The 70386-nt window shown below is 45.7% G+C and overlaps 4 protein-coding genes and 1 long non-coding RNA gene across 9 annotated transcripts in view; 4 read left to right on the top strand and 1 right to left on the bottom strand.

The window, feature by feature from the left end:
• The window catches only part of LOC102568152 (ficolin-2), an 11948-nt gene extending 904 nt beyond the window's left edge, over nucleotides 1-11044 (top strand). The window contains exons 4-10 of one of the 2 annotated variants that reach the window (XM_019475912.2): nucleotides 396-431; nucleotides 1092-1127; nucleotides 1869-1904; nucleotides 3002-3129; nucleotides 4095-4224; nucleotides 5027-5161; nucleotides 9228-11044. In XM_019475912.2, the coding sequence (XP_019331457.1) occupies nucleotides 396-431; nucleotides 1092-1127; nucleotides 1869-1904; nucleotides 3002-3129; nucleotides 4095-4224; nucleotides 5027-5161; nucleotides 9228-9280 (554 nt within the window). In that variant the 3' untranslated portion in view covers nucleotides 9281-11044. Of the gene's footprint in view, nucleotides 1-395; nucleotides 432-1091; nucleotides 1128-1868; nucleotides 1905-3001; nucleotides 3130-4094; nucleotides 4225-5026; nucleotides 5162-5689; nucleotides 6055-9227 lie in introns of those variants that run through there. The other variant, XM_006264837.4, reaches the window with a different exon arrangement.
• Nucleotides 11045-15989: 4945 nt separating this feature from the next.
• On the top strand, nucleotides 15990-27354 carry LOC109280188 (uncharacterized). The gene is made up of 5 exons (XR_002094619.2): nucleotides 15990-16065; nucleotides 18915-19042; nucleotides 24655-24701; nucleotides 25638-25696; nucleotides 27187-27354. It is a non-coding gene; the product is annotated as an uncharacterized LOC109280188 (long non-coding RNA).
• Nucleotides 27355-29427: 2073 nt separating this feature from the next.
• Nucleotides 29428-31749, bottom strand: LOC109286538 (ficolin-1). The gene is made up of 2 exons (XM_019500948.2): nucleotides 31581-31749; nucleotides 29428-29685 (listed from the first exon to the last, which is right to left on the bottom strand). The coding sequence occupies exons 1-2, from the start codon at nucleotides 31747-31749 to the stop codon at nucleotides 29435-29437; spliced, it is 420 nt and encodes a 139-aa protein (XP_019356493.2). The 3' UTR covers nucleotides 29428-29434.
• Nucleotides 31750-33274: 1525 nt separating this feature from the next.
• LOC102571641 (ficolin-1) lies at nucleotides 33275-52597 on the top strand. Of its 4 annotated transcripts, XM_059715533.1 has the most exons (12): nucleotides 33275-33486; nucleotides 34979-35028; nucleotides 35981-36085; nucleotides 36457-40375; nucleotides 42169-42282; nucleotides 42590-42643; nucleotides 42788-42823; nucleotides 47630-47665; nucleotides 48197-48324; nucleotides 48986-49115; nucleotides 50711-50845; nucleotides 51644-52597. In XM_059715533.1, exons 4-12 carry the CDS (start codon nucleotides 40270-40272, stop codon nucleotides 51889-51891), a joined length of 987 nt encoding a protein of 328 aa, XP_059571516.1. In that variant the 5' UTR covers nucleotides 33275-33486; nucleotides 34979-35028; nucleotides 35981-36085; nucleotides 36457-40269; the 3' UTR covers nucleotides 51892-52597. The 4 variants fall into 4 exon arrangements, with proteins under 4 accessions (XP_059571516.1, XP_059571514.1, XP_059571513.1 ...); XM_059715531.1 differs by lacking the exon at nucleotides 34979-35028; XM_059715530.1 differs by having other exon boundaries at nucleotides 34979-36085.
• LOC102567680 (zinc finger protein 436-like) lies at nucleotides 36478-37443 on the top strand. The gene has a single exon (XM_059716007.1). The coding sequence runs from the start codon at nucleotides 36478-36480 to the stop codon at nucleotides 37441-37443; it is 966 nt and encodes a 321-aa protein (XP_059571990.1).
• Nucleotides 52598-70386: the final 17789 nt, after the last annotated feature.

Genomic DNA, 70386 nt, shown 5'->3' with positions numbered 1-70386 from the left:
TTTTACAATGGGGGTCTCAGTTTTCTGGAATAATTTCCAGAATTTTGGCATGTCATATCTCTATCTCAATTTGAGCTATATAAGAGCCTCCATCTATTTTGGCTACTTGTTCTTTTTTTACTCAGTTTTTGATTAAGGAGCATTTGCTCTGACTGTATGTAGCCTGCAAGAGTAGGCAGTGGTGTCGTGGATACTGGCAGTAATCTATAGCATCACAAGCAGGAGACAGCCAATCTATATTCATATTTGTAACCAAATACAAGCCATTGTTCATAAATATATTCACAGCTCTATCTTGTCAGTCACTCATTCACCTACCACCCTAGCGGACCCCCAGTTCTAAGCTCCCATTAAGATTGCTGCATCTCTGCTCATTCTGTCCATTTTTATGTCAGGAGAGAAGGGGGACACTGGTGAGCATGGTCCAAAAGGTAAGAGACCTCCTTTAATTACTTTTATGGAAGAATGACATCTCTTTTTCTATAGTATTGTTCTTGGAAATAGCACGGTGTTCACTTGTAACAAAGAAAAAGCTTTTGGAAACAGCTCTGCACTGTCTGCACTGTAGTGCCCCTCGAAGATCTATTCGTTTAGTGACTACACGAGAGCTGAGCTGCCTAGGAAATCTGGCTTATAAGAGATGATACATTATACATCCCAGAAAATCCTTCGCTTTGGCTGACCCACATAGTTATGGAGCAAGATATGCCATTAGACAGAGAGTTTCATAAGGTCCTAAGCCAAAGAGGTCCAACATTCAGTGAGTTGGACACTTACCACCACTGGAATTATTTGAAGTTCCAAGCGTTCTGATCCAAAAGAAGAAAAAAACCATAGAGTAGCCCAACATTCCCTCCTCTTTGTGCCAATGCAATGCCATTACAGGCAGAAGGATTGCACTGGATTAAAGGAGAACACCGCTTCTCTCTTCAGTGTCAAGATGTTCAGACTGAAAGACCAAGGGCCTGTCCCATTGGATTATGTAGGAGAGTCAGTTTTACACCAGTCTTCATGTTTAGTGATGGGGGGAGCACTCAGGTGAGAGTGAGCTCTCCAGACTGCAGTGATTTGTTCATGTGTTCATTCTTTAGGAGCCACAGGACAGATTGGTGATCCTGGACTTTTAAGTAAGAATATCTTCATTCTCCTGTATGCCATAGGGAATCATAGGGCTTTATATTAAAAGCGCTTCTTCTTGAAGTCCATCAGAAACCTTCTGACTGCCATATCTTGGCATGGAGTTCTGATTTCATAACACCCCCAGAGCTGACAAGGTGGTGTAAGAACAGGGAGACAACTTGACTACAATAATTCAAGATAGGCACAACAATCATGCTTGAATCTGAATTTGGATCCAGACCTGATCTCTTCAGAGTCTGCAGAGGCTTATATCCATTGGTCTAAAAACATCCATCATTGCTAGGAATTTTGTCTGACGGGTCATTGACTTGAATCAGAGTCAGGGTGGGGAGAGAACAAGCCATCAATGTAAGAGTGTGGCCCAGCTATCTTGCCAAGTGGCTGGGAGGATTAATCAAAGGTACATTATTCAGAACACCTCTTTACGTGGAAGTGCAGGGTGCCATGTGTATTGCCTTGCAGAGAAATCCTCATTCCTAACTGGAACTCCCTTCTCAGTTCTCCTTAGAATTAATACATCTGTGAGAGTCGCTTTTTTTAGTGGGAGTCTGGTGCATGCACCAAAGTAGCTCACTTCTTTAAGTGAACTATGGTTTAATATGAATAAGTATTTTGATCAAGGCAATTAGACAGAACTATTAGACTGCAGGAATGGATAGAAGTGTAAGACACCACAGCACAGTGCATTGTTTCTAATTCATTTTCCTTGCATGTCTTTCTTTGCACAGCCAAGAATGGCCTGGACCAAATGTCATGTAGGAATGGTGAGTGTTTGCTGTAATAGTAGTCCTGTTGGTCTCATTCATGAAACAAAACCATCACACAGCAAGCTAGAGAGACACCAGAAAGTGTACGAATGACCCTCCCGTTCAAAGAACTGCATCGTATAGAACCCAGTTACAGAAAATGATTGCTAGTGATAATGGCACAAGATCCAACTTGCTTTACTCATTGCAATAGTCCACCCAAAGCCATCAGCCATCAACAGGGGCCAGAGTTTTCCTCTGACACTGCAGTTACCAACGGGCAGTGGGATCCCCTCTATAAATGGTCTCAGACACACCTTCAGTGTGGTACCAAAGAATTCACTTTTGCCAAAATCAGTCCTGCTGAGAAGTCTGTGGCTGAAGCTAGACTTTCTCACTGTCTTAACATGTATTTATGCCTTGTGTCACCATGCAAATATAGGCTTTCAATTAACTTAGAAGTGTAAAAATCATAAGGAGATGCTTCTGACTCAGTCTGTTCAGATTTGGCAGTCTAGAGCAGTGGCTCTCAACCCTCTTAGCATCAAAGCATCCCTGCATATAATTTCTCTGAATTTAATGGCATCCTGGGGTGACAGCTGAGATTTACTGAGCTTGAATCTAAATTCAGAAGAGCCATGGAGCCTTGAGGCGAAGAACATCAAGAGCCACTGATCTAGCTGGTGCCAGGGGATGGCAGCAGGAGCAGGACCTCACCCTGCTGCACCCTGCTCTTTATACCACCTCCCCCCACTCCCTGGCTTCAGTCCATTCCCAAGGAGGTAAGGTGGTCCCTGGAGCTGTGGCTACCCCCCTGTGGTGGTACATGCTGGTGACTAGACCCATCTACCTCTCCTCCCCTTCCCCCCCAGCACTGCCCCCCCATCAGCAGCAGTTCCTAGAGGAGCAGCTGGGGATGCTGCTGGTCTGTGGGATGCTGCAGGGAGCAAAGGCCGCCAGATGGAAGCACAGCTCTTGTGCCTGATCTTTGCACAATTAGAGCCTAGGAAAGTGCTTTACTCCACATACACTGGCTGAGTTTCATGGTCCCCAGGTGCTGTGTCACCCCAGTTGGGAAACATTGGTCTAGAGATTTTGTTTCCTCTTCTGCACAGGTGAGAAGAACTGCAAACAGCTACGAGCCAGAGGAAATGTTCTGAGTGGCTGGTACACCATCTATCCCATAGGCTGTACACACATGACTGTGCTATGTGACATGGAGAATGATGGCGGAGGATGGACTGTGAGTGACAGCAAAGTGAAATGAAGCTTACACATATATTCAGAGAGGTGCTTTTCTCACAGTGAATCCTGAATCCAAAATGACCCTGAATTCCAGACAACTCCTCAATAATTAGATTCTTTATAACAAATGTTTACATTATTCCATGTAATTTTCCATGTATGGAATCTAATTATTGGAAGATTTTCTTAAATTTCTCTCTACCGCTGCTGCGGCAGGGAAAGCAGTGGGAGAGGAGTAGGCAATGTATGATGCCTGGGGTTGTGCTCCATGCCCCAGCAGGCTGGAGTTGGGATAGAGTCTGCTGGTGCCAAAACAAGGATACACTGTGGGGGGGAGGGAAGAGGCATCAGGGGGCCCAAAGCTGCAGGGGTGGGGGAGAGAAAAGAGACTACGGCCAGAGCTGGAGCCACAGCAGCTGCCTGCCCTAGCCCCCTACCCCTCCCCACTCCCCCTGCTCCACTGCTTCCTCAAACTCGACTCCAAGATAAGCCTCACCCAACCCACCCCCATTAAGTTAAATGGGAGAAAAATTAGGAAAAGCTGTACAAAAACTATTAGCTACTAAGGGTCTTGTAATTGTGCATAGATTTTTGTTTCTTAAATTTAGTTTAGATGCCCCTCATCCCAAGGTATTTATAGCATTTTCTTTCAACTAAGCACTCTCTCGCTGAGGCAGAAGGTTACCTTGTTTAATTTTCACTCGTGACTACAGTCAAAATCCTATTGGGCTGAACACGGTTTTTGGTTTGATCATTACTTGACCAGAGTAAGACTCTCAAGATGTAGCCAACTGAAGAGGATTTCAGTTTAATTCTCTTTCCTATAAAAGAAATGATGGAAGGAAGGTTGAAATGATGGCATGCTAGCCCTAAATCAACCACTGAAGGACCTTATTCTGGAAGCAACAAGTTAGTCACAGAAGTGAAATGCACATGACCAGCTTCCCTCTTGTTGCACTGCAGGTTTTCCAGAGAAGGACAGATGGTTCCACGGATTTTTTTCAGGGCTGGGCTGCATACAAGAGAGGCTTTGGCAGCAAGCTGACAGAGTTTTGGCTGGGAAATGACAACATTCACCTGCTGACCTCACTTGGTAAAGAAATCACTGATGCTATTTTTTCTAAACACTTCTGCATCCCACCCACCCCCTCCTCTCTAACAGGATTTAGAAACTTTTAGTAGCTCTAACAGTTATTTTTGCCTGTGGCTCTCAAAGCACTTTATAAGAACAATAAGCTAAGGCACAAACACAGGTCTTGGATTGCTGCAGCTCATACAGCAAGTCAGGGGAAGAGCTGAGAGCAAAGCCCAGATCAAACTCCCAGTCCAGTGTCCAGTCCTCTGGACCTGCCAATCACCAGCACTAGTGGTGAAGCGAGTGCTGCAACCTTAGTTGCAGTTCACTGTAGCACAGCTCTGGGAAAGCTGGTGGTAACAACATGGTGTGGCTGGCTCCAGCTGAGGTTAGTTCAACTTAAAGACTGAACAGCAGATACCCAACATATGTGTTTCACCAAAACAGTCCCATTCCCACCATTGGCTAACCCCAATGTGTGCTATGACAGCTTTCATACATACATCCTCTCTGGGTAGTGGGATATTTAGTGGGCATCACAGTACCAGCCAGTCGCCATCACATGGCTGCATAAGACCATGAAATCAGCCATCTCAGTGGGTTCTGATACAGGAGATCAATGGAAACATTTTTCAGGTCCTTTCTGACCAGAAGAAATCAGCAGGTAGCAACACACACAGCTTCTCCACAGGACCCGCACACAGGTGGCAGACTTCCATCCTAGGTCCAGGAGCTTAAACATCACCATAAATAAACCCAGCCCCCCGCAAAGTGTCACCAGAACAGGGATAACATTTCCTGTTGTTCCTGTGTTCAATAGGAAGGAATGAGCTGCGTATTGACCTTGGAGACTTTGACAACAAGAAATATTTTGCCAAGTATGACTCGTTCCACATTTTGGGAGAATCTGACAAGTACAAGCTGATTCTAGGGGACATGGTTGCAGGCAATGCAGGTAGGTACTGCACACATTCAGTAACATTCAGAGCAGAAGAGCAGCATGTCCATCCAACTGAAATGCAGGGCATCCCACAGCAGAAATAACATAAATTTTACTCCACACAAGGCTGGCTCAGTGCAGCAGCAGCAACAAACCCATAAAAATTAAGGGAATGGAGTGGGGGGGGTGGGGGGGATCTTAAGGTAAATCACCCAAAATTAATCTGTGAACTCTCTCTCGAGGGCTTGGACTTCAATTTGTAAACCTATGAGTCTTAAAGTAAGGGGAGCAAGATGAAGCAGCTGGTTGTTTTCCCCATCATATTCCAAATCAAAAACAGCTCTGAGCTCAGCCATGAATACATGGATCTGTCCCCTCTCTCAAGAGAGCCCAGAGTATCATGTCAACCGGTCTCCTTTACTGCAAGGGTAGTGTGGGCCTAGCAATGTGGGAAATGATTAAATTCTTATAATTGACTGACCCAGCATTACAGGGAAAGAAGTGACCAACCTGACTATAAATCCTTTTATGTATTTATTACAGGTGATTCTTTAAGTTACCATAACAACAGTAAGTTTTCAACCCACAATCAGAACAATGATCCAGTTTCATACAAGAACTGTGCTGAGACTTTTCAGGGGGGCTGGTGGTTCAATAACTGCCATTTCTCCCACCTGAATGGGAGGTATTTGCAAGGTTACCAGATTGAAAGTGGCAATGGCGTGGTCTGGAACCAGGGCATCGGGAATGAATATTCCTACAAGTTCTCTGAAATGAAATTTAGGTCTATTTCCTAGCATGAGGCTGTGGCTGTATGCCTCAACCATCAATGTGACATTTTGCAGTGACCCCCCAGCTGCTCTGAAGACTTCTACTGAAATAAAGGTACCTACTGCTGGGAAAATCTTGTTGGAATGGGCTTCTTTGTCTGTAGCAGGCGAAAGAGCTCCATTATCTCTCATCACTACAAAATAGCAACTCAGACTTTGAAAACATTGCAGAACAGTGTTTATGAGTACTCAAGGCCATCAGCTGTTGGCGGTGTCAGTATCTGAGTAATAAGGGGCTGTATAGGAGGCACTGGGCTTTGAGGATGGATATAAGAAAGACAACCTGGTCTTACCCTGGTATTTACAGGCAGAGCAAGATCACCTCAGAGTTCAAGTAAAATACCCTCCTGCACCCTAAAAATCTGGAGCCACTGCTGGTCATCCCAGCTTTCCTCATCTATTCATTTCTAGTACTCTACACATCTTGAATCCTGTAAGCGCTGCTGCGATCCAAGCACCTCACAATACCCATCGGAGGTCAGACAGTGCAAAACAGGCAACCAGGGAGACTCCGTCAGAGGATGTGTGGTAGGCAGGGCCAGGCTGCACTGCACTGCATTGTAGCCTACCACAGAACTAATTACAATGCCTCAGTCATGGACTGTATCCACCATAACCTGGTGCTGTGGGAAATTAGCTTTCCAGCCAAAGCACACCAGCATTTCAGACCTTCCCAAGAATACAAAGCCCAATCCAAAGCCTAACAGAACTCCTAGCAAGGGTCTTCCACCCCACGTCATAGTTGGCCCATTTCTGTCACCTAATCCAAACACATCTGGGCTTCCTACCCTTTCTCTTTAGGTAGGCTCCTGAAGAGAAAGAGTGGCAATCTCTTCCTAGCAAATGCAATGCAAACACACCAAAATGAACTCAACTGATAGTCTTGCTGCCTAGTCTCAGAGAAGCTCTGGCAGGAAGCACTGCTCTGACTCATGTCCCAGGCTCCAGACAGTCTTCTTTCACTTGGAAGAAGATCTGGAAATCTTTTCTTCTTCCTAGACAGTCTACAAATGAGCTGGGCCTTCCTAAGCTCTGCCCACCAAACCTGACACCTGTTGCAGGTGTAGCACGGCAAGGTCAGGTGCACACAGATTCTCATTACCTGCTTCTGGACTCGTGTAGGGCTTGTGCCTCCCGTTCCAAAGTTGGAGAAGTGTCAGCCGTGTCTCAAAAATCTTACACCCTCTCCCGAGAACTGCCTTAGCCACTTCCCCACAGCGTCTTCAGTGCAACAGGGTCTGGTTTTCTACTATAGTAGCAGGAAAAAACACAACCTCCCACATTTTCATTAAAATGAAATTTGTTGATGTGATCATTTTTCTCTCTTTCTCTCTATAACATCCTATTTTCAACAAAAGGGAGGGCCATCTCCAGTGGTGTCCCCCAGGGATCGGTGCTTGGATCCATGCTCCTCAATATATTCATTAATGATTTGGATGAGGTGGTGGAGAGCTCAGTGATTAAGCTCACAGATGATATCAAGCTGTGGGAAAACGTGGGCACATTGGAAGATAGGGCCAGGATCCAGGACAACCTTGACAGACTGGAATCATGGGCGGAAAGTAATCAGATGAAGTTTAACAGGGATAAGTGCAAGGTCCTTCACCTGGGTAGGAAGAACCCTCACCACAACTACACAATGGGTGGTGGTCCACTGGCTGGCACAGCATCTAAACAAGGCCTGGGGGTCACGATGGACCAAAAGATGAATATGAGCCAACAGTGTGATGAGGGTGCCAGGAAGACAAATAGGACTCTGGTATTCATTAGCTGATGTGTGTCCAGTAGATCCATGGAGGTGCTCCTCCCTCTCTGTTTGGTACTGGTGAGGACTCAGCTGGAGTACTGTGTCCAGTTATGGGCACCACACTTCAAGAAGGACATGGATAAGCTTGAGAAGGGCCACCCATATGGCGAAGGGCATGGAGGATAGGCCCTACAAGGAGAGACTCTGGGACCTGGGCCTGTTCAGCCTGAGAAAGAGAAGGCTAAGAGGGGACTCGATAGCCACCTACAGGTACGTCAGAGGTGAACACTAGGATCTAGGGGAGCAATTCTTCAGGCAGGCACCCCAAGGGAAGGCAAGGACCAATGGGTATAAGCTAATAGAGGGTAAATTCAGGCTAGATATAAGAAAGAACTTTTTCTCTGTAAGGGTCACCAGAAACTGGAACATACTGCTGGCAGAAGTGGTGTAATCACCCTCCTTGGAGATGTTCAAGATGAAGCTGGATAGGCACATTGTTGAGCTCATCTGAGCCCAGTAACTTCCTGCCCATGGCAGAGGACCAGGCTTGATGATCTTACAGGTCCCTTCTGGTTCTATGATTCTGTGAAAAACTCCCACTTTTCCATGGGGAAAAAAAAGATAGTGCTAACTGTAGGAGGTCAGTGTCTTCACATACAACAAAACTGAAAATGTGCCCTTTCTCCTACTCTTCTGTTTTGTCTGTTTAAATGTTAAATGGTAAGCTCTTTGGGCAAACGTTTTCTTGTACCATCAGTCAGTCCAGGCTAGAACAGTGCAGATTCATTTGGATATAAGCCTGCCCTCAAAACAGTTCAAGAGCTATATTCTGAGAGGTACTTTGGAAAGAAGAATTCAGATTGGTTCCATGATGATTCTGCTTTTGTCATGTGGCAGAATCAAGAGCTATGGATCTAACATTTGGACATATCATCCCAGACCATTTAAGGAGCTAGAGTTGTGAAATCTGCAACCATAACATCTCAGCGGACACTACTGGAATGTAAAGAATGGGAAAGAGGTGCCAAAATGTTGGAGGTGCAGATTTGGGCTGAATGTTTACCAGCTATAAAAGTCCCACACAGCACTGAAACACTAAGCAAAGAGAGAAGGGACTGAGAAGTGCAGTGGAGCTGCTATTGCAGAATCCAGCACCAGTAATGGGGAGAGCCGCACAGCAAACCATCTTCACTTTACTCTGTCTAATAGCATCATTTTAAGCTTCTGAGGACACCTGCCCAGGTGAGTGAAATTAAGTAGTGTTGAAAGGCATGCACCTATTTTTCCTTTCTGCACACTGTATCAATAACTTAAATTCTTACACTTCACTTATATTACTGAGTCAATGTTTGGGTGCACATAGAGGAAAAGGGCCATTTTAAAATGTCATTTATTTCCTACATCAGAATACCTGCAAGAGGATTCACTTTTTCACAATTGTGTTTTTTTAACCAGAAGCATCCTCCCATCTCTCGTCCACTGGCACCTATTTTTTTCTTTGCAGTATGGAAGCTTCCAGAGAAAGGTGTTTTCTTCTTTTCCCCATGTCAGAGGTAGATGTTGCATGGCCATGGCTCACACCTGCCTGAAGTCTTACTGGAGTAAGCCATCGGGGCACCGGACAATACTGCCACCCCCAATCTCCAATGTTCTTTTCTTTCCTTCCACGTCTGGATCTTCTTTTAACTATTGGGAACTAGATATGCAGGCTGGCGGGGATCCTGGGTGGTTCTCTCAAAGGGTTTTCTTTGTGGGGGTCTGCCTCACCTCACACCCCACTCTTGCCACTTTCTGGATGACATATGTCACTCTGATTTTAGTTGGTGGACCTATGAATCAAGGAGTGATTGATTTTTAAATGGCCTCAGTGGGCCCAAGTGAATGGATTTAAACTCCTAAACATTCATTTGGTCAGCCAGTGCTTAGCTGCCAGCAGCACTGGGGCAATACAAGATCCAGACCCACAAGGCAAAGTCCACAAGGCAAATGATCTTAAATCAATTCCTCCCAGGTTCCTGGGCTAAACCATCTGGGCCAGTCCCTTAAGGACCCAATCAGATAATCAAGTGGATAATCAAAATGAACTTAATGCATCCCCAGTTCCTGGATCAATCAACTCAGCTCAGTCCTCTAAGGATCCAATCAAATAATTAAATAGATTATCAAAACAAATTAAATCAATGCCTCCCAGGTTCCTGAGTTAATCAATTTGGGTCAGTCCCTTTAAGGATGAATCTGCTCATCAAAACAAAATGAAAGCCATTCAACTGGTTTCCTCCAATCCCTTGGTTCCTCAAGATCAGGACCACCAAACACCTTCAAGGAGGGGAGCTCTCCTTCCAGCTGCTTTACCTGGCACCATGGGAGGGTGCTGAGGTGGGGAATATTATAAGGCCACTGTCCCTGTCTACCTGACTGTCCCAGCCATCAGCGGAGGGGTAGGGATTGAGAGTATGGTCGGGGGTAGAAAGGTAAGAATGGTTTATTGACTTAACAAAAACACGACTACACGTAGTATACTAAGACAGATAATGACAGACAATAATAATTCACATCGGCAACTTATCAGCAGTCCCCTCTGATGCCTGATGTACAACAAGTTTCTCTTTCCACAAAGCTCAGCGAAGCCAAGTGTCCCCAATCAGTGCTGTCCAACAGGTACAGGGAAGGACCCTGGTATTCAGTCTTTGGGCTCCTTGAGATCCACAGGCCCGCTGATCCAGGTCAACAACTAATTAATCCCTTTCACAGAGCTGTATCTTCCTTCTGAATGATTTCTGGATGTGTCAGCCCATTTATAAATTTCTGAGCTGTGCTGATAAGTTACAGCCGTTCAGATTCTTTTTACTTCAACTGTCCTTAGACTGACCTATAGCAGTACAAGCCTTGCATTCCTTTGATAAAGTTAATTTTAACTACACCACAGGGCCTTACTACTTCAAGGCTTTGCTAAATTTACTAGGCTTTACTTTATACAAGGCCTTACTACATCTTAAACTTGAATTAGGTTCTTAGCAACAACATATAGCTTAATATCTAAACAAATGACAGAAAAACTCTTGGTTTAATCTTCATAGAGCCTTCAGCAAGCACCTTTATTACACAGATATAATTTTCAGCTGTTACACCTGACACACTTATGTGCACCTTTGGGAAGCCCAGGGAATGCCGCTGTTGCTTACCTTACGTGTTCTACCCTCGCCTGCCACGTCTTAAGGGTTTTGCTTGTGTTACTGGGAGTTGGTCATAAGCTGGATGGCAATCCTACTGAGTCCTTTTCTTGGGGTTTTCTGCATGGGGCTCCTCCTCTCCTGTACCCCACCCCTCCTTGCCACTTCCATGATGAATAAGTGCCTAACTCAATACCTTAAGTGACTGACACCTTCGAACAGACTGGTATTGACTGGTATTACTGAATTTAAGTCTGGATTTAGTTCATTCACTATCAGTTGTAGGTTAAGTCTTCACCAATTCATCAAGCTAACCAAAGTCTGTAAAAAACGAAAAAAAGCAAAAAATAAGTCCAATAAAATCAAACCATCACTCAGCAAGAATTCACACAGTCAATTAGAACTAATTCCTCCCCAGTCCCAACTTCCTATTCACTCAGTCCTTTAGAGTTGCCTAAGGCCATCAATTATCTAACATTCCTCCCCAGGTCTCGGGTCTGCATTCAATCAGCCTTCCCCAAGGTGCTTGGGGTATTCAGTTAGCCTCAATCTCTGCCTGGCCAAATCCCCTTGCTGGCCAGGGCTGGTAGACCCAAGCTAGGAATAAATCCTCCGCATGCCCTCCCAGAACCATCACAGTATGACAAAAGAGAAAATCAGGGAAGAGAGGGCAAAATCAAGGGTACAGTGCCCCTATAAATTCACAGTCCCTCTTGCAGTGTTTGCTCTTGCTCCCCAAATTTGCCAGCCTCCCCTCTGCTGCTCCAATCACTGACACATGCTCTGCCATCTCACATCCTGGGCTCTTCCAGTGGTCCTCAGGCCACCCTCACAGGGGGTTCACCTGTTTTTGTTGCAGCCAGCTAATTGGTGCTGCCAGCTGAGGAAACTTCTGGTGACTTGCAGTTCTGCCAGCCATAGCTTCCCCCACACTGACCCTCTCTGGGGCCATAAATACAGCTCTCTGAGCTCCATCCACCAATCCAGAGGGATCATGAACTACAGAACCATGACAAGATGCTGGGATTGCCTCCTGCTGGGATTGCCTACACACTTGCAGTAAGTATTCCCCTTGCCAGTATCTCAGGCCTTTTGCATGGCCTCAATCTCGTTCTCTCATACAGAGGAGCACAAAAAAAAAAAACAAAAAAAAAACAACAACAGAAAAAAAAGAGACCTTAACAGAAGTAACTGGGGGCAGTGCCCTGAAAACTCACAGGCCAATTCTCAATGGTTCCACTGCTTTAATCTTCACCCAGCCATCCTTGAGTGATCCCCTGGCTCATCATGTCCCTCCAACCACTCTGACCAGAAGATCCACTTTCCTCTCCCACTGCTGGCCACAGGGCATCAGGTGTTGCCTCAGTCTGCCAGCCATGGTTCTCTCCCAGCTGCCCCTCTCCAGAACCAAAAGTACCCCTCTGCATGTTCCTTCCTCCAATCCTCAGGAAACATAAGCTGCAGAAACATAGCAGCATGCTTCTCAATATATCCAAGCTTCCCTCTGCACCTAGGGTGAGTGTCCCTTGTTTGGGTTTCCTGGGGCTCTCCTCTTGCCCTGCTCTTCCCCTTAACACACCAGTATTATATAGTGTGGTGCTTAGGACACTTTCCAGAGAGGTGCAGGATGTGGGTTTGAATACTCGGAGGCACAGGAGGAAATAAACCCAAGTCTCACACAGAACTGTTTTGTGGTAGGAGCCAGTACCACAACCACCTTTGTTAGCTGTAGTCTGAAAGAAAGGAATAACCCTCCTTAAAGAGAGAGACTGGACCCCTCATTATAAGGGAGATATCTGGCTATGAATCCTGAAAGGAGCAAAGTATCCAAGTCCCAGAGACAGGTGGGATTTAAGACACATGCCTCTCCTCAACATTTCTCTTTTGGCTACCTTGCTTTGACATCACCCTTCTCTCCCCACCCGCAGCCTCTTTCTTAATTTGCACCTTGTCTTTTCCCCCAAGAATAGCCTGCTGAGAGACTACTTAAGGTTTTATGCTCTTTGGTTGATGGCTTTGTTTTTCTAAAGCTTGGCATTTTTTGCCACAGATTCACTGTCTTGTACAATGCTGTTCCACAAGGGGACAAAAACATTTTAGACATGTTCAACTTCTTTATTACTTTCTTTTATGCTGAGATAATGTGATACAAGCCATCACAACATGTTAGGAAATGGAGCTGTACCAGGGAAAAGCCTCTCTCAGCATCTGCTCCATATGGCTGATCATTTCTGGAAGTAAATAAAGCATTGTATTGCAAACAAATGGGTTGCACTTCTTGGATTTCTAAATATGTTTCTTAGGAAAATGCAAATACAGGTCTTGGCAGTCCAGGTAACAAAGACAGGAGAAGAGGTAAAAACCTGGGCCCCAGTGAAGTCAATGAAAGTTTCAAAGTTCATTCCAGTAGCACCAGGATCTTACAGAAATTATCATTTTCTAAGTGAATGAAGCAATTTACTGCATACAAAATAATAACCTTGGTCTCCAGAATTTTCAGAACACAATTCCTGTATGCATGTGATTGGCTTGTTCAGAGTTCTTCATCTAATTACCACGCCCCAGAAGACTCATCACATGTATCAGCCTCCCTGTGCTGAAAAATGGTGGTGGGGGTGCTTTAACTAAAGCTCTTTCAACAAGCTGTAGTTAAAGCGCCCCCATTGCCATTTTTTAGTGCAGGGACACTGATGCACATGATGCTCCGGGAGCTTTAATTAGAGTGGCTCTCAGAGCCACTCTAACTAAAGCACCACCCCCACCACACTCATGGAGTATGTGTATAAACACCCTCGGTTTTGTCACTCACCTTGCTGGGTAGCTCATACTCCCCACATGGACTTTAGCAGACATGTCCCCTAATGGTCCAGGATGGGGTTCTCTTGTACTGTTCTCTCCAGCACTGGGCACTGTCAGGGATGGGATACAGGATATGCTAGACCGGGCTGGGTAAAATATGGCCCATGGGCTGAATCTGGCCTGTGGGACCCCTAAAAAATTTAGAAAATTAATATTTATCTGCCCCTGGCTCCTGTCAAAGACGACAGGACCCAGGAGCAGTAGGACCCAAGGGAATCCATGGCAGGCTCCTGCAACAGCAGGGTACGCCCACCTCCCCCCCCCACAACCTTCCAGCCAGAAGCCCCTGCTTAGCAAAGGTTTCTGGCCTGGACCTGTGGTGCAGTTTGTGCCTGTGCCAGTGTGGGAAAATGAGGTAAGAAGTGATGGGGGAGACAGGGGAGGACTGCAGGGGTCACCCCAGTCCTCAGGGCCCTGGCTGATTCCTGCTGGGCCCCACAGTCCAACCATGCACTGGTGGGGGGGGCATGTAGTGAAGAGTGGCTGGCCAGCAGGTGGGCAGAAAAGTGGGGAAAGTGGTGGGGGCAGATGGGGAATGGAAGTGAGTGGAAGTGTGGGCCCTGCACCAATGTCTCAGGGCCAGTGCCGGTGGTGCCCAGAGTGGGGCAGTATAAGTGCATGGCATGGGCTGGCAGGGGTCCGTGGAGATGGGCTGGGCTGCATCATCAGGGAGAGGAGGGAGCTGACTCAGTTCTATAGAGCTCCTGCTGGCCGGGACCCCACGCTTCTGCCATTCTGCTCTGAGCCCTGCTGGCACTGGCCCTGGGACACCAACGCAGGCCCTGTGATCCCACCCAGCTGCCACTGGCTCCCATGCAACTGCTCACTCCAATGCCCCTGTCCCAGCCCTGTGGTACAGGTGGAGACCAGTGCACAGCCGCAACCCCATGCTGCCCATCTGGGCTGAGCAGTGGTCGAGGGGAACAAACTGGTACTCAGCACGAAAGAAAAGTACCTCCCCCTCCCCCTGTGGCTGGCACTTCCTGGTGCAGCTGCTCACAGCCTGCATGAGGCTGTCCTGGGCCCAGTGCCAGCAGGGCACAGAGCAGGACAGCAGGAGCATGGGGTCCTGGTCACCAGGGGCTCTATGGAGCTGGGTCATCTCCCCTTTCTCCCTGCTGGTGCAGCCCAGCCCGGCTTTAGAGATCCCTCCCAGCCCACTCCTTGCGCTCCTGCCACCCCGCCAGTGCTGGCCCCAGGACATTGATGCAGGCCTCACACTCACACTTGCTTCCACTCTCCCCCCGCCCCCACCACTTTCCCCACTTTCCTGCCCACCCACCAGCCAGCCACTCTGCCCTACATGGCTCCCACATCCATACCCACACACATAGACATTCACACATCTCCACAAATCCCCATAACCACCTGCAGATCCCCACAAACCCCACACCCACCCCACCCATACCCCCCACCGACACCCATGCACACCCCACACAATATACAAGAGTACAATCACTTCTGCATATACAGCACAAATGCATACAAATCAGGACAATTTTTTAAATTAAATTAAAATACATTATTATGGGTGTTTGATTTTTAGTATGTAATTTGTCTTTTTTTCCCCTAAGATGGCAAACCTTCTTCCCAAAGAAGTACAGGTGACCCTCGCCATTCGCAAGAATATGTTCTCGTATCCCCCACAAATGGCGAAATCCACAAATAAGGCACTGCGTTCATGAATGCAGTGCCCCTGGCAGCTGTGAGGAGCACGGCTCTGGCGGTGATGGCAGGAGCATGGCGGCGGGAACCCAGTGGCAGCAAGTGCGGAGCTCCTGAGAAGTTCCAGTAAGTTTTTAAAGTATATTTAAAATGTGGGTTTGGCATTCGCAAATATTTGAAACTGCGAATGCCGATCCCACGAATAACGAGGGTTTCCTGTACTTCCGGGGCAAAGGGAGGGACTTCCAGTGGCAAAGGTCAGAGATTAGGGGCGGGACTTCTGGTCCCAAGATGGTGACCAGGGGGTGGAGCATCTGCCAAGGGGCGGAGCTACCCATGAGGCACTTGACAGCTTGCCAAAACTTGGTAAGCAGCTCTCCTCCTGAAATAATTGCCTGCCCCTGTGCTAAACTATACAGTGAAGGGACTGCTACAGGTGGGGGATAAGTCCAGCTGGGTGGGAAGGGTGAGGCAGACCATGAGCTCATAGAGACGTGTTGGTAGGATATCAGGCATTGGGCCAGAGATACAGTGACCTCATAAAGGGCTGACATCAACCTGCCAGGCAAGTTCCAGAACCTCAAGCCAGAGGCTCAGACCTGAACAGACCTTCATGGTGACAGGTCTCTCTGGCTGAAGCTGATACAGGTAAGGAAGAATCTGATTCCTATTTCTGGCCCCAGGGCCACCTCTCCTATCTGTCCATCCCTCCTGCCCCACAGGTGCCACACCCAGAAACTCTCAGGTTTTTCATAGCTTCGTAGATTGTAGAGTCGGAAGGGACCACAATGGATCATCGTGTCCGACCCCCTGCCCCTGGCAGGAAAGAGGACCGAGGTCAGATGACCCCAGCCAGGTGAATATCTAGCCTCCTCTTGAAGACCTCCAAGCTAGGTGATAGCACCACCTCTCTTGGAAGCCCATTCTAGATCCTGGCCACCCTTACTGTGAAAAATTTCTTCCTAATATCTAACCTAAATCCACTCTCAACTCATTTACACCCATTATTCCTAGTCACTCCCTGGGGCGCCTTAGTAAACAGCATTTCCCCTATTCCCCGTTGACCTCCCCTAATAAATTTATAGGCGGCCCCAAGATCTCCCCTCAGCCGTCTCTTGTGAAGGCTGAAGAGATTCAGCTCTCTCAACCTCCCCCCATAGGGTCTATCATGAAGGCCACTAATCATGTGAGTGGCCTTCCTCTGGACCCTCTCAAGATTCCCCGAATCCCTCTTGAAGTGTGGTGCCCAAAACTGGACACAGTGCTCCAACTGCGGCCTGACCAGTTTGGGCCAACTGGTGCACTGGGCCCCTCTCTCTGCCTGGTCCCCAACCCTTCCTCATGCTTAACAAGTTCAGGCTTGTGGCCCTTCTCAGTCACAGTCTATAAGTCAGGCCCAGGTCACAAGGGCCCTAGCACGCCACAACATGGTAGTAACTTTGATGTAAAAGGCAGTTGTGAGCTCAACCATATCTCAGCCAGTTCAGGCCCCCACGAATGTTTGGACTTCTGGCAAAATACCCAGTTGTGCCCTTTTAATGGGTGGGGAGCTTCGATCCCCATATTCCCCTGCAGCTCTGTTCGTCTCCCCAGCTGTCTGTCAATCTGACCTGGGTGCTGCCGCACTGAAAACAAAGGGGCCACTCCAAGTCTCAGCCACTGCAGACCCAACAAGAGCTCCCTCCACCACTCCTCTGACTTCCACAGGGGCCATTCCTCCCTGCTCTAGTTCTCTCTTCTTTTCTGCTCCTGCCATTTCCCTATTCCTACACCTGTTTCTGCAGAACAGCTGAGCTGTGCCTGAAGGGATCTGGGGGGAGGCAGCAAAGAACTGGGATTCTCCTCAGGTTCCTTCCAGGGAGGGCTCAGGTAGGTGCCAGAGACTCAGGGTCAGGAAGGAGAAGGGTAGGGCAGGAGGAGGAGGAGTTTGAGGAAGTCAAACATGGGGCTATGGACTCTGTGTCTCTGTGCCTGACAAAGGCAGTGCAAGTGAGAAGCAAGGACGGGGGACTTTTGGGGGTGTCTTTATTGGACCAGGTGTAAAATTTGGGAGGGATGTTTGACAAGAGCACAGAAGAAGGGCACCTGATGCTCAGAAACTTCTCTAACTAAGCAAGAAGACTGTGATTGGGAGAAAAGCATGACAGAAAAAAATAGAAATTGAAATGAGGGATTCTTTCCCACCTATACAGTTGGTCCAAGAAAAGATGTCCCTAAAATCACCTCGATCCTTGCATATTGCCCAGACCATCATGGCTACAACAATACTCTAACCCTACTGGGAGGAAGGATATGGCTGTTATTCAAATGAGACAGACATAGCCAATCATGGGGCAGAGCATTTGATGCTAGGAGACAATGGCCAGGTGGTTGCTTAACGCAAGGTGATTGTGATCCAATCACATTCCATACTACCAAAGAGAAGAGAGATTAAACCCAGAATTATATGGCCATGACATCACATCACATGATCAAAGTTTCTAATCATCTAATGCCCCCCACGTTGAAGATAATGAAGAATACAATTGATAGGAGGAAAACATTACCAAAAAAAAATACAAATGGAAGTGGAGAATCCTTGGGGAATAGTTCATCGTCTGGCCAAAGATCCATGACTCCACATTCAAGAAAGAGAAATTTTTGTCTCTAAGCTACTCTGCATTCAGTAAGAAAGGGAAGGCAGCTAATAAAGGATCAAGCAGCAGTACATGGCAAAGAGAAAAGGGGGCAATAAATGGCACTTGATCGAAATTAGGAGGAGTGGGTTTCTGCCATCTGAGTTGACTCCAGAACTGACAGCAACAATGGGCTGCCCACCTCTCTGTCCACTGGTCATACATGTGCACGAGAGAGACAGAGAGAGAAATAGGGGGATGGGCACTTTACGAGTAAGGCTCACAGAAATTTCCTGACAGCAGTCTCTCTCTCTCTCTCTCGACTGGTAGGAGACTCACAGATATTCAGGTGTATCCCAGGATGTGAACAGGGGTGTGCTCTAGTGACCCCAGAGCCCTGTGCCCATCCTCTCTCCCTAAAAAGCAGGACCTCTGCTGGGTCCCCTCCAACTTGGCCTTGTCCCAGTTCCATTTTTCCTCATTCTTGGTTCCTTGCCAAGCATCCAAGCACTCAGTTGAATATCTAACATCCCATCACAAGGCCTTACTATAAAATGCATGGAGAAGGTGACTTAAAACATCTCATAGAAAAGAGAAATATGGACCCCTTCCTGGCTCATAAGGGAAAGGAGCATCCTTCCATTCTCATTGTGCCTTCAAAAAGACAGGACGTGGCCTGTGTTCATTCATCAGTAATACACTACACTGAAATAGTTTGCAAACCTCCAAGCTATAGCTAACAAATGGTATGAGCAACTTCTTGGAATCTGTTAAAAAATGCTACAATTGCTTTAGCAAAAAGAAACCCAGGTAAAGGAGGGGGTGGAGCAGAAATTGATTGCAGCAGAAGTAATATTAACCAACCATTTACATTTTTCTCAGGAGATTTAGCCAGAGTTTACAAGGACTACGAGAAACTCAAAAGCTTCTTACAAGAAAAACATCAGATGGATGCACCAAGAAAGTGACAGAGCAAAAAGAAACAACTTGTGCTTCATAAAGCAATGAAGGTTAGAAACAAAGCCAAAGTACAATTGATATAGATATAGATATCTATATCTATACTCTAGCCATTTCCAATTACCTCATTAAAGTGTGTGCATGTGTGTGTATATCTATCTATATCTATACACACACGCACACACTTTAATGAGGTAATCGGTAAATGGCTAGAGTCAATAGTAGCCAATGGATTTTATGGCAATTCTATTTCAAATTTCATAAAAAAGTTGATGACTACAGCCACAATCTAACAAAATGCACATGCTTTATTTCGAGAATGTCTGTGATCCCAGGGAGCTCAATAGTACTGCTCCCACGATTGTTTCTTAGCAAGTTGCATCAATGTTTGCAGGATCCGGGTACAACACAGAAGGAAACTGGACCCTGTTGGTTTTTAAATTTAACGAGCAGAATTCTATAATGTTCAAAGGTCCTGATCACCAGGTATTGTCTCCACTGTTGTATCTGTCTTTTCACCATCTTTCCATTAAAATGGGTGGTGTAGCCAGTTTTGCCAGAGGTACATAAAGTCAACGTCAAAACCCCTATTTAATAGGGCTGTGCAAAACAGCTATATTTTGATATGGTTTCGAATTTGGCCATTTCAGAGGGACAGTGATTTGCTTTGGTGTTTCGGATCGCTGTTCCGTTTCGATTCGGCTAGGTCTGTTTCAGAGTTTCGACGCTGTTTTGGTGATTCAGCCATAGACTATAATAGGGAATCACTATAATGCCTATAACTTTGTCATTTCTTGCCTGATTTGGATAAAAATTGCCGGGATGGTAGCCCCTTCCAAGGGTGTGAAACCTGCCAAGGGTCAAGGAGATAGGTGCAGAGTTTCTGTGAAACTGCACCTCAAAGTTTTCAAAGCAAAACTCGTATCACTTGCCAGCAGTAGCAGCCTGCTGTCATCCTGCACACAGGTCCAGGGGTCTGCACTGGTCTGTGCCTGCACCTGGCTGTGCCAAACTTCTCCCAGGGGGCGCAGGCCCCCAGATCTGTGCGCGGGATGACAGCAGGCTGCCGGCTGGGGCCAGTGCTTGGCGTAGCCCATGCCGAGCAGCGGGAAGACTGGTGCTGCTGCTGGCCCCAGCTGGCAGTGACATTTTGCTGTCATCCCACACACAGATCTGGGGGCCTGTGTCCCCCGGGAGGGCTGCAGGGCTGTGTCAGACTCCTCCCAGGGGGCGCGGGCCCCTGGATCTGCATACAGGATGCCAACAGGCTGCTGTCCCTCCCCCAGGGCACTGGGATTGGAAGAGACCTCAGGGACAGATCGCAGACACTGGCCAGCTACAGAAGTGAATATCAGAGCAGTCCTTCCCTGCCTCTTCCCCCTCCCTCTTCTTCGTTTCTTTTTGCTGCAAGCTCAGCTCCAAAACTCCAAAATTTTCTGAAACGTTTCAAATGGTTTGGTTTAATTTCAGAGATGTTTCAGAGCCTTCCGATTCAGGGTTTGGGGCACTGAAACGGGCCAAAACACCTCTGAAATGAAATGGCTGCCAGAGTTTTGCACAGCCCTACCATTTAATTCAGTAGGACCAAGCTTTTGCCCTTATTCACCACCAGAGTTGGGTTTTTATAGCAGAGTCTGAGACAGACTCCTAGACCTGCAATCAGTTTACACTCAATATTTACAACATTTAGGACTATCCTAGAATTTATTGTTTTTCATGTCAGGTAATCCGCAGCCTAGATTTGTGCCAATTGCTAATAAAAGCACAAACAAGAAAAGATCATCCTCTCAGGTAAGAAGTCAGGGCTTGGGGAGATGTCAAAAGTGGAAGTGAATGATGTCAAAATTCAAAGACAAAGTGCACCCTGCCGTGAAGTGTATTGTTGTGCAGGAGTCACCACATGGCATCGTTCCACACAATCTGACACATGCTTTTCAGAAACAAGTGAGTAGGATGTAATGCTAAAAGATGTGCAGTATTGTGATTGGTTGTGTGACAGGTACTCTTTTCTTAACACTAAGGGAAACAACAGAGTGACAAAACTATAGAGGGCACTACAGGCCGGTGGCCACAGATTAGTAGATAATAGCTTTGACCCATTTCTGCTATGTGTAAAATGGGGGTGGGAAGGAGGACTCTTTACCTCCTGCAGTAGGGGCTAGGTGTTAATTAGCAAAAGCCTGATCAGTCCTTGAAAAACATAAAAGCTGCACAGCAGACAGTGTTTAGATGCTTTATCCTGAGAAAGAGCAGGGAGCAGCACTGTCCAGGGAGAACACAGCTTTTGAGTTTTGGTGCAAGAAGGAGAAAATGTCTGCAAATTAATTAATTCTTTTCTGTAAGGAGAAGGGAGCTAGTTGAGAAGTGCTCTCAGAGTTTGGGGGAAGGGGGTAGAGACAGTCCCAATGTCGGGCCTCAGCACCTGTACAAATATGAAACATGGAAGTGAGATTTTCTGTCATTTCCCACACGGCACGTGGCAGTCTTTGGACACGGGGTCCATTCCCCACACTGTGTCCAGAGGTGTATCCAACTCCTAGCTCCCCTGATACTTATAACTGGCAAAATTAGGGCATCTCTAGCCTCATATGGAGAAATCCTGGCCCTGCTGAAATCAGTGACAAACCTCCCGTGGGCTTCAAAATGGTCAGAATTTTCTTCCATGCTCTTCAGACTGCATGTCAGCCCTCGAGAAACAAACTCAGGGAAAAGCGATGCTTATCCTAGTTTGTCCTTCACTGACCTTTCCTGAACTGGCTGTTTCGTTATTTCCTATATTTATTCTGTTAGTTTTATATCCCATAGACACATTGATGGCCAAAAGGTATTCACTCCAGTTTATCTGACCTTCTACAAGAAAGTGCTTCCAAAGTCTCAGCTTATGCAGACATGAAAAGCAACAAGTGTGTGTCAGCAGAGAGTTTAGGTGTTTTGATAAGGAGAGAAATGACTGCTTACCAACAGGAAGAACCCTTAGCAAAAGCACCATCTTCAGCTCCGTAAAAACCTCTAGAACCTGGAAAATTGATGAGAATCTTTTAGAAGATGCTACCAAAAGCAACGCTTGATGCCGAAGTCCCACACCATCTATTCTGGAGGTATGCTGCAGATTTTTGGAAGATATAATCAGCAGGCTTTTATCTAACATTTTCCCTGCCACTGCCAGCACATCTTCCTCTGCAGAAAAGAAAACAGAACTTGCAGAGTTTGACTTGATTCACATGAAGGTAATCAGTAAATTATGGCAAAAATCTCTGAAGATGAGAACTCTTCTAGCCAGCGTATTGAACTTCCACATTCCAGGGAGGATGATATGATTCCAACAATTGCTGATTCGGTCTATAACAAGTTTTTGACAAAGCTTCAGTCTAAATTCAACATGCAGAAGTGTTTAAGAAGCAGGTGCATGGTTATTTCTGAAGCTCTTTGTGACTTGGTCTTCCAAGAGATTTCTGGGAATCCATTGCAGAACTCTCTTTCTGGAGAATTACTACTTCACCACTGTGCTGAAGCTAACAGTACCGCTGAAAATATACTAAAAGACATTACTGAGCGTTTGGATAACCCAATCCTGTTATCATCAGATATTCATAAAATAGTTCCTGTTATCATAGAAAAACTAGCAGCAAATCTTTTGTCAACATTTGCTTCCCTCTTTCCCATTGCGGATTTGAATGCAGAAAAGACTTTGTTACAGAGCAATGCAATTAAAAAAATACTACATGCTTTGCAAGTACTCCTGTCAAAACATCAAATGAACATGAATGAACGTATCAGTGAAAGAGAATTTTTACACATTGAATACAGCCACGCTCTGGGAAACCTGTTCCCTTCAGCTTGCACATGCACGGCAGAACATTCTGATTCTGACATTTTTGTTTGCAGAGACCCTTCCCTATGTTAGACCAGGTTCAGCATGAAGGTGCGCAGGGCTCTGCCCGGCTCTCTGCTTGCTTGTAACCAGACCTTTTAACTGTTGCAACACAGTGGGACCAGACTGTGCCAGTGACTCTAAGCTTCCATACAAGGCTAATTTCTTCTGCCACCATGATACATGCTTCCTTCCCATCTCCAGATCAATCTACACAACCAGAGCTGATGGGAGGACATATTCAGCAGAGGGGCATAAGAAGAAGGATGCATCTCTCTCAGCTACACCTGCTGTATGTCCAGAATCCAGTAGGATAAAATTCTCAACCTGGGTGCCACAGAACTATGGGGTGCCTTGAAATCCTTTTAGGGGTGCCTCAGGGTGCCATGCAATGTTAGCACTTGTAGGAGTGCAAACATGATTCACAAGATAAACCCAGAGATTTCCAATAGAAATCTAAAATGTTTAAAACCACATTGACCTATTGCAGTCCTTCAAAGTTCTTTGCAACAGAAGAATTGCTCTAATATTTTTCTGTACTCAAACAAGTGAAGACTAAGAGCTTGCATTTTCCAAGGGGTGCCTTGAGCCTAATAAGGTTGAGAATCACTGCACATGGGAAACAGTCCATAAGGTCTGTCCCCAGCTGGAGAACCGGGCCCCACATGTGCAATCTTGCCTTGCTGCTGGGTTGCAGACAGAGGATCTCAATTCTTTCTCCTTCCATAAGGCTTTGGAGGACCTGAGGGCAGGCTTTGCCCAAAAGTCCAAGTTCTAAAGGCCTGTGAGGCTGGGGGCCTGGTCATGGCCCCTCCAATATTTTCAACGGCTTCCAACTGTTTAGTTTGAAGCAGTGAATGTTTCCAGCTGTCAAAAGGAGAGACTTCCTGGGTGCATCTCTCCCAGCACGCAAGGGCATCACTAGCAGCGTTGTTGTTGGAGCAATACTGGAGCTGACATGCAAGCCACAGCAGGTCACACCTTTGATTTCTCAGCTTCTGATTGCGGTACAGCTATGACAGAGAGCAAGCCTGAGGACGGCCTGCCCCTGCTTACCAGAAGGGCATTAATTGGTGTGCCCACTTGCCCAGGAAGAAGCAGACATGGGTCCTAGGTCCTGCTTACCCAGAAACAGTTTGAAACTGCATCATCTTTTCCCAACACAGTGCTCCAACCACTAGATCATAAGTTAAACTTCGCCTAGAGCTCTTGGCAGCCAAAACCGGGAGGTAAGTGGGAATATGAGGTGGTCCAAGGTTTTATCTTGCTTCCAAATGCAAAGAAGCAACCCCTGTGTTATGTAGCCATTTCAGCCACCAAATGTTAAGTTAAGAGTGCAGTGGCCAGTTCAAAGGGCGATTCTATTCCACCATTGAGAATTAGAATCCCAAACTGTATACGGGTGAAGCAATGCAATTACACATGTGAACAGTACTTGGACCGGGCCTAAGAGTCTATTCCAGAGAGAGAACTGTGAGATGAAGTGTGTTACCCAAGGCTGTCCAACAGAGTAGTGGCAGAGACACAGGCAGCTTTCCAGACTCCAGATTCCCAGCCCTGTAGTATTTCAGCAGGACAACACCCTCACCTTGGAGCAGCTAGATGTGGTCGAGAATCTGTAAAGCGCCATCAGTGATTTTTCATTGTTTTTAAAGCACTGACAATGCGCTCGATGAAAAACTGTGCGGAGAACAATAAACAAAGATGAAAAATACTATTGAAATGCTAATGTTATGACCCTTTACTCTTGTTTTCCTCTAAATCCAAATGACTGTTTCCTTTTGTTTTTAGTGAGAATGCTGAAGAACCATCACCCACATTGGAAGCACGGACAGCAGGTGAATGTATGAGATTTGCACTTTTTTCAGGTTTTTATTTATTTCCCTTAATGTCTTTATAATTGTCTATAATTTCTTGAATTCTTTCATTCCTTTAATCTCAGTGATCATTTGGATGGTGAAAGACTGGTCTCAAAAATACAGTCTTCTAGAGAATAGTTATGCTACCAGTGTGGGGGATTTCTCCAGAACAGACTTTTTCTGGCAAAGGAAGGCATGTTTTAAAGGGAAGTTCTTCACACCTTCCACATGGTTTTCATTCTCTCTGGCAATTCCCTGCACAAACTTCCATAAAGAGATGCTCCGCTAACAGCCTCCAAAATGAATCCACAGCTATAGCTAATCTATGGGTTTTGAAGAACCAGCTCTTTCATATGGATTGCTGTGTGGATGGCTGTTAAGACAGTACAATGGGGTCCTTGCATCCACACACTAAGCACTATACAAACATGCCCCAGAGGCAGCACCAAAACGCTTCAAAACATAGACAAACCTCCTCCAGAAAAGAGAGAGCATGCACTGGTTCTTCCTATGCATTGGGCATATCTGTGTGCTTTAGTACTGCACCAGGGATCACCACAATGAGGAATGCAGCATGTGCTCTGCATAGCTGTCTCTCCCCTGAGATGGAAGTCCCATGCTATGTGTGCATCAGTAGGCTCAGCCAAGAGCTAGACCTTCCTGGATCCAGCCTTCACCACACCAGTGGGTGGTTACATTGCATCAGTCTGGGAAGGCAGGGTGCACAGAAGCAGGCAGGTGCACCTCACCACAGCACTCCCTGCTGGGGTACAAGCAGCCTAGACAGGCCCCACTGGAACAAAAGCTTGCAGAACAGTACTTTGCAGTGGTGCTAAAACAACAGCAAAAAACATCAGTCATAAAAGTGGAAATGAGTCCCTGGTGAGTTGACTGTGGATGTGTTTTTGTTTGCAGGGACTTATGCTGACATGTACCAGACCTGGGATACAAAGGACTCTTTATACATGTCGGAGGTAAATATCTTTTAAAACCTTAGGTAACTGAACCTCAGGAAGCTGGCCCACAAAAGGTCTCTTGGCTCCCCCAGTTAATCCCTTGCATTTTGCAGGCTCTTCACTATTTCATTCAGTTCTACGATCTGCTCTGTAACCTCTACACAGAGGTTGCCTCCAGCCATGCAGTGGAGTCTGTTCCCCAACCCAGTTGCTCTACCTCTTAAGATCTTTGGCTCCAATCTTGCTATCCCTGAAGTCAAGGGGTATTTTTCCACCAGTTTCAATGGGAGTAGGACTGAATGCTTATTCCTAATCTCTATCCTAACTATTGTTTCTTTTACTCCAGCCCATCGTATGTATTACTTCCTTAAAAACTAGTTGTTGCCAGTGATGAATGTAGTTTTTTTGTAGGCCCACATCTTGGAAACTTAAGCATGTGCATAAAATCATGGACTTCACATGAAGTAATACGTTACCTTAGGAATCATCATTTAAGAAGGGTATTGAGATCTTTGGATGCACTGGAATATAGATCACAAATATGAAAGCACTATTTATTACTGTCTATGGCAGTGGTTCTCAATTTTTTTTTTCCACAGATCACTTGAAAATTGCTGAGGCTCTCAGCAGTCTACTTAATAACCTTTTTTTGTTCTACAAATCAAAACACACAACTCATATTTTAAATATCAGTAGTCTTGCCTTACAAGTACAGATATTCTCGATTGTTCCACAACCTTTCTGTGGACCACCTGGATGGAGCTCATGGGCCAGTGATGGTCTGCAGACCACAGTTTGAGAACCTCTGGTCTATGGCATTAGTGAACCTGTTACTGGATGCTGTACCTAGTTCTCATGTTCACACTAAATGGAATGCTGATTAACTAAAAAAAGTTCATAAAAGAAATATGAAATTGAATTCAGGTCTAGAAAACCTTCCTCAGTGTGAGAGACTAAAGAAGCTCTGTCTAATCAACTTAAAAAGAGAGAAGTTTTAGCAGCAATTTGATCATGGGCTAAATGCATCTCTATGTAGGGAAGGTTTCTAATTGGTAAAGGATCTTATATCTTCCAGCCAGAGGCAGAAGAGAATGCTTTGGCTGGGCGATGTGACTGGACAGATTAATTCTAGGAATAAGGTGCACGCTGTTTTCTTGTTACACAACAGGTTATTAACTATAGGAACAACTTAACCAGGGGTTTGATGAATTATGATGAAGCATGAAACTCTGCAGAGCTTGGCCACAGCAGAGGATCCAGTCAAGCTGGTTATCAGTAACCCCAGCCTAACACACACCTTCATAGCACACATGGTTTATTCACTTGGTTTGTAGACTCCATGAACGATTACTAGACTGGACTGGAAATCCAAAGGTGTTTCCCTATACAAAATCAAATCCTATCCACAGAAGAGGAGTGTTTTTTGAGGAAGAACATTGGACTAAATGACCTTTGGAGACCCTTGCTTTATTCTTCTATATTAAGTGACTGCTTTCTTTTCTCCACAGCAGTTGCTGCCAGTATTCCCAAAAAACGTTCTTCCTTCAAGAAGATACCGAATGCTCTGTCCAGAGAGCACTCTCTCCTTCTCAAATTGCCTACCGCACTACAGGAAATTTTGAAAAGTCGCACCAGAGATTATACCTACATGTTAAATCATTTTAGGAAAAATATAAATAGAGTTAAGAAAAAATGTGGTCTGGAAGAGGCTGTTAATTGTACTTTGTGCTCATTTGCAACTTCATTCTCATATAGTTAAACTCAACAAAGAAGGCAGACAGAAAAGGCAGGCAGGAGGCCTGCTCCACAGGGCGAAGGGAGGCTCCTTTTAGGATGCATTCTTCAGGGGTTAAGGTACACTCCCGAGCAGCTGGCTGTGTCACAGGAAGGCTGTTGGAGAGAGAGGTCAGGAGCCAGCCCAACCAGCAGGTAGTACTACAAAGGGCCAGAGATCTCCTTGAGATAACTTGGAGGTGCCACCTAGCAAGCACGGGGAGTTAAAGCCAGCTGATAATGTCATTTGGAGCTGGCAGCATTCTCCACCTGGAATCACAGGGTAATCAGAAGCCCCCTGGAATCGCAGGTGCTGACCCGTCCTTCTCAGCACCGGTAGAGGGAACAATTTTCTGAGTCTTTAGCTGCAACGACTAGGATTTAACCCAAGCTCTCTAAGCACAAGAGCAGCATGGCACAGCTGCTTGAAGGGAGCAAACACTCAGGACTGAGGACCAGTCTGTCCTGGCCTGGCAGCAGGGAGAGGTAAAGGGTATGTTGGTGTCCCTGACCCCTGCTCCCCCTTGGGAGCTCAGGGCCACCAGGGGAGCCTTCAGACTCACTCCAATGAGAGCCTGAATTATCTCTGACCCATCTCTAATTTGTGCTGCTTTTATCTCAAGGGCTGAAAATACTCTGGTGCTGAGGGAGGAGGTACTGCCAAGGTCACTGCTGCCCATCCCCAATATTCAAAGCTTTGGGGAAGAGCCCCCAAGTTAGGGCTGGCCCCCAAATAATGAAGATTTTTTTTTTTAATATAGGCTGCCTACACACGGGTTCGTTGGTGTGCTAATTAGAATGTATTGGAGCAGATGCGATTCATTGAGTCTGCTCCTCATTTTCACTAGAAAGCTGCAGCGTCACCACAGCATCGCATGTATTAAGCCCCCCCTCTCCATAAGTGATGACAGTTTCCAGGCTGCTGGCTGCCTCACGGGCAGAACAGGAAACTCTGATGTGGGCAGCAGTGCTGGAGGGATAGGGGTCTCTGGGTCAGTAGTGAAGGGCACCAGCAGTGCTGGGGGGGGACAGGGGGCTGTGGGTTGGGAGTGAGGAGCACTGGCAGGGCTGGGAGGACAGGGGCTTAGGAGTGAGGGGCAGAGGCAGGGAACAGGCATATCACTATCCCCCACCCACAATCATATACCCCTCTCCCCCAGTGTCCTCTTCTTTGTTCCTGGAAATATAGTAACCCTATGAGTTTCAGCAGTTCTGGATTTCTTACCTTGTACTTTCCACCCATTTATATCCCTTTGTCCTTCTGTCCTAAGAGTGGAAGACTCACCAGCCCATTTGCTGGGATTATTGGAGGAACCTGCCTCCACGCTTCACTGGCTTCAGCCCAAGCACTGCACCCAGCAGCAGCTCAACCCAATTCTTCCCAGTCTCTCACCTGCCAGGCAGGAGCTTTCCCCACTTGTATCCGAGGAGCCTCCCTGTGCAGCTTGCTGAGTGAGAGCAGCTCCTCTCAGCACCTCCCCTGCCCCCAGCTGCAGCCTCCTCCTGACTGGGGTGCTGCAGGGCCAGCAATCAGCCCCAGCTGAGCAGTCAGTTAACCTCCCTGTTCTGCCCTTAGCCCCATGGATACTACGGGGTGCATAAACCCCAGGGCAGAATCCCTCAGCCCACACAGCTTCTTCACACAGGTTTGCTTATAGGGGCCTGTGGCTTGAACAGGTGGGGACAGCAGAATGAATAGGGCACTTCAATGTGGACCCAGGAGCCTGAGTTCAAGCCTTGTACCAAAAGTTGATGCTACTCAATCTAAATGGGTGCCTGGTTGCTCCCCTGTGTGCTGTTGGATACAGAAGCTAACATGCCTTCCCCCCTTGAGCCCCATACATTCAGAGGGACTTTTGAGCAGCAGCTTCTATTGTTTTCAGCTGTCTCTACATCAAGAGACTTTGTTGCTCTTTCCATTTAGGTCGCAAGAAGGGAGCTCAGCACACCTGGGAGAGTGAGATTTATAGCTGCCATCTCACGCTAGGAAACAAGACTTAGCTTCACTTCAGACACCTTGTAGAAATACTTGTCCCCACAGCCCTGGGTCCAGACCACACTATGATTAGGATGATCATGGGCTCCTTGCAAATGCTTCCCATTCAGGTGAGACTCCAGACAGGCATTGAACCACCAGCCTCCATGCAGAGTGTTAGGAGAGTTACTTGGATCCAGATCGTTGTTCTGGTCTTTGGTTGAAAACATTGTGCTGTTGTGGTAGGTCAGTGAATCCCCTGTGACAGGCAAAAAACACGGACAGGGTTTGAAATCTAGGGGTACATGCAGATGTTTAGGGAAGTTAGGGAGAGTTTAGATTGCATTAAAAATGGCCACCTGGTCTAACTTAGTTCATCCAGGCATGGACCTTACACTTAGATCCCTGGTTAAGTTGATCTAAGTGAGAATGGTACAGAAGTTCAGGACAGTTAGATCAGCCTAAAAATGGCCAACCCGATCTAAGTTAATTGTCCCTTGGAGATAGTCCAATATAGACTGGGTCCAGCAAGACTGATCTAAGTAAACTTCTGTACAGTTCCCAGCACAGCCCCAGGACTCAGAAAGCCTAGCCGCTGGCTCTGGCCCCCTGGCCACCCCCCTCCTTTCAGACCAGCCAGCTCCCTGGAACCCGCTAAACCCCACCATCCCCAAGCTGCTCCTGGTGCTGGTTTTACCGGTTTGCCAGTGCTAGGAGCTAAGGATGTAAGGTGGGGCAGGTGAGGTGGGAGGAGTTGCTGCAGGGGAGACTTGTTTGTCTGGGAGTGGGGAAGGTCAGGGGGCTAAAAATAGCCCCTGGTCCCAGGGAGGGAGAGCCCCCCTGCAACCACCCAGGAGCCCTGCTAGTCCCCCAATCCTGCCAAACCCTCCTGGACCCCACCAGCTCCCCCACAGACCCCAATAGAATCCCCTATCCCCCAATCTCCCCCTGTAGACCCCACTTGCTCCCCTAATCCTACCAACCCCTCTTGAATCCCCCCCAACTCCCCTGTGGACTCTGCTAGCCCACCCAATTCCCGCAGCTCCCCCCACGGACCTCACTTGCTCCCTCATCCCACCAATCCTTCCCACTAGTGCCTCCCCCTCTCCCCACCCCCACCATCCTGACTTACCTTAGGTCGGTTGGCCATTTTTAACTCTATCTAACCTCCCAAAATGTCTGTACATACCCTAAGGGTACTTTCCACATCCCTAATGTTGGATTAATCACTTGGAATAAATTAATTAACTTTCTATATGAATGGAAGCACAACTGGCCCATAAGCAAAGGACTGTTGTTTTTTAGCAATGTTCAGAGAACTGCACATTCAGCACTTGAGTCTCTGCTTACGCACATCGTTCCATATTACAGTAGTTACACTGGCTAGCGAGATCGGAATCCAGTTCTCGGTATGTATTATATTGGAGGCTGCTTGTACACATCTAACCTCAGAAAACTAACCGTGACAAAGATGGACAGAGAGGGGAAATACATGGATCCTTCTGTATCAGAGTAAGCTCTTTTATCTCATGCCAGACTTTTTGCTGGTCGTATGTAGGTGCCAGGACATGTGCCCACTTCTTCTGGCCAGACATTGTATGAAGGGGCCCATTCTGAAGTGGTGGAGTACTGAGGTTGGACCTACTCCATACTACATCAGCCAGTCAAGAGTGAGTCCCTGAACAAAAGAGCCTGGTCAAGGGCCTGCCCTGTCACATAAGGTCTGCTAAATCTGGTAAATGTGGTGGCAGTTTCCACATGGATCATCAGGGCAAGTAGTGAGATGGGAGAAGAAGGGATCAGGAGACAGAGAGGTTTTATCCCCTTTCTCCTAGGTCTTTCACAGTTTCATAGATGTTAGGGGCCGGAAGGGACTTTACAGATCATCGGGTCCAGCTGCCCTGCACTTGGGCAGGAAAGACTGCTGGGGTCAAATGACCCGAGCAAGATGGGCATCAATCTGCTTCCTGAGACAGAATTAAAGGGAAAATGTCCCTTGTAGAATTATTTTTATGCTCCTGAGCCAGGAGTTGCAGACTTGCACAGGATGGGTTCCCTTCTGCTTCCCCACAGGATGTCCTACATTTCCATTAGAGGCATTTGTTTTGTCTTTGTGATGAATAACATTGAACAAGTCCCCCCACCATGCATCACCAGCACCCATGTCTCCCAGACTCAGCTTGTATTTGTCAGACTCCCCTGAAATCTTGACTGATCTGTACCTGGCATAAGATCTGTTGTTTTCAAAGTCTGTGAGGTCAATGTGCAATTCAGTGTCTCCTGTTGGGCACAAGAGCAGTGTGAAAGAAATGGTAAGTGCCATCATCATTGGCACAGTCTCATGTATCTGCCTCATTCCCAAGTATTAAGCCTGGGCTACCTTTACCCAAGTTTCCATCCTCCCTCACTCTGTGCACCCCAGCATTATAGAGTTCATGAGCTGCCTGCTACCTAGAGGTATGTAGAAAAAACATTAAAAGTTGTGTCTATGTCTGAATTGCTGAATCTTGCCAAACCTCTCTGAATCAGTTTGGAGGGTTCCAATTCGATTCAAAGAGATTAAAGGGTCCTCTGATTTGATTCAGGGCCCTATTACATCTCAAGATTGAAGCTGGATAGAAACCAGCTAAAGAGTTATTACACATATTCATGCACTAAATTTGGAGCTGGTTGGGTCTTTTTATAGTGGGATAGTCATTTTTATTATATGATAGTTACTTTGCACATGAGGCTGGTCTAAATTTATTGCAAGCTTAACCAGTTAATTGTGTAATATATGTAACGTGTAGCAGGGGCCTCAGGCTCTAATCTCTTAATGATAAATGTCACATCTCTAACTAGGAGCTAAGCAAGGTGTCAGAAGCTGTTTTCCTCTAAGAGTCTGAGGCTATGTGGAAGGTCAGACATGACATGACATCTGTCCTTTATTGATTCAGTGTCTCATTATTAATATCATAATGGATACAATGATTTCTACTTGTGAGTGAACAGTGGTCTCTTACCTTTTAGACCGTGAGCACCAATCTGACCCTTGTCTCTTGGTGGAAAATGGAAAGAGCTGAGACACAGCAGTTACAATGGCAGTTCAAAAATTAGGGTTAGTAGATATGACAGTAAGTTTAATACTAAAAAAAAAGATATGTGAACCTAATATAAATATATAGGATGAGTCTTTTTGGATTTAAGTCCCATTATGAGAGTCGGGCTATTCTATAGTTGTTCATGAACATTCAAACCAGCCACTGCTATTCCTGAAAGTAGTTGTACAAAAAGTCTTGCACATTAATGTCAGGAATGTGTAACTTGTTATCTGCTAGGAGTCTGTAATTCATTTAATCAGAGAAGAGAAAATCAGAGCATATCACCAGTCAAATGCAGTGAACTGTAACTAGCAACTTACAGCACAGGCCACACTCTGGAAAAGCTTTTTTTCTGAAATAGGCAGTGAATTCTTAAAACAAACTCACAGCAGTTGGGAACAGCTCACAGACATAGACCATAATAACACTGAAGAGTTTTGGGGACTAACGGAAGTCAACCAAATGGAGACACAACTATCTTTAGACTGATTGAATCAAGACAGAAAAAAGAGAATTACACACACACAGTCAGTCTAGCCAGACTGAAGCTGGTTGAGGCTGTCACGCTGCGCTCGTGCCTGACAGCAGTGACCACAGTCGGGACCAGGACTCATGCTGGCAGCCAAGGCAGTGGCGTCCTCACCTGCTAACAGAGAATTGACACATGCCCCCCTTGCTTCTGCCACTAGAGGGGGGTGGCTGCTGGGAAGAGAAAGAAGTCTGCTTCTCTCTCTGCTTCTATATTTCCTGTGCTTAGTATTTGGGGGGTTGAGCTTCCTGGGTGAAATGCTGCTTGTGCCTTCCTCCTGTGCAAGAGCACAGACCCACGGGCTGCTGTCCTCCCGGCTCCTGTGGGATTTATGCTTCTAACAGACATCATTTAGAGGCCCACAGCAAGCTCGGATGTGCTCTCCCTGGCTATAACTACCCTCTTGGAGGAGCAAATAGTCTGCAAACCCTTCCTGGGTCAGGCACATCAGGTAACAGGGAACATGTTGGGCATGGGTTGAGACTCCACTAGAGATGCTCCTTCCTTTCCCATCCCTGTTGCCTCTGAACCCCACATCAACCACCTCCACAGGGAACCACCCACAGGCTCTTGGGACCGATAGCTTCCTGAGTGATTGCACTAGGAGTGTAGCAGTGGTCAACTACAGAAGGAGTGGAGATAGCAAGGGAAAGAAGAGAGCGTGATGGGGGAGAAGAAGAGAAAAGGGGGGGGGGGAGATGAATTACAATATCCCAGATCCAGCTACTGCATCACTGCTGGATCCTTATTTTGGATTTTCCTGGGGGAGGTGGAATGGGAGCAGACAGTAACTCCCCTCCTCTGCCCAGCAGAGAGCGAACGTGCTGCTCTGGGGAGAGTAACCAGACTAGATTTTCTGTGCTGCTTGGTCAGAGAATTGGTAAAAATCAGTATGTATGATGTTGCTACACACTAGGTGAAATCTGGCCCCCGCAGATTCAGGAGATTCACCCATGGTTTTTAATCCCAGTTGCTTTGATTCAAGAATTTCATTCACATGTTCTTGGTAATACTATTACTTCAGCCCTCTGCTGTCTTCCAAAGCACCTTGTTTGGCTGTCAGGGAAAGACGTCTCACAAGCTGAACTATGAGGTCTGATCCGATCTTGCAATTCTCTGTGCTGTTGTTTGGCTTCAGGTTGTATCTTATGCCAAACTAAGTGCGTTGTCAGGGCTTACATAATGAATAATACACAACAATAATGGCCCATAGTTACAGCTGTTCTTGGGGAGAGGGATGTCAGGTTGGCCAGTCTGTGATCACTAGTATATACACAATGCAGTAGGTTCTGGTTATTTGAATAGCCTCTTTTCTCAAGCAAATTACATAGCTGGACTATGTTAATAAACAGAGCAGGACTTAAAAAAAACCACTCCAGAGGTGTGTAGCATAATTATTCCAAACATCTCACATGTAACTTAATATAATGTTGCAACCGCCTTATTTGAATCAATGAAAACCACGACAAATACAACAGATGCAGTAAGTAAAACTATGAAATAGCAAAACAGTTAAGATAGCTCAGAAAAAAAAACAAATGATCTTATGAAAACAGTGCAAATAACAAATACAGTTAACTCAGGAATAAAATAAGATAGTACAGCAGATACTGAGAAAATGCAGTTCTTGTGACACAAAATGTTATCTTTGTCTGCAAACAGCTCCTATTTTTTTTTCTCAAGACAATCTTCCAGTTGCTAAAAACAGGCAACATCTTCAGAGAGATTCTCTCCCATAAACTGGCAAAGTGTGTGTCGAACTTTACTCCTGTCACTGGCTGAGACAAGTGCTTCAGTATCACCATCTTTATTAGTATCATCCATGATCCCTGTAAGCTTCTCCTAACAGACAGCCTCACACAGCCCCATGGGTGTCCCATAGCAGACCAGTTTGTCATTGTGGGAAATAATATTGGGTAAATTCTCTCTCTCTTACTTGCCAGGTCAGAAACATCATCTTCATTTGTGCCACCTGTTCCCTGATTTTGTATCTGTGAGTAGCATAAACCCTGCCTGGTGAAAACACTGATGATGTTTGTTTCCTGTTTTTCTAGGTTTTATTGAGCAAATGTTCATTTTTCCACCATTTCATGGACACTCATGTCTGAGCTGAGATTCAGTTAACCAGTCTTGGGCTATCTTTTTACTAGTTTTAGCTAGTTCTGACTTAGGTGGTAAACCAAAATGTATGAGCAAGTTTAATGGTATAGACAGTAAATGTTTTTGTCCTACGGGCAAGCATACAAACAACTGGAGTCTGCAAGCAACAGATATGCCATTACACAGATTCTGCTATACCTGTGTCTTCTCCATACATGGGACTACTTTCTGGTCTCTCTACATAGCTAAATATAAACAGTGAAAATTAAATTACTTGATTTTTGCCCAGGTCATCAGTGTGGAGTTTGTCAGCTAGCCTACAAGGAGGGTTGGCAGATATCAGTTATTTCCACATGGTACTGTTGCAAGGCACAGATCTGGATCACACTGCTCCATGGCCAGGCATTGCATTTATGTGCCTCAGTTTCCCCTTTTTGATTCTCCAACTGAGTCATATCCCTCTTGGGGTCTTATTTATTAAGGCATCACAGAATAAATACCCTTCCAGTGCAAAACATTCCTCCCATCACTGGTGCAGGCTCCCCAGAGCCATTAGGGGCTATTCTTCAGTCTTCCCCATCAACCATGCTCTTGGCTGTACTATGGGCTGGGGCATCCGGCCTGAGCTGAGCATTCGTTGATAGAATCCCTGCAGGTAGCCATATGATGCAATCACTGGGCCCCAATCCTCAGCTGGACTCTTCCATGAACTACATCTGCATGGACAAAATGTGCCCTCCATTTATGATACAGACTGGGTTTAAAATCATGGACCATTTTTTTTTGCATAATGAATACGTAGTGCCTATGTAACAAACTCTGATCTCACCTGCCTCCTTCCCCAGAAAAGAATTAGCCTGCTCCCAAACTTGATGCAAACTCCTGGATGGAAGAACCAAGGGGTCCCAATAAACAAGGTTGCAAGGAAACCTTGACCAGTGCCCACACAGGTGAGGAATAAACATAAGCCAGTTCAGAAACCCACACTACTGCATGTTCTTTCCACACTGCTGCATGCTCTCCCTGTTCTGTAGCATCCCATCTCCTTCGCTTGCCTAACCAGGACTTCTCATACCCTCATAGCCTTTCAACCAGTCCAGACAGATACGAAGCAAGGGTGCCCCACCACCACCAAGTCTATCCTTCATGTGGTGGGAAGTTGAGACAGAATTAGGCTCTTCTCCCAGGGAAGTCTAAGGTTTACTTCAGGTGACTACTGGTGTTGATCATGTCCAGCCCTACTGCAGTTCCAAGCCCTGAGGTTTTCTTTCTCCACGTGCAAGGAGGGAATCATGGCTGGGTCCTCTTTTCATTCCACCAGGCAACGGCGTGGAGAGCCAGAATGAGGACAAGCCCTCGCATGGAGCCTGACAGGAGAGCGTCTCAGATAACTGTGCCAGATAGACCCGAAGGTGAGCTGGGAGTAGACCGAGAGACTCATTGTGGATCAGAAAGACACCAGAGACACCACCCTGAGAAGACACCAGGAGAATCCCCCCAGCAAGGAGGGAGGGAGCGAGACAGCACTGCTGGGCCTCCCACCCACCCAGAGGGGAGACCCAATACATGTGCCGCCTGCGGGAAGAGCTTCCCCAAGAGCTCGTCCCTAGCCATACACCAGCGCACGCACACTGGAGAGCGCCCCTATGCATGCCCGGACTGTGGCAAGCGCTTCTCACAGAGCTCAACCTTCCTCCGGCACCAGCTCATCCACACAGGCGAGAAGCCCTACGCCTGCCTGGACTGCGGGAAGAGCTTCCGAGTCAGCTCCCACCTGGTGCGGCACCGGCGCGTGCACACGGGCGAGAGGCCCTACGTCTGCGCGGAGTGTGGGCGGAGCTTCAGTGTCAGCTCCCACCTGGTGCAGCACCGGCGTGTGCACACGGGCGAGAGGCCCTATGCGTGCCAGTGTGGGCAGAGCTTCAGCCTCAGCTCCCACCTCCTCCAGCACTGGACCATCCACACAGGCGAGAGGCCCTACCAGTGCATTCAGTGTGGGCGGAGCTTCACCATGAGCTCCGCCCTCATCCGGCACCAGAGACTGCACGTGGGGGACAGCCCCTGCCAGTGCGCCCAGTGCGGGAAGTGCTTTGGCCGTGGCACAGAGCTCAGCGAACATCAGCAAGTCCATGCAGGACAACGGCCACACACATGCGCCCAGTGTGGGCGGAGCTTTGGCGCAAGGTCCAATCTCCTTCAGCACCAGCGCACTCATGCTGGCGTGCGGCCATACCAGTGTGCAGAGTGCGGACGGAGCTTCAGCCGCAGCTCCAACCTCCTCACGCACCAGAGGGTGCACACAAGCTAGGCTGAGGCCTGGGCAGCTATGTCGGGGCTGTACCTCTCAAAGACACCATGTAGCATGGCAGCCAGAGGCATTTTCTCTCCTTGGGGCACCAGGAGTTATGGCCTCAATCCCCTTGGAGCCACTGGGGTAGGAGGAGGTGTGGGAAAGGACAATGTGGGAGATAGAAGCCAGGGAAGTCCCTGGTGGTAGGGAGATCCATGTGTGGTTTGGGCTGGGTGAGCACAGATCTGTGAAGATCGGCTGCTAGCTTACCTGACCTATTATAATGCCAGTGGATAGGTCTGGTTAGTTTTCTGTTCGTCCTTTTTACTAGCCAGTTTTGGTTGCCTGAGGACTTCCAAGCCATGTAGGCTTTGGCTTAGGGCAGGAAGCAAGAGAGTCAAAGAAAGATGTCTTAAGACTGTCCAAATGAAGTGAAGTTTTGAGCATTAAAAGGAGTTCTTGGGATGAGGAAAAGCATCAGAGGCTTAACTGAAACTCATATGAGTTGGGTTCTGCCTTTGCTTCTGCCAAGGGCCTCATGGGTGATTTGGGACACTCTGGGCCTCGGTTGCTCCATCTGTAAAATGGGGATAATTTTACTGACCTCCATATAAAGCACTTTGAGATCTAAAGACTAAGAAAGCACTAACCAAGAGCTATGTAATAGTAATTCTTATATGAGAGTGAGAGACCTAAATAGCTGGTATAAAGAGCAGAGCTAGTCAGAAAATGACAAACTTGTTTTGCAAAACAAATTATAAATGGAGTAATTATCTTGATAGCATTAACTGTTTCTGTACACAAAGCATTAGAAACATTTATTCTTAATTTTAAATGATACTGCTGCAGAATTGTTAGTCTGCTACAACAGAGCAGCAGAATCCATGAAACTGTGCTGGGTTCTTTTGGCTCAGCTGCCGGAGAGGGGGTGGAGTATATGACATGTCCAAACTTTAGAATAATGCTTCCATTAATGGTCATATTCTGCATTTGCTGTAACAAAGTGGGGAGTAAGAGATTGTGTGGTTCCTTACTGTGATTATAATATTGTGTTCTGAATATGGACTACTTGGAGACATCTCTGTACCATGAAAAAGGATGTTTGGGAGCAGTGTACTTTAACAGGGTGCATCTATATGTGCACTTTACTGTGGAGTTGAATGACTAGCTCTGCAGTAAATCATCATTGTCTACACACGTGCCAGTATTATGGCTTGGTAAATAAATTAATTTCACTGTAAGATAGTACTGTCCTTGACAGTGGGAGGTGGGAGAACCCATAATTTCAGCACTCTTATGCCCCAACCAGCCCCTCTGCCACCCAGTGCCACCACCTGGAACCCAGAACTAACCTCCCCCCACCCCACTTCCCACTGCCCCCGAGCCTCAGGATCAGATTAACGCATAGGCACACTAGGCACATGCCTAGGGCCCTAAGTGAAGAAGGGGCCCAGTTGTGCTTATTTTACATATTATAATTATTGAGTGAAAAAGTAATAGAAATATACAGTATTAAGTAGGGACCCAGGAGTTTGTTTAATGGGCCTACGGCCCACTAAAGGGTAAATCTGAACCTGCTGACAGCCCGAGTCTACTCCACCCAAGCTCAGAGTGCTGCTGTCCCCAGCGCATGTGTAGATGCTGCGCCCAGGGTCAGTGTACTCTGGTCCAAACTGCCCTGAAGTTTATCACATTGCATTAATTGCATGAGTAGATGCACCCACAGTCAGGCAACAAAGGAGCTCTGTGACCAGCTTAACCTACCACATGCTGCCCAACAAAGAAAATCATACAGATCTCTTCAGCTGCCAGAGTCTATGTCTTAATTTTGCTCGTGACAGGAAAGAGTAAGACATCTTCAATTGGCCATTTGACATCAGTACAAAGCAGCAGGGCTGTGCGAAATTTCGCTGGCTGTTTCGTTCTGACACTGTTTTGACCAATTTTGAGGTCAAAACAGCAAAATCAGGGCAAAATAAAGGCCCTTGAAATAGCCTCGAAACAAAATGAGACTGGTCGAAACGTTTTGAAAGTCAAAACGTTTCAACCAGAGGCTGGGGATGGGAAGTCAGTCCAGCTGGGCTGACTTCCCATCCCCAGTGCAAGATCTGGCAGGGGGCGGAAGGCAGCCAGCTGGACTGCTTCCCAGTTTCCTGCGCTGCATCACACCAAATTGGGCCAAATCTCCTCCGAATCGAATCAGCACCTGAAACTTTGCACAGCCCTAGTGTACATTGGCTGTGTGGCCTGTACCATGGCTGGGTGACCCACCACACTGACTGTGCCTGAATTCATTAGATAGAAGGGTAAACAACTGGAAAAAAAAACAGAAAGGAGTGAAAAAACACATGAAAAAGCAGAAACAGCAGTCTTAATTGTGACAATAAGCCTTTGGGGATGGAGACCATTGTTTTTTGTTCTGTGCTTGCATAACAACTCATACTAATCTGGTCCCAGTGTGTAGATTAAGGGAGAAAAAAAGACTTTTTTCTACTGGGACCAGATAAGTATTAGTACCCAGAGCCAGCACTGGGTTACTGGGCCACTTGTATCTTACCACTTCCTGAGTTAACATGCATCTGGAAATAAGCCCAAACATTTGCAAGAGTTTTGCAATCCACTAGGTAACAGATGAAACCCAGTACAAAAGACAAATAGCTTCCACTTAAAAAGTAAATACAGTCTTTCCACACAGCCTTCTAATGGGAAATGGCTGAAAAAAACCAGGAATTGATGTGTGGTGGGGGCTGGAAGTTCAAAGGTGGGTATATGTATCTGCTACATATAAAGCATTCAAAGCACTGAAATGCTAAAGCCAAAGCCAAGACCCAGGTGAACAAGCTGATGATGCAGAGACCAGCAGTAGGCATGGGGAGAGCTATACAACAAACTCTTGTTGCTTTATTCATGGTAGCAGCAGTGTTCTGTAAGACTGAGGACAGCTGCCCAGGTGAGTAAAACATCCATTGTTATGTTTTAACAATGATGATCTGGTTAGATCCCTATCTATCACATGCAGAATTGCAAATGCACCCAGTCATAATTTGTTTGAAGATAGAGAGTGTTTAAGGAGGGGGCAGGAAGGATAGCACAGAATTATTCAAATTTTCACTCTAATAAATAACTCTACAGTGAGGATAAGGTGACTCATAGCATCTCTTCATTACAAGTTACCTCCCATTTATTGCTGTCAGAGGTTAGATGAGGTTCCTATACCCTATTGAATAGTGGATGAAAATGATACAATCCTGTGTAAGCTTCTTATAGAAAAAGTGCCCCTTCTTTTGAGGGTAAGTACAACTCATGCACCTGGAAATATGCTGATGTCCTTAAGACCCTTCAAAGGAAACAACTCTGGCAATGTCATGCAAAAAAAGAGCCCTGTTAGCACATGCAGGTGTGTCTCATGCAGGTACAGTGCTCTTTGCCATTGATGTGAGAGCTGGTTGGAAAAGGAAGAGTCGCTCATGGAAAATTGCAAGATTTCATCCAAAACACAACAACCCCCCCAAAACTTTCATTTGAAATAGCTTTATTCTGAAGCTGTTCCACTGCAGCACCTACAGGCGTTCAGCTGGCTCATGCTTTTATTTTTCTCTGACAGCCAAGCTGCCTGGTTGGACTTCCTCTCCCATGAGACACCATGGGGTTCCCTCTTTGCAGTAGACAGTGCAGTAAACATTCCACTTTTTCAGCAAAAATATATAAAATTTTCCACCGGAATTTTCATTTCTTCAAAACCAGCTTTGGCCCCAAATTTTTGACCCCTTCTGATAGATTCCTTGGGGGTAGTCACAGCTCTGTACTCATTTTAACCTTATCACCAATTTGGGTTTGCAGTACTAAATTACAAAATGATCGTAACATGCCTTTACCCAAGTGTCGTTTACCCTTATGTTGCCAACATGTCCACTTGACCTTCACCTCTCTTTAATTACACGTTTGCCAGGAAATCGCTTTCATATTTAAAGTACTCCTAATTCAGGAAGGAGCAGCACTCCAATGCCCCATGCTAGCAGATCTTACAAAGGAATGGGGCTTTTAAGTCAGAGCCCTGTCCTCCTATTCGACTGTAAGAAAATTCATAGATGTCCCATCTCCCAGGGCTTTTCTCCCACCTCCTAGGAAAGGAACTGGTCAACCAGTGAAGAAAAAGTTGTGATAACATTTTGATTTTTTTTTTTTTTTTGCATGTAAATTTTTGAAAACATTTCAGCCACTTTGTGAGCTGGTCAAAACAATTGCTAGTTTGCATGGTTAAACCGGTCTTCCTAGTTAACCTCTACTAAGGAGGTTAACAGGGATCCCACACAACAGCTGTCCCACTCTTGTTAGCACCCTGCAAACCCCACTTCCTGCAGACCAAGGCAATCTACTGTCCTATGACCAAGATTTCATCAACAATTTTCTTTTCCTTTAGCCCTATGAGAATAATCACACTTATGCTTCTTAAATCTAAATCCACTGTTGCTAAGTATCTACAAGAGTTGAAACAAAACCTCTTGAGGTTCCCCCTTCAAGCTCCTCCCAAAGTCTAATTCAATAGAAGACAAGAATTCATAATACTAGATATCTCTCATTATTAACATCAGCACTGACTGTTTTTTTTCCTCCATGCAGAGCCAACAAAGAGAAGATTAATAGATTCTGATTTCAAGTAAACATTTCTCTCCAGACATTGCAAAATACTTCAAATAATCAAAACCATGTTAACATCATTCATTGGCTTGTTTGTCCCTCCAGAAGTGAGCATTGCAGGTCTCAGTGGTTCTGATAAACTCACCATTCTGCGTGGGTGCCCCGGGACAGCTGGTGCACCAGGACCCAAAGGGGAACCAGGAACTGCAGGACTGAAAGGTAGATTCCCAGGAGCTAAGTATTTACTTAGAAAATAAAATTGTAGCCCTTGGAGTTCTCCCCAAGCTTCTATTATATGGAGTGGATACCTGAAGGCTGTGGATCACAAAGCAAATAATCCAAAGGGTATAGAACACTTTTAGGTGATATTAATTTTTTAAAAATACATTTGAGCCCATGAACCTTAGGCATGCTATTGAAAAAATCTCAGAGGTTGGAGTTGAGTTCTCTTCTGGTTTAGGTGCAAGGAGTTTTTCACTCTTCTATATTGTCAGATGTGTAAGTCTCTGTCTCTGGTATTGTGCAGGGGAAAAGGGAGCCCCAGGGATCCCTGGAAAAGCAGGACCAGCTGGGATGAAAGGTAAAGTAACAAAAAGAAAGTCAACAACAGAAAATGCTTCAGTTTACCCATGTATATTACATACAATGAATCTGACCAACTGTTTTCAGTGGACAAACTCAGTTCTGAGCTCTTCTGCTGTATTGCTTCCTTTCTTTTAACCAGGAGAAAGAGGTGTGGCTGGCCCCCCTGGACCAAAAGGTAAGACATCCTCAATCACTGCTTTTAATAAGAGAAAATATACCTGCTTTTCTCCTAGTGAGAGAGGCCTGCATTTAGCAAAGAACTTCAACACATACATAACTTTAAAAGTGTGTTTATGTTTCACTGAAGTCAATGAGATCTCAGCACATGATTAAGTTCAGTGTAGGGTTAAGTGGTTTGATGAGCCAGGCATGAGGAGGGAATGAGAGTGGCAAGATAGCCGAATGTGACAAGATAATAATTGCACAGCGATTGATTTATTGCCTCTGGACTACACATCTACCAGTAGCCACAAAAGGAGGGAACAGGTAGATCAGAAATAAAGGGGGTCTGACCCCAATGTACAAGCACACAAAACATAGGAGAAGGTAACCTTCAGCTGCCATCTGCTTCAGGCTGGAGGGACAGGGAGAGAAGACAACAGACTGCTACAAACTGACTTGACTAGGCATCTTTGAGACTGGGAATAATAAGAATTTTCTACTGATGGCATCAAATGTTCTATCAATGGATGCCTCCACTTCACTATTTAGGAGGCTCTGAGCTGGCCATTGTGGGACTGGTGAGTGGTTCCTCATACCTCTGCCCTGCCATTTGTTCTCTGGCTGTTCCCACTCTGATTGATTGCTTCCTGCTGATGCTGCCATGCTAAGGAACTTGCTGGAGGTTTTGTTTTGTATCCTGGGCATCTCATCTACAGCCTTAATTATTCTCTGAAAATTTCTTAATTTCTCTTTCATCTCATCATTATTTGGACTGATTTATGGGGGTCACAGAGCACCTCAGGTCTATATCCTTGAGTTGTTTTGGCAATATTATAACCCTCTTTGTTGAGATGCACACAGAGGCTAAGGCTTGGGCTCTCATTCTGGAACTTAAGAACTGTTGGGAATACAGTTAAGCATGTTGCTTATCCTATGTATTCCCAACAGTACTCGACTTCCGAGCAAATGCTAGACCAGGGGCAGGCAATTATTTCAGGCAGAGGCCTGCTTACCGAGTTTTGGCAAGCCATCGAGGGCTGAACGAGTAGCAGCCTGCCCCCTGGTTGCCAGCTTGTGACTGGAAGTTCCGCCCTCTAATCCAGGGTTGGGCAAAATAGAGCCCATGAGCCAATTCAGCCTACCAGGCCATTCTGTCTGGTCCACAGGGCCCCTAAAAAATTTAGAAAATGTATATTTGTCTGCCCCTAGCTGCCTGTCAAAAATGACAGGAGACAGGGGCAGTAGGACCCAGGGGGAGCCGGCAGCCAAACTAAACAGCTGCTGCAGTAAGTCCAGCCTGGCCCGGGTCCTCCCTAGCTCCTGCCTGCTGCAGCCATTTCCATGCTCCTCTCCTCCCCCCCACCTACTGCACTCCACATCACATGGTTCCCAGCTGCAGCACCATGACTACAGGAGCAGCTGAGATGTGCCGGAGCAGCTGGGTGGCGGGGGTTGGCAGAAGATGATGAAGTGGCAGGAGAAGGGCAGTGGTGGCAGAAGAGTAGTGGTGGCAGACAAGGGGCAAGTGGCAGTGAGCAGGAGCATGGGGCCTGTGCCAGTTCCCTGGATCCAGAGGCCAGGAGCAGCAGGAGCGCGGAGGCTGGGGTTGCAGTAGTGTTGACAGGGGCTCTGCCTGCTGGGGTGGGGGGGAAGCAGGCTGTGGGCAAACCCTCCCCCTCCACTCAAGCCACAATCCTCCCCAGCCACCCTCCCCCCACACACTCACAGCCCCCCACAAAACCCACACCCCACACACCCCCACACCTATCCACCCCCACCACAAAACACACACACACCTTCCCTCACACCCCACATACCTATGCCTACCCTCCCACCCCCACCCTTCCACAATATACAAGAGTAAGATTACATTTTAAGCTATTATACTATCACATCTATGCACACTACACAAACACATGTAAATCAGGACAAAAAAAATTGAAATTAAATTAATGAATGTTGTACTACATAATTGATTTTTAGACTATAATTTGGTATTTATCTGGTTCAGAGATGGCAAAACCCCCTGCTGAAAGGAGTAATTCTGGGGGGGGGGCAAGGGGAGGGACTTCTGGTGGCAAAGGTCAGGGGTTAAGGGGTCCCAAGATTGCAACCAGGGGGTGGCACACCTGTCAAGGGGTGGGGCTACACATGCAGCCCTCAATGGCTTGCCAAAACTCAGTAAGCAGCTCTCCACCCAAAATAATTGCCTGCCTCTGCCGTAACCCCTTACTTTTGCCACCAGAAGTCCTTCCCCTTACCCAAGGAAGCACTCCTTTCAGCAAGGGGTTTTGTCATCTTGGAACCAAAAACATACCAAATTATATTCTAAAAAGCAAACATCTACAATATTCATTAATTGATTTAAAAATATATTTTTGTCTTTGTTTACATGTGTTTGTGTAGTATACATGGAGGTGATTGTATATAATAGCTTAAAATGAAGTCTCACTCTTGTATATGGAAGGGGAGTATAGGTTTGTGGGGGCTGTGGGTGTGTGGGGATGTGGGTGTGTCTGTGGGGAGTGGATAGCTGTGGGGGTATAGGTGGGTATGGGGTTTGTGGGGGGGCATGTGGGGAGAGGGTGGCTGGGGTGTGTGAAGGGGTGCAGTGGTGGGGTCTGCGTGTATGGCAGTGCAAGGCGGGTATGGGTGTATGTGTCGGGCGATGCTGCCGGGAGCCACATGGTGCTGAAGCAGTGTGGTGGCAGGAAGGCAGGGAAATGGCTGGGGGTAGGGCGGGGCTGGGCTGCTGCATCTTGCTGCCGGCTCCCCCTGGGTCCTACTGTCCCTGGCTCCTGCCATCTTTGACAGGCAGCCAGGAGCAAATAAATATTAATTTACTAAATTTTTTAGGGGCCCCGCAGGCCAGTTAGAATGGTCTAGTGGGCTGGATGTAGCCTGCAGGCCATATTTTGCCCACTCCTGTGCTCAACAGCAGGCCTGTGCAAAGTGGCTAGTATCCACTTTGGATTTGGCCAATTCAGGGGACAGTGATTCGATTTGGTGATTCGCATCACTGTCCCGAATCGATTTGGCCAATCTGATTCGGATATTCGGCTGCTGCCAAACCTCTGAATCACACAGGCCCATCCCCACTCACTCTCCCAGCCCTGGCAATGGCTGCCCCACCTGCCCCAGGTCCTGGCACTTTGAAAAAAAAAAGCCCCAACTCACCAGGTGCTGCCAGGTGAGGTGAGAGATCCCTGCTGCTCCCCACTATCCCATGCTGTGTGGGGGACTCTGCATGAGCCCCCCAACTCCCCCCACCCTGCTGTCCCAGCCCCCACATGGCTTCCCCATCCGCCTCAGCTCCAGCCCTTTAAGGAAAAACAAAACAAAACAAAAAAGCTGGACTCACCAGTTTCTGCCCAGTGGGGGGCAATCCCTGCTGCCCCCCACTGCCCTGCATCACATGGGGGGGCTCTTCCATGAGCCCCCCTAAGCCCTGAGGCTGCTGCAGGAGCTGGTGAGTTTGGGGGGGGGGGGTTTAGGGGGGTTCTTAAAGGGCCAGAGCTGGGGTGGGCAGGGCAGCCATGGGGGAGCTAGGAGAGCAGGCAGGGGTCAGTGGACTCATGCAGAGTCCCCCACACAGCAGGAGGCAGTTGGGGGCAGTGGGGATTGCCCCCGCCACCCAGCAACACCTGATGAGTAGGCGCTTTTTTTTAAAGCACCAGGAGCTGGGCTGGGCAGGACAGCCATGGGGAGGCTGGGGGAGCAGGCAGAGGTGGGGGGGCCTGAGGGAGCAGGCAAGGGATGGGGCTTGTCCCCCATGGTCCCCTCCCCACTTCTCCAGCCTCCCTATCCCCCTGACCAGCTCCGATTCTGGCTCCAGCTCTGTGCTGCAGCAGGCGGGGACTGCCCAAATCATTAAAGCTCTCCAAATCTTTTCCGAAGAGTCAGAGAGCTTCAAATTGATTCAGACCTTTTTACTGGTCCCCTGATGCGATTTGGATTCAGAGATTCAGTCACCGAATCGGGCCAAATTTCCTCCGAATCGAATCAGCAACCAAAGCTTCACACAACTCTACTAGACAGTCTCCATGCATATTCTTAATATGCTTTTAATCAAGAGGGAAAGGTCAGGATGGCATTAGCTGCAAGTGCTGAATTGCACGCCTGGATCAGAACATGGTTTCCAGATTAGCCCCCATGATCAGGAACTATTTTCTTTCTTTGAGTGATAAAAAAATTCTTGGGTAGTTGTAGCAATAAGCAAGAACTATTCAAGATGCATCCCTCTGCACCACTTCAGCATCCAAGAGGAAATCCCACAAGTTAAAATTTGTAGCCCCATGTTGGAGCATTAATATGGGACATGGGAGATGTAGGTTCAGTTCCTTGCACCATACCAGACTTCCTGTGTAAGCCTAGGAAGTCAGTTTGCTTCCTTGTGTGTCAACTTTCAATGTGTAAAATAGAAACAGCAGTAGTTCCCTACGTCAAAAGGACTATTTAGAGACTTTGAGGCTATGGTGATACTGCCAAGTAAGTACTTATGACAGCCCGAGGGGCATTCTCTGATGGAATAAAATGTCACACTTCATATACAGGTATTTATCTGGCAGTCAGGCAAAACAGTCTAATAGGTAACATCTAATCTTAATGTATATGAATTTATATATGGATCATTTGCCTCCAAAAGGTACTCATGTATGGTGTGAAAAAAATGATTTTATTTATAACAACTGCATAATGGTAGCAATGGTTCAGATTAATGATTTGCACTATTTTATAGCACTGTAGCTACAATAAATCCATTAGCAATTTTTCTGGTTTCCAGTTTCTTAAGCTGTGTATATTATATTTTTATGGACAGGAATAACAGACCTGGAAGACCTTTTCTGTAGACAAGGTGAGTGTTTCCTAGGACTATGCTGCTGCAATATTTCGTCAGCACAAATCTCACAGCCAGAATTCAGGAATATTACTTGATCTTTTCAGCTCCTTTCCGCTCATCAAGTTTCAGCTTGAAAGTGCAGGGTACCTCATAGAATTTACTTCTTGTTAATTCATATATTTAGCTGACAAAATAAGTCATATTTGTTTTAAATTGGATTTGGAGTTGGTAGAAATTTAACACTCATGCCTCCATTGTGACAACAGTTTAACTAGTATGTGCAAAGAGAAGTAATACAGTTTTATGCCGTACCCCATTTACATGTTTTTGTGCATGCATATCTATATCTAAAAAAAAAAAAGAGTCCCCTATGATGAAATCCAGGCCCTCCTGAAATCAAAGTTTCTGCAATTTGCAAAAGAAAAGGCCCTTGTGGCACAAATGTCCCGAAGTTGGCAGTCTACAAAACTTCTCAGAAGAAAAATGTTTTTTCTCAAGGGGAATCCACCAAAATCAATTTACAATTTAAAATCCCCACTTCCCCAGGAGCAAGGAACTGCAAGGAGCTGTTATCCAGAGGGAACATCCTGAGTGGCTGGTACACCATCTACCCACATGACTGTAATGCAATGACTGTGCTGTGTGACATGGACACCGATGGTGGAGGATGGATTGTGAGTATTTTGAGAACAGAACATAACAAACCAGATCACACAGTCCTGCAGGGAAGTGTCCTGTCCCAGAATGAGCTGGCAGCACAGGGGGCATATCTGCAAATGAGCATTGTCAGACACCATGTTACAGAATGAGCTTTGCCCTGTGGGCACTGAAGAACTGTATTTCTTTAAACCTGAATCCAGGCAAATGAACAACTCCTGCTAATTTTTGCAATTAGATCCTGGTTTTCATTAAAGTAGAAAAGCTCCTTTGTTAAATTCTCTGTTTTTAAAGGAACTAATATGTAGAATTCTGAAGTTATGGAGAAAACGTTCAACGTTGTGTGCCCTTGTGACCCAGTTAAATATAACTCTCATTAATAAGGATGAATAATAGTAATGGTTAACAGCCAATAATAATGCAGTAGTGTGCTGCTCCAATCAGAACTGCTACTCTATTACATCAGACACAAAACTAATGAAGAGACAGTCCTATTTCCTTTGTAGTAATATACCCCTGACCACACTGAACTCATCCAGTAGCATATCATTTTGTCAATATTCACCCTGTGCTGAAGTGGTTTGGAACAGTTTAAAAGTGATATATTAGTTGATCAGTAGTTCCCCTGCCCTGTTGAAGCCGGAAAGTTTCCCATGACTCCTTCTCATTTTTCTGCAGGTTTTCCAGAGACGGGCAGACGGTTCTGTGGACTTTTACCGTGATTGGGAATCATACAAGAGAGGTTTTGGGAACCAGCTGACAGAATTCTGGCTGGGGAATGACAATATTCACCTCTTAACATCATTTGGTAAAGAAATCAACAACACTGCTTCTCTAAGTCTACTGCAGGGGTGGGCAAGATGCAGCCTGCCAGGCCATTCTATCCAGCCCACAGGGGCCCTAAAAAATTTAGAAAATTAATATTTATCTGCCCCTGGCTGCCTGTCACACGGCCCTCAATGGCTTGCCACAACTCAGTAAGTGGCCCTCCTCTCAAAATAATTGCCCACCCCTGGTCTACTGTGTGCTATGAGTCTCTTCGTTACAGGGAGCCGAGATCACTAAAATGCAATTGCTGCTGAAGACACCAGTTCCTGTGCTTATTTTTACAGCACTAGCTGATCAGGAAAAATATAGACATAAATGGTAATGTAGCCCTGCTACCCTTCTCTGATTTAAAGATCATAAAATAAGAAGTATTCAGCAATTGACATCATCCCCCCCAAACTGATTTATCTAAACCATGGTTCACTGTGACCTGTAAAAACTTTAAAAGTTGAAGTAATGTCACCTTTAGATGACAGCCCAGGATCAACCAGTGAGCTGCTCTGATACTGTAGCATCATTCTCTGAGGTCATTATCTCCTTTAGGTATGCAATGATATAAAAGCCTCTCAGGTCTTACAACCCAGAGAAGATCACAGACCTCAAAATGTCTGACCCAGCCCAGGTCTTAAAATATTATGCGAACCAGTTGTTCAAGGTGCTGTTCATCTTACCGCTAAATATTTTTTTCCTCCTCTTTTCTGCTTCCTTCTTCCTTTCTGCCCTTAAACTTCAGAAGTCTATTCAAATTAATGTGCCATTTCATGGCAGCTCAATCAGTGGAGCCAAGACAGGCTACGTATTATCCCATTATTGAATCCCTCATGGCACCAACCACAGCCATGGCAAGGACTATGCATTCTTATCTCCTCACTGGGGAAAGATGCTGCAGTGGTATTCATTACTAGTAGCTGGAAAACTCAGATCTTGCGAAATTTCAATTTCCCAGGGGAAAATTAAAAAAATGAAAAATGAGAAAGCCCCCTCCCCCACACACACCTGTGAGAAATCCTGGTAAGTGCTGAACATGTTTTTAAAGAAGTATGACTTTTGGAGAGAATATAATACTGTCAATTCCTGAATTGTTTTTCAACTGGCACAATATGGGAGATATAAAGTGCTAGGAGGAAAGAGAAATCTCTTTTTATACTTTGCTATTTCACAACTGGAAAATTTGGGAGTCAATAAGAAAGGTGGAAAGTGGGAAGAATCCATAATTTTGAAGCAAAATATATTGGAAAATGAATAAAAAAAAATATCAACACCCAAATTGTCCCATAAAAAAATTACATTTTCAACAAAATTCTCATTTCCAAAATAAAAAAGCCCTTAATCCTTAACTTGACATCCATCTCAAGAGGTGGGGCGGGTGGCTTCTTAGCTGGTGAAAGTCAACATACTTCTATTAATTTCACTGGTGCTATGGTGGTCTACACCAGCTAACCTAGCCTTGGCTTAGTAAGAACATTTCCAGCTCATACCCAACATGAGGATACCAGGTTTGGAGACTATAGAAGGAGTCGACAGAAACACTAGCGGAACATATTTAATATTGTCTCTCCAAATTGTTTCGACTAGGAGAGAATGAACTTCACATAGACCTCAGAGATTTTGACAACAACTATCATTTCGCCAAATACAAATCATTCAAAGTTTTGGGAGAGACTGAGAAATACAAACTGATCCTTGGGGATTTTGTTGGTGGTGACGCAGGTAAGATGCCATGTTCTCTATCTTCCAGAGCAGATGAAAATTCTGCAGAGCCAAAGAAACATTAGGAAACTTTTTGCAGCAAGAGTAAATTGTGTTCTTCACTTGCAGCTGGAGAAGTCCCCATTTGCTCTGCCTTCCTATAAGGGAACCAGGGGTACATTTAACAGATACAGTATAATATCAAATCCAGCAATAGGTCACAGGCATCATCATGCCAACTATGATATTTCTCTTGGATGACAAACCTCTTCTTAGTCCATAAGCATTATAATACTCTGTAAAAAGGAGGCAGAAGGAGCAAAACTCCCAAAACTAACTCCTTACATGAGGCCTAATTATGAAGCCTTGCTTATAACTGAGGCCCTTTTTCAGCTGGTTACTTAAGCATTAATAATACCTAACTGGTCTAGTAATTTTCCTTTGGGGATCTTTAAGTACTTTACCATGGAGATCTGAATCCCTGTCCCATTTAACAAATGAGGAAACTGAATAGAAGGGACTTGCCCAAGCAAACAGGGACAGAACCAAGAGTCGAGCTAAGGTCTCCTACTAGGTCCCAGGCTGATGCTCTAGTCACAGGTCCACACATTCTCTCTTTGTGCAATGAAAGGGTGTAGATTTTATTCACCCTCCTCCTTCACAAACCCAGAATGCAATAACAGTCCATCTCCTGTGTTGCAAAGGGTTCCCAGTTCCTAGTGAAATGAAAAATGGATGAGCAGGATTGACCAGATTCGCAGCACTGAACAATGATAACTTATCCAAAAATAAATACAAACAAGAACTGTTTTTCCACAGGGGATTCACTGAGCAGCCACAAAAACATGGTGTTTACAACCAAAGACCGTGACAATGACCCAGATCCCAACAACTGTGCTGTAACCTTCAAGGGGGCCTGGTGGTACAATAAGTGCCACCTCTCCAACCTGAATGGACTATACCATAGGGGACCTCATAGCAGCTTTGCAGACGGTGTGAACTGGAAAACAGGCCAGGGGTACAAGTACTCCTACAGGCTGTCAGAGATGAAATTCAGGCCTGTATAGCCAAGCAGGAGGGAATCTAGAAGCAAACAGTTAGTTGGAGACATTTAATTAGGTAATTATTTCCCATGTCAAGAAGTAGTCATCTTCATATATGTGCTTTAGTTATCTGTATCCCTTGGACAAAGGGCAAGGTGCATTCTGTTAATTTATGTTAGTCCTTGGTGACTTGGGTCCGTCTTGCTCCACTCTGTATTTTTTTTAATTTTTTTATATAAAAAAAGCAAAACTAAAATAAATCAACAGCACACATTTCAGAACTAACCAAGAATGAAATGACAGAATGATCACATTGATGTCACAACTAAACACAAAGTAATGAAACAGTAAAACAACAATCCATGTTGTAGCAAGGTTGAAGCATTGTAGCTGTGACCGCCCAGGAAATGTATGCAAGATAAGGATTTTTTGTGCATAGCTGGGAGACCCGTTGGACAAGCTTTGCGGCAATGAAAATGCTCTCCCTTATGACCAAGGAAAGATATCAGGATCAAAGATACCACAAAAAATCCTTGCCTATCATGAAAGAACTTTGATACTGGATTGAATCATCTGTTGGTCAAGTCATTGACATCACCATTACAATGATCACTAATATTTACTTCTTCCCAATACTATACAAAATTCAGGTTTTGCAAGTCATTTAAAAGATGTTTTAATGGCTATGTCAAAAAGTTACACAATAAAAATTCTGGATAAATCTTTTTAACACTTGGAGTCAATCAATGGCAGAATCAGGGCATACATGAAAGAAGTGGCATTGGTTCCATGACCACAAACTAGCCACATACAGGCACATCCTAACATGATAAGATGTCTCATGTCTGTTCTTATTGCTGAAGGGACAGAGAAGGAAGTGAGAGGCATTTTCTTCATATGCCATTAGTGGATTGAGAACTGTCAGGCCTTCTGCCTCATCTTGATCCTTATAACAGGTATCTCCTGCTTACTTCACCTTATAGTTCCACTTTTAGGGGCACATGGATAGTCTGTACAATCTACATATAGTCAGTGTGGCTCAGTGCTTGTTAAGCTGGGCAGGCTTTGGCCAGGGGTCACTTAGAAAAGACCCACTCAGGATGTCTGGAAAAAGCTGCTGTTGCCTCCTATCAAAAAATAGGAGTTTCAAAAGTCTCTTAGGAAAAAGCTGTCCCCAACCTTCTGCCTGAATGAGAACAGCAGCAGTATACCAAGCCATCAGCAGTTGCTGTGGGCTTAACCAGTCTCATAAAAATACTAACAGCTTAGCCAGCAAGTTTATCACTTGTTCACATATACGCAACCTCTTGCATGCTGTAGACCCACAGGTAGCCCACAATAAGCCATCGCATCCTCACAAAGCAAGGTCATTGGGGAAGTAGCTTTAACCATTTTAAAGGGTCATACTTGTTCCTGGTAGAAGCAAGAAACAAGCCTTCCCACCTTGCTAGCTGAGCACTCGCCCTACACTGAGGGGAAGGCAGGGTAAGCACGAGGAAAGTTACGGAGAGTCATCTTGTAATCCCTTGTCTCCTCAGGCACCAAACACACCATTTCTGTGTCATGTCTAACCTGCAGTGACACGAGGAATGAGAGCCCGTAATCTGCATTCAGAATTAGAGCTCTACCTTTGTATGGCCTCCTGTTGTGATATGGCTAGCGAAGGGACACTGCTCTCTACTGATATCACAGGAGGCACACTGCCCTGCAATGCTGTCTTGGCAGACATAAGGCCGTGTTACACCTTACACTGAGAGCCACACAAATGTTGATCCGTATTAGTGCTAGCTTGAGTTTGGAGCAGTCACATGTGCAAGCCAGCAGGAGCCTGGAGGACTGAAAGGTAGGAATCCCCCTCACCTCCCATTCTGGGCTTCCCCCATGACCCTTGCCCCCTGCAACCTCCCAGAGCTACCCCGCTCCCCCTGCCCAGGGTGGCAGAAGGCCACCTCTGTCTCTCCCCAAAAACTCTGCTCTGTGACAATTTAGTTAATATGGGCACTGCAGAGGGCAGACATCCCATCTCTTTAGGTAACCTGAGTTGGATACATTCCCGAGGGAGGGGGGAAACCTGCTCCCTCTGCCTACCTGACTGGCATCACATACCTGGGTGAGGGGCTTGGGCTCCCTATTGTTCTAAGCAATGCCAGCCTGACTGGAGGGGGCTAGAGACCCTGCCAGTCTACCCAGCAACCAGTGATGCATTTCAAATTGGTTGGCTACCAGCCAACAGGTGCTGGCCTCCATTGGACCAGGTAAATGAGGTCATAAGGTCTATATAAGTTAAAGACTGCCCAGGAGGAAGGGCAGTAGCCATGATGAAAAAACTGAGAGAGAGAGGCTGGATCATCTGAAATGTGCTCCCTCTTGAAACTCATGATCAATGAACAGCCTGCCTCCAGAGGGAATCTCCACCTGCCTCTGGATGATGCTCGTGAGTAAGCTACCTGGGATCTAACTAGATATATAGCTTGCAGTAACACAGATGCATGATCAAAGGCTACCCAGCCATGCCTGTTTGCTCCATGGGATTTCTCTGATGTTCCTCAACCCTGTACCCTATTCCAAACCTACTCCATGTAACCAATTAAGTTCTCCTCTGTACCTACCATGGGAGACTTATTTGGAGTGGGTCTAGATTAAGCCTTGAGGTCCCCTTGGTTCGGCTGACTAAGAACGACCCATCCAGCCTACTAGCCATGAACAGTTCTGTGCCTGGCTACTACTACCTGTTTTTTCCCAGCAAATAATTGTTTGAACAGCGAATAAAGTATCCAGCATTGTTAACTTCTCACAGAAAAAAAAAAATGTCACTCTGCTGAAACTATTTGCTCCATCTGCTTCTAAATGTAATTCTGTATCATGCCATCCGTGACAATTCCCTGAAGCTCTGGAGGTATAAAAATATTAATACACTTTCCAATAACAAGACAGGCTGCTGCCAGGTGAATTCTAAGTACCATCTCGTTTCCTTGCAAGTTTTCCCAAGACATACACATCAGTGGATTTTTTTTTCCATGCTGGGATTCATTCAAAGAAAGCTTTGGGAATTGGCTCAGTGAATTCTGGCTGGGGAATGAAAACATTCACCTGATGACATTGCTTGGTAATAAAAATCAGAGGTGGATTTTTTTTTTCTTATGATGTTCTCTGCTAAGCTGTCTCCTTGGAGACAGCAGGCAGTTCATATTGCTAGGGTAGGAACAACATCTTGATTCCTCCCTACAAAGACAAGACCAGATATTCATGGGTTGTATTTTTCTGCTTTTTCTTTGGCGATCGGTCAGTCTCAATAACATGGAAAACATTTTGCCACATCTGAGCTATTCAGTCCAGGAGAGTCAGACAAATACATTCCTTGCTAACACAGGTTTGTGGCCTCCTCTGACCCTTCAACGACAAAGGTACAATGAACAGCAGCATAGCTCTGGCCGAGACAGATACTGCTCACAAGGGGAGGCAGGAAGAGAATCCACATATGGAGTTCCAGGCAGTAGGCACAGTGCCTGCTACACATGCCAGCATCAAGTAGACCTGAATTAACTCAGAGTTTTTGATTCTCTGCTGCCCAGGAGTGGAACAAGCTGTTTCACTGGGGGAATTTAATAAAATGAGGGCCTGCTGGGTAGATCGTTCTTAACTACAAGCCCACTGTGGGGGGTGTTTTGTTTTGTTTTGTTTTGTTTTTTTACATTGTCTGGGAAGGAAGAAACAACAATTTAATGAAGCAGCGCATAGCAAACAAAAGGCACCATAGGTATTTGTGCCATACTGTGCCACAGAGAATTCCTGGTACTTGACTCATAGTCAGATTCAAGTGGGGGGATGTGGCATTTCTCAGATAAAAAAGGCTGTTTGCACACACCAATGTACTTGCATCTCACATTTCAACAGGGGATTTCTTGACTAGCTGTAAAAATTTGACTTTTACAACCTAAGTGGCAATAGTCTGTATCCAAGTAGCTGCACTGTGCTGTATAGGGGAGGCAGTGGGAACAGCAAAGTGTCATTCTTCAGGCTTGAATGAGCTGCAACAGCTGGAGCCCGAGTCATCTGGGCTCACTGCTCCTACAAAGCATCAGGGATGAAGTTCAGGCTGGTTTAGCTCAATGAGAAAGCTTAGCTTGAAGGGTTTCTCCAGCAAATACTGCAGTGGTCAGCCAGGCTGTGATCCAAAGTCAGGGTGTCCTTCCACTGACTACAGTATGTTCAGAGGAGGCCCATTATTAGTACCCCCTAAGCAAGTGCTTAATACTAAGCCTTTCCTTTTCCGTTTCATTGTGTTCTCTGGAGCCTATTGTTTAAATGTAGGCACTTTTCAGCTCCTTCTCTTCTACTTCTGTTAGAATCAAACTTGAAAGAACCAGAAGAAAAGCACAAGCAAGCAGCGGGCTGCGAGATGCTCGCATGCAGCTGTCACAATTCTGGGTCCATTTCCGACATGCCTTTTTTATGTTTGCATTCCCTCTGCCAACACAGGAAAACTCCCCCCAACTTCAGTGACAGCTTTTGCCTCAGGAGAAGGGAAAGGCTTTCTGGTTTGACCAGTGCTGCCTGAATGAAATACTACAGCACTGTCTAATGGGGTGTAATGTTCTGTCTACAGGTAACTGAGAAAGATAGAAAAATAAAAAGGGACTGAAATATCTTCATGAACATGACCACTGAAAAAGTAACGCATCTGCAGCTCAGCAGCATATGGTATGTGGTTTCTTGCTCAGTTTCCAGCTGTAAGTATGCTTCGTGTGTTTAGTGTTCATCTTCATTTGGATGGATTTTTTCATTGGATGGCACAGTGAACAACTGAGCTCTATTGGGCTGTTTATGGAAATGTGTTTAACAGTTTTGCTAAAATACAATTCTTCCTCTTACAATTATCCCTCTCTTTTTTTAATCAAACTAAAACCCCAGTATTTCCATAATGATAATATGCCCCATATGCTTGCTGGTGCCTTTACCTGTGTGCATCAATAACTACACTAAAAGCAGCAACTCCTTTCTCACAGGCCAGAAAATCATTAATATTTGAAAGCCATAAGAAACCTGCATCAAAATTGCTTCCACATAGGGGTGAGTGACATTATTCTTTAATTCATGTTGTTTCTAAGTGGTGACATTATCTTAATGACCGTACAATAATAAACTGGCAGGAGTGCAGGCGTTCTGTGCTCTCTGGTAACTGGAGGCCTGCGTAAAAGATAAGCTTTTCTCTCACTAACAGATAATACCTATTTTCCCTTATCGTCAGTACTTTTGTAGACTGTAGTCTTGTTCAGTCCCTGAGGTCACTCCTCATGCAATTCAGCATGTGACTGATACGCATGTACATGCAGCTACGGATTTAGTACAGGGCCCATGTGAAGTAACCCAAATACAGTATTGCAACATTTGTGATAGTAGCAGACAAACTACATCTCAACAAGTGACCTTCCTATATTAGACTCACTGACTTCTGTGGTTTTATTTAAGGATTTGACTGGTTACTTACATGAAAAAAAATAAATCAAAAGCTGACTTTCCTAATCTATTTATGTCAGTTGTTTCTCCTCTGTAGTTCCCAGGAGCAGAGTTATGAATCTTATGGGAAGATTTTCTGATTTTGCTTCTTTTCCTACATATAACTGATTTTAACTGTGATTTAACCTAGTAAGACCAAAAAACCTCTGAAAGGCAGGTTATGAGCACTTAAAAACCTCCCTGAAATTAAAGGACATTGGGTGTGCTCATCCACACTTCTAAACAGCAGGCTACTTTTTGGGGGGAGTGCAAATGTTCTTAAATGCCCTAATTCTAGACAGTTTTGCGGAAAAAGTCTTAAGATGTCCTAGAAGAGAAAAACTTCTTGTAAACTCTCTTCTTCCTTTTGTTTAACAAGCTTGTTTAAGTAATGTGAAAATACAGTTAGATAGCAGTGGAAGAATTGCAGAACAACAAATCCTCCTGCAAGCACAGCCTATAAGGGTCTACCTACAAACCTATTCCTACACGATTAAATTATAAATGACTGACTCCCACTAATTCACACATATTATCACACAGCAACTTGTCCCTATGGATCAGAGATGGCATAGGCACTCTCAATTATTGTTTCCACTGACATAAATCCTCAACAGCCCAGCTGAAGTCAATGAGCTAGTCCAGATTTACACCAAAGTAATTAAAGCCACATTTGATTTTTAATATCTGATTGTTGTAGCAAGTTTTCACATTACCAAGACTTTGTTGTCAATAAATAAATGTACATCAGAAAATATAGTGGTAAATTCTCATGACTGAGATTCAGTGAATGGAGCAGGAAGAGCCTGGGATCATAGTACACTGGTCTGGACAGACCATACCCTACATAACTACTTCCCCAAGTAAGAATAATTTACATGGGAGCTCTAGAGAGAACCATGGATACCCTGGCCATAGGCCAAATGAATGCTGGTTTTGCAGTCTTAATATGGACTGCACCCTGTGCTTCAAGTCTGAATATTCTCAAATCAGGTACTATAACAAAACCTTTGGAGTAGATATAATAAGCATGCCCAGATGCATATTTTTCTAGTTTCAATCCAACTTTCCAGTATTCCCTTTTATGTACTAGTAAGAAAGAGTTAGACAAAATGTAGTACAAGAAAGGTGACCGCTTCCTGTAATAGCTCAGTCAGCTATTCACTCTTAAAGCACACACAGGCTGAAAGATGCCTGCAGCTAACTTGAACTTTTGTTAAAGAAGTGCTGGTGTGGCTGACTGAGCTTCCACCTAATTAGCACAACTGTCTCAGTCGCACTAAAGCTGCTCCTAACGAGAGCAGCAAGCAGCAGGTTTTCCCCTTACAGAGTAGGCTCATTAGCAGATTAAGCAGGAATCTCTTGTGTGAAGTATGTTCTCAGTCTAAGGCTGAAAAAATCATTTCCATATGAGGGATAAAGCTTTGTCACAGCCTTGTTAACAGGAGCTCAATGTTTATGCAAAACAATTAAAATATGGACATAGACTAGGGTTATCTAAGAAGGGTAAAACAGATCCCTAGCTCCCTGAGAGAAGTCAATCAACCCCCACAGATCATGAGCGTCATTTGAAAATCCCAACCATCCAACTTGCCTAGCCTTTTCCTTTTTGCAACAAGGCCCAAGTCTTACAGTAAAACCTAAGCAATTTTTCAGACCAAGCTGTTGGTTCAAAGCCATTCAGGTACAATGTATAGTGTTATAAACTATCAACTCCTGTCTGATTCAGGAGCTATAAACTGCAGGGAGCTTTTAGGCAAGGGAAATGTTCAGATCATCTGGTACCACATCACCTACCATGGCTGTACTGCTGTGACTGCTGTGTAATGTGCCGACTGCTGGCAAAGAAAGGACTGTAAGAATGAAGCTTTATGGGGATCAGGCACCCTTGTTCAGACTATATAGTTGTCCCAGGGGGAGGCAGGCCCATAGCCAATGGGTGTTATACTGTGGAGCTGTAAATTCAATGTAAAAACACAAGTTGATCTACATCTTGCAACTAGTTCTTAAGTGGGTTTTTCGCAACTGTAGGGACAGTTTACAAAGTGGTAATCAAGCTACATGCGCAGTGCTGACTTTTGCAGACACCGAACTACTAAACTGGATTGTACCCTTCATGCACCTGACCAACACAGCTGTGCAGCACTAGGTAATATCCACATTTACCAGCTAAAGACTCCTTTTATACCACACCTGAGAAGCACTCAAGTGTGGATGCACCTACCCTAGCAAAGCTGTCTTCTGTACCAGTACCATAGAAACATCACTCCCCATGAGCAAAACAAGCTGGGTTAGAAATAGTGCAGTTTGGCCAGGTATAACTCAATCTACACAAGAGGACTTGCAACCCCTGATAATCACACCTGTGCCAGAAGTAGCCTTTAATGTAGACAAAGCCTAGAAGCACTCTGCCAATATTAGGAACAGTCAACAGTCCATCCTGAGTCTAGTATGTCCACAGCCTGAGGGGTAGGACTGTTTTGCTGCAACGACATCCTACCTTTCTCAGCCAGAAGGATGGGGAATAAATCTTCTGTCTTGTGTGTAGGGCATGGTAAAGCAAGGAGAGAATGAAGAGCTCATGGAGGCCTAGGACACACTAAGACCCATAGGATTTTTCTTCTATCCATTTAACCTACTCTGAGGCACAGTCTCTGTGGTCTGTGTGCAGCCACCAGTTAGACTACATCATAAAAAGGATGCAGCACTTGCCTTTCCCTCTCTTTAATGGAAAACTTCAAGAATAAGCCAAGTGCATCTGTCTAAGACTGTTGGCCAAATTTAGCCCTTAGCCTGTGCACAAACTCAGGCTTCAAAAGCTACACAGGAACGATGGAATGAAGTGACTTAGCTAAACCTTATTTCATTTTTAGACATCTGTGGCACTTACAAAGCCAACTAGGTGAAGTTTTAACATGTATACAACATTTGGATTTTATTTTTACCTGTAAAGGTCCATTCACCAAGCTCAAAAGCATCCTCTATAGTTATGCAGTCTCCATGACTGAATATTACACATAAAATGCTACATAAGTCTCCAAACCTGCCATTGAAGGAGGGCTGTCCTCTATCTTTTATCCTAGTGATTAAGGGCACCTATACACCACTGCTCCAACGCATGCTAATTAGCATGCGTTGGAGCAGACTCGGTTAATCAAGTCTTCTGTGAGTCTGCTGAAGCATCCTAATTAGCATGCTCCCACAGCCTCCATGTGACGTGCCATGCCTGCATCCCCCCCTCCCCGCCCCGCTGGGCAAGTGGCAGGCTATGCCCTGCTGCCGCTTGCCCCCTTCCACCAGGAGTGAGCTGTGCCTGCATTGCTCTCCCTGCCCCGGCTGGGCAAGTGGCAGAAGGGCATAGCCCATGCTCCAAGTGCTGCCGCATCTGTATCCCGCCCCCCGCGCCCTGGCTGGGCAGCTTGTCCCAGCCCCAGCCCCAGCTTCAATCCCTCCCTCCCCCAACCCCAACAGACTTACCAGCTGGAGGCAGCTGTGTCCAGGATAGTGAGGGCTACTGCCTGTTTAGTCTATGCTGAATTGCAGAAGTGGCGCTGAATCTTTTCCAAATTGATTCAGAGGCTTCCGATTCGATTCAGACCTTTTAATTGGTCTCCCAATTCAATTCAGATTTGGAGATTCGGTCACCGAATCAGGCCAAATATCCTCCAAATCAAATTGGCTACCAAAGCTTCACACAGCCCTATCATCTAGCACTTCCCTTGAAGATGGCCCACTAAGCAGCCAAGAGGAGAAGCTCTGTGAGACCAAGAAAAGATAAGCAAGTCAAAGGGAGTATGGCTCAGAAAAATGAATATTGGGTTTCAAGCTCAGCCCCCCCCAAAGTGCATGCATAAGATATCCCACAAGCTATCCCCACTATTTGGGGATGGAAGCTAGAACCCGAGTGTCCCACTTGCTGGATGGGGCTCTAACAGATAAGAGGGTGGTGCTCTGTTTTATTCTAGGCAGTGACACGCATACCCTGGCACTCCTATTCCACTGCAGATGGAAATAAACTAAAAAGCCACTTTGGTGCCAAAAATTACAGCTAAACAACTACAGGTCATAAAAGGGAAATAGGGTATGGCCCTGTGGTCTACCACAAAAGCTTTCTAGGGACACCACCCAGAACTACCAGGTACTTGCTTTCTACAGATGTATATAGGTTTCTGGCACAAATTGTCTGCATAAGTGAAGGGCCTGGGATCTGGAAGCCATAGGCCAGCAAGAATATCAGCCTGGAATCATGCATGACAAAAAACACACTGAGTGTTTGTTCTTTTCCAAATGTAAGGCCTAAATTTAGCCTTTTGTTTATAACTGTTTAGTTGGTCTACTAAAAGATATTGCCTCTACCTAAAGACTTTGCCTAAGTTTAGCCTAATATTAGTGCTCAAATCCCGATGTATACACACTTCCCAGCAAGCGCATTGCAGAAAGGCTTCCAGATGCCTTACTAAAAAGAAAAAAGAAAGAAAAAGAAAAAAAGCAAACTGGACAAATAAAAGTAATCTTAAAGCAGCAACATACCCCCAGTACATCATAGTACAGATGGAAAAGCAATTTGCTCTTCCCCACACTGGCACTTCCTGCTGATATTGAGACAGGCTGATGATTAATGAATAACAAGGGAGTTGTAGCTTTTGTATTGAACACATTGGACCATGTTTTCAACTGGTGAAAATTGGCACATCTCAGCTGACTTCAATGATAATAAAATGTATGCCTGCAAACACTCTGGCTCACTGTTTGTGTGGTGTGTGATTACTAAAAAAACAACCCACCTTAATGCATCACACTTCCATCCTGGAGTACTCACATGAGAAATCTAAAACATGTAATCAAGGATAAAGAGCTGTTTTTCCTTATATTTCAATAGAAGCAGTTGATGATCCTGGGTTCCTAAAGGGGATAATTCTCTGTACTGAATCCAATACCTGGTGCTGATTACAATTACAGTGCCTTTGATGCTGTGGAAGTGTAAAAATATAGGTCAAATTCCATCGCAAGATTGCGGGTGACATTTCAATCACTCATTCTCACAGAAGCAGATGGAAGAACTCTTGATGATGAAAAATTCTTTATGATGAAAATTACATGAATGGAAGCCATAAAGAATACCCACTAGAGAAGCCAACTGGACCATCTGAGGTCAGATGCTGTAGCCAAATGCACAAAGATTTGTGAGGGGGGGCTAAAGACATTTCATCTACTCCGGCAAAAAAAGATCCTGCAGCTGCATAGGTGGTAGGAATAGTGAAAGCTTCAGTATAGACGAGTCTCAGGGAGACTCGGGCAGTTTTTTCAGGGGCACATCAGCTGTATGTTAGAGCAGTGGTTTTCAACCTTTTTTCATTTACGGATTCCTAAAAAATTTTGAGGTGTGGGCCCCTTTAGAAATTTTGAATGGAGGTGCAGACTCCTTTGAATTGTAAGTGTGGGTATTCACATACTTTTGACTGATCATAGTCGTCTTTTATGGACCCCTTAGATGTAGCCTGCAGATCCTGAGGGGACCACAGGTTGAATACCCCAGTGTTAGAGGATGCAGAACTATAAACACCCAAGTCTTTTCTACATTATAGCTTCTGCACTTGTTTTCAAACCCTCAGCCTCCAGCAGCAAGCCCCGAGTACCCTCACCAGTGAACTTGCAGGTCTATACCTGTATCTGCATCTCCTGTCTACCTGGCAGCCTTCTATCAGTTCACAGCACAGGCAGCAAGAAATGCAGGGACTTTTAAAGGCTGCAGGGAGTTAGATGTTCAGATCCCACTGATTTTTCAAAAGAAATCAAGCTTCCAATTCACATTGGCACCTTCAGTCATCCCCACTGTTGTGTTTAGGTGCAGTGTTTAGGGAAGACGTGTTGTTGTTTTAAAGTATATTAAAAATTCCCTCTGTCCAGTCCACAGGAGAAGAGCTGTGGATTCTCTATATACCCTAAGTCTCGATTTTGTCAGTACTTTGCTCCCAGGTCCTAGAAGCACTGCAATCAAGCCCCTACACTGAGGACCTTCTATTTGCATGGGCTGGGAAAGGTTTGGCACTCGCATGGATTTTTTTGTTTATTTGGGATTCTTCTCAGCAGCTCCACAGCCCAGATCCTGAAGAGTTATTTAGTTTCCTCACTCCTGTTGGTCTCTGCTGAAATAAGGTAAATCAGTGGGTGTTAGGTATTTAGGTAGCTTTCAAGAACATGGACCCAGATGCTTAGAGGTATTTAACTCCTGTGCCATGCTAAGCTCTTTAGAGTAAACCTAAGGTGAGTGACTAAGAGCTCTGCTGGAGTCTTTAGCCATGCTGAACTGATGCATCAACTGGAAAGCTGATGCTACAGGGCAGAGGGTCTGGGTCTGGCCCAGCAGCTTTTTTGCACAATGACTGATCAGGAAATGCTGTGGTACAGACCTGTAGGATCCTTACTCTTCTAGATGTAAGCTGTGACTGCATTAACAGCCCTGCCCCTAACCTCAGAGGTGGGCAGAGAATAGCTAATTTGCTGACTACAATATTTGGCAGTGATGTAGCTGTGTGGAAGAGCCGTCCCTGGCTCCAAGGGGACGCAGGGTTTGTTGTTGCATGCATGTGCTGGGAGAACGCTCCAAGCTGTTCTCAGAGCTCTCAGATCTGCGATCACCCATGCTTAGCCAGCAGATGTCAGTGCATCTCCTGTGGTCACAATTAAGTGTACAACCGGAGCCCAGGGATCCAGGTTGTAGCCGGACTGGTCTAGAGGAAAAAGCAATCAGGGCTCATGGAAAGAGGTGATCTCTTTTATTAGACCAACAAGATTTTTTGCAAAAAATCTTGGTCTAATAAAAGAGATCATCTCTTCCCACTAGCCCTGATTGCTTCAACTGGAGCCCAAGTCCTTACTTATCAAAGGAACTCCCCTCATCTTCAGCAGGGAAGGTTCAGGCCCTTGGCAAATGATACCAAACACAAGGGGAAAAAAAAAAATCAGTGTACTCACCATTTAATAGTAGGGACCTGGGTCCAGGTCTGCAGCTTGGACCAAAAAAAAAAAAAAAAGATGCAATGCCATTGAAAGCAATAAAATCGCAGCCAGCTGGTATTAGGACTTTAGAAGAAGAATGGTAATTTTCAGGTGTATGATTACTTCTAAATAAATGAATCAAAATTGTTCCATTGTTACTTTGTGCTTTTTCTGTCTATACATCATCTCATTTCAGTCACTTAGTTGTTGCATATATATATATATAAAAAATGAAAAGTTGGCCCTGGACAGCATACATCTGGCACAAATGGCTCTGATCCCTCTTTGAAGCCACTAGATCAGTGGTTCTTAATCTTGTTAGACTGAAAACAGCTCTTGGAAAATGCCAGCTCTTTTCTTTCACTCATTTTTGACTACAGAAAAATAATAGAACAATTCATCTGCAACAAAGATCTCAGAAAGCCCACAGCAGGTCAGAATAGGTTTTGATGCTATGGATTCCTATTTGAAATCTTTAGGTTTATTTGGTGACACAGGTAGGTGTTTGCATAACTAATAGTGGTTATATTGTCCAGCATGCTTAAAGCATCTCAGGTCATCCTAGTTGAGAAACACCATGCTAGATGCTACTAAAGTTGTTTTCTACTGGATAGAGAGCATGTTCCAGTGGTAGGGTTGCCAACCCTCCAGTATTGCCCTGAAGTCTCCAGGAATTAGACATAGAAAGGGCAGAAAGTAGATCCTGGGAATTACAGGCCAATCAGCTCAACCTCAATCCCTGGTAAGATTCTCGAGAAAATTATCAAGGCGACCCTTCTGGATAAGCTGGCTGAGGGCAACATCCTGAGGGATAGCCAGCACGGGTTTGTTGCGGGGAGGTCTTGCCTAACCGATCTCATCTCCTTCTACGACCAGGTGACATATCACCTGGACAAGGGAGAAGAGATTGACGTCATATATCTGGACTTTAAAAAAAGCCTTTGATCTGGTCTCCCATGACCTCCTCATGGAAAAATTGGCCAACTGTGGCCTCGGCTACACCACAGCATACTTATAGGCTCAGCAGTGCTACGCTTGTTAGCACCACTGCTAAAAGAGACTTGGGGTCATGATTGACCACAAGATGAACATGAGCCACCAATGCGACGTCGCAGCTGGTAAAGCAAACAAAACCCTAGCTTGCATCTATAGATGCTTCTCAAGTAAATCTCAGGATGTCATCCTCCCACTGTACTTGGCCTTGGTGAGGCCACAGCTGGAGTACTGCATCCAATTCTGGGCTCTGCAATTCAAGAAGAATGCCGAGAAGCTTGAGAGAGTCCAGAGGAGAGCCACGCACATGATCAGAAGACAAGAGAGCAGGCCTTATGAAGAGGTTGAGAGCCATGGGACTCTTCAGCCTGGAAAAGTGCAGACTCAGGGGTGATCTGGTGACTGCTTATAAGTATATAAGGGGTGTATAGCAGGATCTGGGAGAACATCTGTTCACCAGAGCACCCCAAAGAAAAACATGGACCAATGGACATAAACTCCTACAAGACTGTTTTAGGCTGGACATAAGAAAAAATGTCTTTACTGTCCGAGCCCCCAAGACCTGGAATAGACTCCCTCCTGAGGTGATGCAGGCACCTCTCTGGACTCATTCAAGAAACGGTTGCATGCTTATCTTGCTGGGATCCTTTGACCCTATCTGACTTCCTGCCCCTGGGGTAGGGGGCTGGACTTGATGATCTTGAGGGTCCTTTCCAGGCCTAAAAAGAAAAAAACATAAATGCTGAGAGTCACCTGGAAGATCAGTGTACAAAGTGAGCCACTTTCCTCTTTCTACAACCACCCTTATGGCCCAAACTTGAGTGGACCTATTGTTCAGATGGTTCTGACTCCACACTAGCCTCACCATTACACACTGACTATTCAATAGAAGCTATGGAACTTGGCACAATTATCTGCTTGTATGGGGACAAACACAGAAGGACTAGGACTCCAGGAAGACTGCTTTGGGGAGCAAGGTGAAGAAGATTTGATCTTTCCCCTTTGGGTGGCAGCAGCTTATGTTGTTCTGTGCAGTTCATGACAGAGATAACATGGAAACCAAGTACAAATGGTAACTTTCATTCAGGACTCAGCACCAGGATCAATGTTCTGCCTTATTTTCAGCAATAGGTCCCAGCAGCTACTATTAAATATGGAGTTGCTGAAAAATTGATTTCTATAGAATGGGGAAAGGTTGTATGCATTGCTCTTGGCCATTCTTGAGCTCATCATCTTCCCATTCTGTATCTGCAATGCATTCCCCCTAGAACAGATGAACCCCAGTATTTCAGTCAGGCCTACAATCACCCCAGAAGCACTGGCACAGAGTAGTTCCCTTAGCTGATGTATAATTTGCTATTCCAGGGTCTGATCTTTCTTTCATTAGAGTCAATGACAGGTGGACCTTGAGCTTCATGCTGGATTGCCCTAAAGCAATTCTGTACTTCAGAGTCCCTCCAGTGCATTTGACTTGGTCCTTTACCTAGTATACTAACTTGTGAAGTCAGTGGCTGGCTGGGTCTCTGATGTCCACATTATAAACCAACATAAACCAGATATATCTCAGCAGAGAGGCTGAGTTATACTCTCACCCCCAAAGACATATTGGCCCTTGTACCTTAGACACTAGCATCAAAACTAGTGGTTATTCTGTACCCTCTATCACCATGGACCTGACAGTCATTAGCTAGAATTGGATGCAAGAGTTCCTTTTCCTGGACCTTACCAGTACTAACCCTACCCCAGTCTCCCTCTGTGCACAACAGCCTCCAGCAGGTCCAGAGTCTAGGTGGTTCACCCCTCCAGTCAAACCACACCAGAGTTGAGCCTTTCCAGAGAATCCAAGTTTCAAATAACAACTACCACAGGACCAGCCTCTACTGGCAGTTGTGCCAGGGATCTCTAGCTCCAAACCAAGGTGACCAGTCAGAGGCTTCCAGCACCTATTAGCTTCTCACAACTGCTGGTTTAGTTCAAGTCTCTGGTCAGTCCCGGTCCACAGAGAAGCATCACAAGTTCCGGTCAGCTCTCAGCCAAAGGCGGGAGGAAGATGTTGATGACCTCGACAGAGGAAAGAAGTGGGTAGAGCACATTGAAAGCTCCAGAGAGTTTTTGAACGCCTTTAGGCTGCTATTGCTGTGGAGCTGGCTCCTGGAGGCTGCTCTTCTGAATGAAGCCCAGCCAGATTACACCACTGCACTCAAAGTGCAAGGCAGGGTGCTGCTGAGCCAGTCCCCAAGGAAACAAAGACAAAAGAACTGTCCACCCTTCCTGCACTACACTCCTACCAGCTCATTCATACAGGGCTCCCTTTTAGACACTCCACAGTCCTTCTCCTAGTAAGACTCCTTCCCAGGTGAAAGTAACAACTAATCCAACCCATCTGGTTCCCAGCCAACCAGGATCATCTGGGAGTAGTTAAGCTGTCAGAAGAAAGTCTGAAAATCCCCTGAAAGGCCTCACTAGTTTGGACAAGCCTCACTTCCACCTGAGCTGGGATGGGGGAGGGACTCCTCCCAACTACGATCACATTGAAATAGTCTCTGTAGGTCAGCTGCCAGTATGTACTGCACAGAGTTATTGAACATGCCCAGTACAGAAAGGTAAAGTCTCTGTTGATATGTGGTCCTGTACTGGGGCATGCATTTCAGACTAGGACTGGACAGAGATCAAGATTACAAGGCCTTAAGGTGGTAACTAAGGAGCTCCACAAAGGTACTTATTTAGGCTCCTAACTCCCATTGATTTCATCAGTCTGGACTGAAATGTCTAGCTGCTAACTGGCCGTTCAAGGTCTTGTCAGAGTCAGATTGAGTAGGAGAAGCTGTTCCCTGGGGAGAACAGCGCTGCTCTTGCCCGCCCCTTCCTTATCCTTCCTCGCCCTCCTCTTTCTATGTCTCAGCCTTTGTGAGTCTTCTCTGTATTTTCTTCCCCATAGCAACGCCTAATTGCTAACCCAGTGAATTTCTTCCTCCCCCCCACGCCCTCCCCGCACATAAATTGCATCCATGTTCCAGCCACTGAACACAATTTGTGATAAATAATGTTGGCCTTGAAGTGTCCATGTTGAGCTTTCAAGCTGATTTTCCACTCAGGTTAATAGGGAACAGACCCCTGTGAACCATTGTCTGGCTACAAGCTCAAGCAAACATCCCTGTATCACACATTTGGAGAGTTCTCTCTGCAACCAGCAGGGTGAGAAACTTCCTTTTAATGAACAAAAAGGAGGCTAAAGCTTCTGTAGTTGGGTGCACTATGGGGACCAGACAGATACAGATCTAGGTGAGCTAGATTTAACCCCATGTATTCAAGACTCCTGATTTAGAACAACATGGTCATGAGTACACGGGCATACCTGACATCCTGATTGCAGCAGTGCCCATAAACATTGGGGTACGTAACAATCTAGAGCTAAAATTGCCCAGTCCAAGGGGTGCTACCACAGACCCTTCCCCTGCCCCAAACCGTTTTGCCAGTAGTGTACTAATCATCTATCAGCTTTTACAGCTAGCTTTTGGGGGGATCATTGTATACCACCTTTGCTTACGGGAAGCTGTCTGTGATCTGGAACTCCCCTTCCCTAAATTCTTTTCAGGACTGATTTTACTCCAAGTATCCGTCTTCCCCCTGCCACAGATGCCCTGGGGAAAAGCACCAGAATAGAATAAATAATCCTAGCCATTTCTTTCCATTAACACTTGTCCCAGTAACAGCTTATGCTGCCCAGCCATGCACCTCTCTTGGGGCCTTTGAGGCATTTGGTGTAGCTGCTTTTGAAAGCCTCTCTGTCTTCCTTGTTAATGTTCTGGAAAGGAGTAACTAAGAAGCAAACAAAAAAAAAGCCCTTTGAAACTTCTGTAACCATTCTCTCAATGCAAATGATGGGCAATTAAGCTGTGGAAGGCAGAAGGAGAAGAATGCTTCTGGATGCTAGCTGAAGGAACTTAAAGGGAGGGCTGCCTTTGCAATTCATACTGGGCTTCTGTCAGTAGGGATGCTTCCTTCAACTCAAGTGACCTGACCTGGAAGCTGCAAAATGATCATAAGCTTTGTACCTCCCAAAAAAAGCCACTGAAAAATGTTGGGACCCAGTTTATGAGTGAGCCTGTGAACCTCCTGGGTGGGTGTATATTTGTGTCCCCTCTGCCTGACTAACAGAGAGTATGGGCCTGCTTCAGTCCAGCTACAGAGGGCTTTCCCTTTATGTTGAGCTACGCTGGGTCCCCATCTCTAGGGTCTTCCTGTTTATATATTAAATACACCATCCTGGTCTGAAAATGAACCAAATTCACCCAAGTTCCTCCCTGGAGCAGTTTTACCCAGTCTGTGTCATCAACTCGGTGATTTAAACAAGTGCTGCTTCCCAAGGGTTTCATCAGCAGCTTCAACAGCTGAACTTACCACAGCCACGGCCAAACCCTAGACTTGTTGAAGTCAACAGACAACTCCTATTGAATTCACTAGGACCGGTATATAGATGACAAGAAGATTTCTGAAATAAGAGACTAATGGGAGCATCTGAGCACTCCGCTCTTTGGAAAATATGAATGCTTGTATACATGCCCTAAAGTGGAATTTAAGGATTTCGTTTTAGCTTTCTGTTGTTTAGGGCCAAACTGTCATTCGCACAAAGGCCTCTTTCCAATGCCCCGGCCGCTGGGCATGAGTTACTGTCAATACAGGGTGTAGAGGCATCAAGCACCGAAACCTTGCAGCCCTTCCACTCAGCACACAGTATTCTGACCTGGGGCCTAAGAAAGTCCACACACACAGAGCTGTTGTCTGAATACAGGAGACTCCAGTTAGTCCATAACTGTGTGGCACAACAAATGCATCCTTCTCTGAGCATATTAGGTATCCTTGTGAGTGGGCTGCCTCTGAAGAGCAATTAATGCAGCTGTTTGCTCTGTACGAGTCAGAAAGCACAAAACATAAATGCATTTGGGAGGGAAATCATTTTGCCATTTGGACGTGGGAGGGTTTGGCTGGGGTGGAATAGCTATTTGATTCCCTTTGCATGTTACATGTGTT

The sequence above is a fragment of the Alligator mississippiensis genome, chromosome 12 (assembly GCF_030867095.1).
Source record: "Alligator mississippiensis isolate rAllMis1 chromosome 12, rAllMis1, whole genome shotgun sequence".
Lineage (NCBI taxonomy): Eukaryota > Metazoa > Chordata > Crocodylia > Alligatoridae > Alligator > Alligator mississippiensis.
Note: the sequence above shows the minus strand (reverse complement) of the source record. Positions and strands in the feature narration are given on the sequence as shown.

Excerpts from the sequence above, each read along its gene's own strand:
- LOC102567680 (XM_059716007.1), top strand. The coding sequence starts at position 36,478 with ATGAGGACAAGCCCTCGCATGGAGCCTGACAGGAGAGCGTCTCAGATA.
- LOC102571641 (XM_059715531.1), top strand. The coding sequence starts at position 40,270 with ATGATGCAGAGACCAGCAGTAGGCATGGGGAGAGCTATACAACAAACT. Across the intron at positions 42,644-42,787 it reads AGGACCAGCTGGGATGAAAG|GAGAAAGAGGTGTGGCTGGC; the intron begins GTAAAGTAACAA and ends TCTTTTAACCAG. Across the intron at positions 50,846-51,643 it reads TTTTGTTGGTGGTGACGCAG|GGGATTCACTGAGCAGCCAC; the intron begins GTAAGATGCCAT and ends GTTTTTCCACAG.
- LOC109286538 (XM_019500948.2), bottom strand. The coding sequence starts at position 31,749 with ATGGCACTTACCATTTCTTTCACACTGCTCTTGTGCCCAACAGGAGAC. Across the intron at positions 29,686-31,580 it reads TCTGGGAGACATGGGTGCTG|GGGATTCACTGACCTACCAC; the intron begins GTGATGCATGGT and ends TGCCTGTCACAG.